This window comes from Choristoneura fumiferana, chromosome 16, assembly GCF_025370935.1.
Source record: "Choristoneura fumiferana chromosome 16, NRCan_CFum_1, whole genome shotgun sequence".
Taxonomy (NCBI): domain Eukaryota; kingdom Metazoa; phylum Arthropoda; class Insecta; order Lepidoptera; family Tortricidae; genus Choristoneura; species Choristoneura fumiferana.
Window position 1 is genome coordinate 10,638,643 of NC_133487.1, and position 72,089 is coordinate 10,710,731.

A 72,089-nucleotide genomic window follows, 5' to 3' on the forward strand; every position below is an offset into this window, starting at 1 on the left:
AAAGCTTTTTTTTTATTCGACTGGATGGAAAACGAGCAAGTGGGTCTCCTGATGGTAAGAGATCACCACCACCCATAAACATCTGCAACACCAGGGGTATTGCAGATGCTTCACTGTTTTTTTTATCTTTATAGCTATTTCAGTCTTCATTTAAGTCATGTGTATCATCAAAACTGAACGTAAATGACTGTAAAAATTACGTATCAGAGCTATCGACGCATATGAGGAGTTCCTTCATGAGCAAACGACCTTGGCTATGATAGCATCTGTGTGTCTATCATATAAAGGAGTTGTCATTGAAAGAAATGGAATAATCTTGCAAAGTTATTTTGTGTGCCATTAACTTTTGAGGAGTTCGTTCTGCGGAGACGATCCTGGCCTACCTGGATGTCACTGCTAGATTATTTTATTGACACCAGATTTACATAAGTATGCCAAATCTACAGTCCTTAGGTTTATTATTAGTTTAACTTGTGCATTTTATGATTCTGTTATAGTCCATTTAGGATAACATTGGACTCTAGAAGGTCACAGCCACAGAAGAAGGGGTTCTAAACATTTTTTGTGAAATCGTAATAATTATGATGAATAAAAGAAGTAGGTAATAAGATGAAGTCATAATATTATTTACTTTTTAATTAGATTAATACGTGATGTAGGTACTCTTACAAAATAACACAATATTAATACATAATTGTGTGTTTCGTGGACTCATCGTTATCATTCCCTGTTTATAAATATTGTACTCGACGGTACTGCTAAGAAGTTCAAGCTTTTTTCCATTCCAAATTTCATCCAATTTAGTGCAGTGCTTTAGTTGAGAAAAGTTAACTATTCGTACTTATAATTATGATTAAAGGTCATCACGTTTTGATCCAAACTGGCGATTAAAAACTATACTGAGCGGCAAAAAATCTGTCCCTTAAATGTATGCAGAATCGGTAATTTTGTGTGAAGTATGGGCCAAATTTTGTGCCGCTGAGTATATAAATAATGTACAGAATATTTCTTGAGTTAACAATATTAAGTATAAACGTTCCGTTCCTTGCAGAATATTCTTTACCTCTGCCCCTTTAGGTATTTTATAGGAAGACGTTTCTGTTTTTAACAAAATAGAAAAAGTATATTTTTTTTATTTTACAAAATAAAGTGTTTACAAAAAATACTTATTGCTAAGACGCGCTACAGAAACCTGTTAAAGGTTTATATGAGACGCGAATGTACCGCACCGTTCACCGTTCACCGTTTTAAATTATGATATGAAAAATAGCAAAGTTAATCTTACTAATATTAATTATAATTGCGAAAGTTTGAAAGTCTGTATGTTTGTTACCTACCTCTTTACGTCTTAACTGCTGAACAGATTTGGGTGAAATTCGATACACAGATAGTACAAGTCCGGGAAAGGGCATAGAATAGTTTTTATCTTGGAAAATTGCATAGTTCCCGCGGATATCAATAAACGAATTCTACGTGAAGGGAGTCGCGGGCAACAGTTAATTATAATTAATATTGAAAACTGATATTGACGTCTTCGATATTTTATATATAATTTAGTTTAGACCGTATATAAAAAAATGCAATTTATTAAATAACTTCCTAAAGCGTGCATTATAAAGAGCCTATTTTCCCTTGTCCATTCCTATATTGAACAGACAGTAGTTTATAAAATCCTCTTTAAACGTTTTATCCCGTGGGATTTTTGGGAAATCTTGAAACAGTTTTTAGTTATTAGTGCTACCTGCATGCCAAATTTGAGGTCACAAATATTTATAATTACGGAGTTAAGGCCGCTTTGAAGCGAAAATATAAATCCCATTTATCCCCTTTCCTGTGGGAATTTAGAAAAATCCCTTTTTAGAGGGAGCGACACTCGATTTTAATAAAAATTTGCACTTTAAAGTTGAATATTTCGCAAACCTATCCAACGATTCTCCACACTACAAGGTTGGAAGAGAAAAAAAATCATCCCCACTTTAAGTCTATGGGAGGTACACCAAAAAAACCATTTTTATTTTTTATTGTACCATTTTGTCGGCATAGTTTACATACATATTCGTGCAAAATTACAGCTTTCTAGCATTGATAGTCCCTGAGCAAAGCCGCGGACGGACGGACAGACAGACCGACAGACATGGCGAAACTATATGGCGGTTCCGTTTGCCATTTTGGTCCCGGAACCCTAAAAAAAGATACTTACTTACCAAGATGCAAGAAATAAAATTGGCTAAAAATAATAACCTGGTAGTGGGTAGGTATTTTAATATGAAATACGTTGGAGTGCCCTGAGAGCCGTAACTCAAACTTTTTTGGACAGCCTATTCTGAAACAATGACGTAAACAATAGCAAACCTACCTACAAGTATATCATGTTCCTGACTGTTAGATCCTTGTAGGTATATATAATGTAATTGCAAATTCGTTACCAAGTTGCGCGAATGTTGTTTAGGCGACGAAATCTAATTACTTACTGAGAGTGGATAAATTACATTTCCGAACTGGCCCTTTTAAACTAATTTAAAAAATAGGAGACTCTAAATTCAACTTTTTTTCGCGTTCTGTAGTCCGATTGCAATTAACGTTTGATAGAAAAAACATTACTTACATTATTTTCTAGTTTTAATACAATACAAAACAATTGAATATCACAAATTAGTACAATAAGTTAACAAAAAAAACAAAATACAGTGTAGACAACAACCAATAATAGTAGTAATATGGGGTGGGAATGGTGGGAGTCTCTGTCTTTGTTTAAACGTTCCTAATTAACTACGACGAATTAATATACGATTTTGTAACCTATATACTCTGGTATCTAAACATGGTGTTAAAAAATCCTTTACGATAATTTAACCCACATTATGATTACTAATAAGATACAAGTGGAAAAATATTTTAATTCGGAGAAATAAATTTAGTTTTTGGATGGACGTTGAGTCTTTAATTTTATTTATTTCGAATTTCAATATTTTTCCACTTGTATCGTATTAGTAATCAGTAGCCCTAATGTAAGATTTTTTTAACACCATGTATTGTAAACTTTTTCCTGCCTTTTTAGTGAGTGAGTGTAGATCGGAGCTAAAATAATTTTATAAAAGAAAATAATAGTTATGTATTTCAAACATCTTTATTGATTATTTTCAACACGCATCTTTCGTAAATATTTATTCTGTTAAGTATACATATAACAATATCATCAGCTTCTTTAATTTACGCCTATGTTCTTATAATAACATGCTTTAAAATTAGTATTTAGCTAGGATATATCCGGACAAAACGTCCGTGACAACTTTATAGTTGTCGATTAAGTATTAACTATAGCTAGTCACCAAAATTAATTTTAGTTTCATAAAATAATGAACTTCATTGCCAAAAAATAATTTCATGAAAATCATTCATCTCATTAATGTCTTTCAAATACTTAAAATTGCATTGTACATCCACTTCGTCCCATCAATGTTACTTATACTACACAAACTGGTACGAACTACGTACTGAAGTTTAAGTCGGACCTAAAAAATAAAAAAAAACCTATGTTATTAGAACTTGGAATAATAATTATGTAGATACCAAAAAAAGATTTGAAAGGCCTGAAACGTATTTAGCAGAACAGTTTTTTGCGGCGCATGTAGCGCGGTCCGCGCGCTATCTCTTTTTACGAGCTTTTATTTATAACTTCACGTGTAATGTATGTTATGTATGTATGTAAATGACCACTTCCTGATACTAAATTGAGCTGAAATTGGATATCTATACTTATGTAAATCAGCTAAGAATATCAATAATCTGGCAGTGAAATTTTGGTAATCCCGCCAAGATCGTCTCTGCGGAACAGAACGCCTCGACGGTTAATGGCATCGACTTGAAATTTGGTACAGAAATGTAGTTTGAATGACAATGCAAGTGCAATCAATAAAAAGTACAGTCTGCACAAAACTTCGTATTAAAAACTAAATTTTAACCAAAATGTATTGTCAAATAGTAGGTAGGTAAGTAGGTAGTAGTAGATATTTATCAGATTTATGAATGTTAATTGACTGGAAAAGTATTTCCCTAAGTTGGATTGTAAACTTCTTTAAGTAGGTAACAATTAACGAGTTAACAGTATTTCGGGCCAGCTTTGCTAGTCAAATTTAGCTACTTATCTTGTACTTATCAGTGACACGTATTCAATAATGGTCACGCTGACTAAGTAGGTAATAAATGAAGTACCCCTTAAGTTCGTAGCCCAACTTACTCTAAATACGATAATCTTAATATTAACATCTACGTAGTATCAGCGCAGGTCTTCGCATATTGTGGAGCAATACTTATTAGACGCAACTATCAATATACTCATATGTATGGGTACATACTTATTAAAATACCTACATTAAGTTTGTCGAAATAAAAGTAAAAGGCGGATTTTTAAAACAGATTTGTCATAATAGTTTTGTAATTGAAGACCAGGAGAGGTAATGCAGCTAAATAGATACCTATTCAATTATTTAACCACGCAATAATTGATATATAAGCTAATGTTACCTTTCTATTAGCAAATAACTATGCATAAAATTAAACTTAGACATATATTAGAAACATTGCCACAAACATTCCTAAATTAGTTGAATTTTTAACTTTTTCCTTGGAAAATTGGCACTCAGTACTTACACACCTATCAAGTATGAAGAATTACCATTTTGTCATGATGAGCATGAGCATATATGCTAACGCTACTATCTAAAAACTCGCTTCCATGATACAGGTACCAGTGTAACTCTACCTTAAACTACTCTCTTGAAATCAATTATAGAGAGCTCATTTAGGTAAAAGCACAAAATCAGTTGTGATCTTGTTGGCCAGTGAAGTTTCGAGTAATTTGTAATTAGAAATTTGGCACTATTGATAAGTAAATTGAGTCCAGATAATTTAGTCGTTGTTCTTTTCACAACTGATTATATATAAATAATCACTTACCTCGAATTCTTTAGCTTAAACCTTGAAATTTTAAATAAAATTGTTGTAACACGTTAAACTATTTTTAATATTTCTTGTCTAATTATTTTAAGAAATGTATTACGCATCACAATCTTTAGGAAAAAATATAAAATCAACAGAGATTTTTTGATTATTAAAAAGTATTTTCAATACATTAAAACCCTGAATTAGTTAGACGTTGCTCGCATTTTTTCATTAATACTTCCTACCTACCTTTAAAAATGCATCACATTCAAAGACCACTTTAACGCATTCACTGACACTGACGCATATATGCGTTTTAGGAACTTCGCCCAGTGCCGCTGTCATAATTATTCATATATTTGAACGCACAATGACATGTGTGCATGCAGTAAGTCTCATCAACAAAAATTAAGCTTGTAGAACAAGGGTTCCCAATATCTTTTTCTTCAAGCTTTTCAAATCGAAGAAACTTTTTCGTGCAACTTACAATATGTTATGTAAAAATAATTAACTCGAGTTAACACGTTTTTTTAAAATGGCTCAGGAAGCTGCGTCATCCGTCATCGAATACAAAAACTAACAGCTTTCAAAAATGCTAACGTATCCTGCTTGTTGGGAACTCTTGCTCCTAGATCTCTTAGAGTCGTGGTGGATATAGGAGGACGGTGGAGAGCGCTGTTAATAATGGTGTGGTGACGCTAGATCGTGGGGCGATGCAGTAAGCGCGCGGTTGGCTGCAAGCGGCGACGTCTTGCGCGAGTACCCACGCCATGCGCCGGAGTAGGTTCCCTGCTGACGCCGAGCACAGCCGGCCCACATGCGTCACGCACGAGATAAAGTCGTCTCTTGCGCTAAAAAAATGAATTAGATTAGATTTATTTCGAAAGGGGTCACGGGTCATCGGCGAATTACGTCACATGGCGTCTGGTGATTTCTGAATTTGTGTGGGTTTTCGAGATATGTTTGATATTACTACTTTAGTTTTACATATTGTAAAATAGTAATAAGTGGCTTATTAAACAAACATAATTATTATTATTTCCCCTTCAAACAAAATTTCAGTAAGAGTATACATGAGTGAGTATGGGTGCACTATATTATACCGTTTTCGCGACAGTTTGTTCTTGTACCTCTAAGTAATGTTTAACATAATGGAGATAATGGATTAGTTTTAAACAAGAACACTTATCTTGCTTCAAAGCTATAAACCAAAAAACGCAATGCGGCTTACGTGGGGCTCACTAAATTTTTTTCAGAAAAAAGAAAAACTTTATTGAACTTAATGCTTTCGTAAGGCTTATTTCTTTTTAAATACTCGTACTACACAATACTACACAATACTTGAAATAAACAAAAACATTTTACTTTAAAAAATTTAAATGTTTATTTTTTGATATTGTGTTATTACGAGTATGATGACAGTTTGTTAATTCTTTGACTGAAACTCAGCTTGTTTAAGGATTCATGCCCCATTAATTGGAACAAAAGATGCGTTTCGAAACAAATGATTTAAACTTGTATAATGCTCGCTGAGATAAATTAATATACACCATTTTCCATATATATTAAGCCCTATGAGTGTGCGGACGATCCGCATTCTATGTACATATGAAAAGCTTTACGATACGGGCAGTAAATAGTCCTCTGTTTTATTATAATAATTACAGCAATAAAAAGGAGTTAAATTAAAAGATCATGTTTGATCTGAATACAAACAATCTTAAGACTTGATTTTTTCTAATGTTGGAGTCAAGTATCCACGTTTTAGTCAAACATTTACCTTCTATTTAATCCCTACTTAATATTACAAATGCGCAAGTATCTGTCTGTGTTACGCTTTCACGTCGAAACCGCTGAACCGATTTTGATTAAATTTGGTATAGAGATAGTTTAAGCCCCAAGGATCAACAAAGGATACTTTTTATTCGGTAGAGGGCGCCACCGCGCGATAACCTAGTCCGCGCATACGAAGTCGCGGGCATAAGCTAGTTACCTATATGAATTCAAGTTGAACCTTGTTATGACAATAGACAATTGTCAACGTTGTGTTTAATTTCATAGAATACTCATTTTAGGCAAGATGTTTAATGTGAGATAGAGATACCGTACGTTATATAACAAAAAAAATTATAGCCGAGCCACGTAGATAACCTAGATTAGGCAGTTTAGCTTAAGATTGGAAACTGAAAAATATACCAAATTGAGCAGTTCCCGGAACCAATTACTTGCGGAAAACTATTTCGGCTAAGTTTGCTTGAGAAATTATTAGTAGGTACCTAAATAGTTTTAGAGTAATAGCAGTTTAACTAATTAAATATAAGTAGGTATATTTTGTTTGGAAAATTTGAAAGTATATTCCTCGAGTCGAGGGAAACTAGAATTGCTGACTCGTTTGCACGGTTTGCTATGTTCGGCTTGCAAACTACCGCGTTAGTTAATTTCCTACTTTCCGAGCCTCGGCAGTTTTACAAATAGAACACGAATATTATTTATACCACATATTTTTTAATCTTTTGCAGTTTTTGAAAATAATATCATAGCATAAATACCTAAAACGTACCGCAAGATATTTCAGAAGTTTTTACCGTTTTTCGCTAACTCGCATTTTAAAATTTAAAACTATTTTACCTCATATTTCATCTTCTGAATGTGACTAAGTAACCATCTCGGAGATTCTCCAACTATGAATTCATTCATACATACAACAGGAACTCACCAGCATAACTCGCCATTCCTGTTGAAGTAGGTGAAGAGTTGGGCGCGGTCGCTGATGTCTTTGACAGCAGCTTGGAGCTCGTTCACGCAATTAGACCATTCGGGAGACACGCGCGCCCAGCAGTTCTGCTCTTTAAGGAATTCTGCCGATCAGAAGTTTTACAGTTTAGCTGTTTTGTCTCAGGAGAGGAGTGGGCTTTGGTTACGGGTTGCCTTGGTACTTATGCAAAGGTCGGCGTCGATATTGGGTCACGTTCTGAAACTCTCCGTAATGACTCGTGTGGCCGGCCGGCGGTGCCGGAAGTACAAGGCAAACTTCCGCTTGAGACTAAAACGAGCTTACAGACCTAGATTACAGAATAGTTATTTATTATACATACATATTATGTTCTACATACATATTATGCTGGTTAGCAGGCTCACCGCCAAGAGTATGTAATGATCGGCATAAAAATAGTTTATATTTTATAATTTCATTAGATATAAGTAACACCATCTGAGATATTTGTAAAGGGTATAATCGCTCATCGTATATAAACTTGGTATAATATTCCTCGCGACGCTCGGCCGTCTATGTCTGCTTGGCCGGCAACCCCCTACTTTCCGGCCTCTGCAGTAATCTACTATACATACCTTTATGCCAATAACAATAAGGTCAGTGTATATATAGGTACATACATATATTTGACGTGATAGCTATATATCGAAGCTCGTTCGTTACTGTACCTCGACGCAGTGCAGTGGTCTCGTTCGCACAGAGGAACCGCATGATGGCGCGTGCTCCTCCAATCTGCTGCTGCATCAGTCGCTGTCCATCAGTGGGTAGGCACCGTTTTATCCAGGGATCGATGCAACCCATGCCAAGGTTGTATGCCCTAAGGACGGTATATCTTAGTTCAGTAAAAGGCCAGACGTATGAGCAAGTAACGTCCCCGGCGATAAAGATTGCACATCGGTCTTTGGAAAAAGACAATTGGCTGTTCACGATGATTTCCGAACACTGGCGACCGTCCATCAATCATCGTATTTATTAAATGCCGTTTTATATCAAATAAATACTGCACCTTTATGGACTTAATTAGTATAGGTACGTCCAATAATGATACGTAAACTTTGGATATCCATAGAAAGCTGTTTCAACTACTAGAAAAAGGACAGTTCCCTCTTTTTCCTAAAGATGCCATCGTACAATTTAAAATTTTGGGGGTTTCAACAACTCTTTATTATATATTTTTATCTAAATGCGTCCTTACTCTATTGCACCTGAACAACGTCTGACAAACGTCACATAAGTAGTGTGTGACAACGCTTTAAGAAGCCGAAATTACCCGAGTCTCTTTCCAAAGACCGATGTGCAATCTTTATGGCCGGGTACTGTAGGTACGCATACTTGTGTAGCGGCGAGCGTGCTGCTGATCTGATCGAACCACAAGTAGCGAACCTACTCGTACGTCATCTGGCGCTTAACACACGCATCTAAGAGCTTACGTTTAGATAAGACGTTAGTTTTTAGTCCACATCCACAGAACTTTTATAGGATCACTCGTGTGTCCGTCTGTCCATTCTATTACAGGGAATTTGTAGTGAATCTACTGGACCTAGAAACTTAACACATTTGATTTGTACATTTCATATCTACGAGTACCTAAATTGAATTTACTAAGCCGTTCTAAAACGAATCATACCTATTCTGGTCTTAAGTAGGTTGTTTAATAAGGTCAGATTAGAAATAATTTGATAATCTCTATCAAAGATATGCATTATTAAAATAGAGAGTAGACATTTAAAAGATGCTATAAGTGAAAATTTTACACATTTTTTTAATTGGATTGGATTGATTGGGCTATTACAGGCGTAAAGATATACATGAGCTGCCTTAAAATATCTATTCATGAATTATTTATACAATACAATACAATGCCTCTTTATTATACACCACAAATAGTAAGCGATACAGAAAACAGGTATACAGAGAGAAAATTACAATCAATAGCCAGCCTATTTGCTTAAGAGCGATCTCTTCCAGGTGTAGCAGATCTGCTCCTTTGTACTACATCAATCGTTTTTTTAATTTAAAAACATTAATTAACTCATAAATGTGAGATAAAAAAAATTAAATCAAGTAATTTTACTTCTACAAATAATTATTTAATTCTAATTACTAACAATACAAAAACGAATACACAATTGTACTAGAATTTTTTATAAAAAAAATAACACTAAAAATAAATATTTACAAACAAGCAGAAAGCGCGCAGCGTTTTCGTATTAGATAAAACCGGTCGGCTTAACAATGAGCTACGTCACACGGATAAATAATAACGGTGATGCGAGGCGATGTGTTTGCGACAGGAGCGGAGCAGATTACTTTGCCGTGCAGCAGCCACCAACAAACACCAAAAAGAAAATAGAATATGTAAATTGTTAATTAATATTTTCGCCATTCAAATTTATTAATTCCACAAATAAAATCAAGTGAAGTGTTTCCCCGAGTCGGGTGAGTGTTTGCGAACATTTATTATCTTCGTAAGACAAACATTCTAGCCTACAATTGTAATTCGCATTGCATGCTTATTTGTGTGTTTTTTAGATTTAGTAAATCATCTAGCGCAATCATTTCATCCGCATAACGACACTGCTTGTAAATAACGCTTCGTAGTACTTGCGTTCCGTCTAGTCTAGAACATCAAGCTACCCTCCTACAAATAATAATTGTAAATGTTAATAAAAATATTATTTATTCTAATTTAAAAAATGCCTGGATGTGAGTTAGGTTTGATGCTTGTTTTATTTAAAATATTCATATTGATACCGGCTGGGTTGGTCGGTTTATTTAATCGATTATTGTTGAAAATCTTAAATTCTATTTTATTTAGCGTTACTGTTTTTATCAGTCTCAGCCACTTAATTAAACATAGCCGCTTGACAAAGCCTTGTAATACTATGTACTACTGAACATTCTAGAAATTTGACCTACCCTCATATTGAAAATATTAATGCAGCTAAACAGAATATCTACTAATTGTTGATCCATGCTATGTAATTAATTACCTTATTATCTTACACATACATCTAAATTGGATCACAATGCTTTTGGCCAACTAAGTGCTTCTTTTGTAATAGATATTTCACCTTCTGTCTGTGCTTGTAAACGAGGATATTATTTGTGACTGCCACATCAAGGATTGCTAATTAGTGCTTGGGGGTTCACTTAACCCGTATCCGCAAACATCCAGCTAAAAACATTTCATCGAAAAAATCCGATGTCGCAGTCACTAACTGGAATCCGGACTTTTTATGAACGGCCAAAATTGCGGGATTTCCAGGGAGCAAGTCTGGGGGTCGTACCTGAGCCGAACGAGTCAGCTGCCCTGTCGAACTGCCGTTCCGGGACTTCACCCCGAAACACCGGGATTTCAAATTTCACCTCCACGAGCCCCGTCAGCGGCGAGATCGTCGTGCGCAGGGAAGTGAACCCAGACCGGGACCTGTACCTTTGCCATTTAAATTCAGTGCGCTCAACTCGTAGATTCTACTTACCCGCGACCTAGCCGGAGCATTATTTAATTGGAATAAATTTTTGTGAATTTTAATTTTGGTCTTGAGCTTATTTATCACCCACGCTAGCTAATAAATTTTCTACCTCTAAAAACTATAAAAACGCCACACAGGCATCCTTTTTATCATAGATTTGTTTTTTTTACTGATTTTACTTTTACGCATTATTAAAACCAATCAAGTGGGAATGTATTATTACATTTATGCATGACTTACGACGACATTTTGACGCTATAAACTCGATTAGACATAAGCTACATTTGGGCGGTTACACGAGCGGCGGTTATGACACGAGATTGTCTAAAAACACGATTATCACTTATTGCATCATTTCGTGATGCACACATGGAGACATTCACTTATTAGTGCCAGTTCTTGTGAATGGACCTGTAACCTCTTTTATAAATATATAACATCATTGTCTCGAGCTTGGTTATTTCGTGAACTTTGTAATTTACAATTATATTAGTTTATCTGAATTCTACACAATATATAGTATACTTAGTTATTCTGTAACTGTATACATGATGCTAATTAAGTAAATAACTGGAAACCACAGACACCCCAAAATATTGTTAGTTGTTTTATTTTTGCATTTACTCGTATTTACGAAATTACCTTCATTATTTCAAAAGATATTCGTGTGTTTTGCTAAGTCAGTAATTCTACTTGATTTCTAACTGTACACTCATAATTTGTATTTGTCAGTTAAGTTTCGTCGTTTTTAGAATAAAATCAAACTGTCAGCAAAACGGCCAGTATTAAATTATTCAAATAGTAGTTAGGTACCTACTTGTATAACCTCGCTAGAACATTGAATTGGCGCATGTTGCATTCGTAACTTTTAGACTAGGCACAGTAAAAAAGGGATTTAAAAATACAACTTCAACCTGATTTAAAGTATAGTGTAATCGATTCTACTCTAAATTCTGAGCAAACTTCATTCTGGTTTTCAGTTATTTAACTATCACCTTGTATACCGCTAATACACTCACATATAATACCACGGGATATTATACTTACCTACAACTGCACACATTATGTAAAATTCTGAAATCACAGCCGCTAAATCTAGAAACATGAAATGAAATAGTTATTTCTAGGAGTTCTGGGAATTTTGTAAAATTTTGGAATTCCAATTGAACTATTACCTATGACCTACATCAGCGCTCACCTAGTGAAGCCGTAGGGCAAAAAAAGAACAAAATAAGTAAGTATCTCAGAAATTGCATATTTAGAAACCAATGAGTTGATTTGAGTTTAATATACAGCAGCAGCACAAATATCTACCCAATGTTTGTTCTCGGGTCTTGGATGTTTAATATGTATTTATTAAGTATGTATTTATCTATATAAGTATGTTCATCCGTGGCCTAGTATCCATAGTACAAGCTTTGCTTAGTTTGGGACTACGTCAATTGGTGTCAAGTGTCCCATGATATTTATTTAATTTAAACTTAAAACGAACTAAATACCTATATTACAATTTTTTTGGGAACCGTATCTCAAAAGGAAAAAGGGTCACTCATAGGATCACTTTAGTTGTTCTTCTGTCAACACACTTTTTCCCAGGAACGTGAGGAGGTATCAAGCTGAAATTAATATCAAATACTCCGGACTCCCACCCCTTAAAATTCATTGCAATGAAAAAATTAAACTTATAAGTTAACGCAATGAAAAGGTACAGTCATAAATTTAAAAAACCTGCCAAGAGCGTGTCGGACACGCCCAAAATAGGGTTCCGTAGCCATTACGAAAAAAATAAGTAATATTTTTCTAAGGATTTCGTATTTTATACGGAATCTTCCAAGTTTAGGTATATTTTATACCTTAGGCTGCTATTTACTCTTAAACTACTAATAATTCTCAAGCAAACTTAGCCGCTATAGTTTTCCTTGAAAGTTTCATATGCTTACTACCATTCTGAATTTTTTCAAAATTTTCCACCCACCGGTTTAGATTTTAGAGGGGGGGGGACGCTCGATTTTAATGAAAATTTGCACGTTAAAGTTGAATATTTTGCAAACAAATCACTGAATCGAAAAATCGTGTTAGCAACCCCTAATGATTTTAAAACCTATCCAACGATACCCCACACTTCAAGGTCGGATGATAAAAAAAATCACCCCCACTTTACGTCTATGGGAGGTACACTAAAAAAATTTTTTTTTAATTTTTTATTGTACCATTTTGTCGGCATAGCTTATATATATAATATATATATATATATATATATATAAAATAAAATATTTATATATAGACAGACAGACAGACAGCCAGTTTTTGCCATTTTGGCTCCGGAACCCTAAAAAAGGTGTTTCCAAGCAAATTGCCGTACCTAACCGAAAAACTTATATAGGTAAGGTACTTTCTGCCGGTTGTCGTAGAAACTTGAAAATTCATATGAAGGCAGCTCTATCACAAGCAACGAGAAAAGTCTGAAAATCTTTATTTTTTATGTCTGTCTGTTTATGCCATAACCATCTACAATGACCCCCACTCTGCGTACATTTTGCTTACGCGAGGGGCCCTGGTAACATTGGATATTCATAGGGACCTATAAATTTGTTCGTTATTTTCCGGTTTTTATATTAGGTACCAACAGAATGTCACTTGATTTCGACAAGGGTCTTCTATTTCAATTGGACGGAAATTTGACCTTTATTTAGGCGGACAAATGACTTATTTAACCTTGTTGTTCACTTAAGGGTGTTCATAAGGGCGGAAGGGATTCATGTCGTACACGTGCGTAGGGTAGAAGTATCGTTTTTGGCCACCTTAAGACCGTTTTTGGCCAGTTGAAATTTGACGTAATATGTAAAAAGTTATAGTATTACGTTACGAAACGAATAAAGTTTGTACCTAATGAAGAATTATATTTTTTCTTTTACAAATATAAAATTTTACTCGCAAATGTGATGAAAAACATTGTATGTCGCACGGGCGGTACTAGAATTACGAACATCGACTCATTAAAGCCCTCAGTCTTCGACTTCGGGCTTCTAATAGACTCTCGTTCGTAATTCCTTATTTACCGCCCTTAAGACACATTGTACTATTCTTTATTTCCTCGCATGTGTGATGAAAAGTAGTGTTCAACTCGAGTGTAAATGATCAATTACAACCCTTGTTTATCAATCTACTATTAAAGGGCAGAACTCTAAAAACAATCTAGGTTGACTGGTAGAGATCCCTTAAAGGGATAAGTTCGTCTTTGTACATATATCTAATTGTTTGTCAATTGTGTTTGTTTACTTATTTTGTACAATAAAGAGTTTACATACATGAAACTACCGTGAGACTCACTCATATCAAATATAATGACCCGGATAACTCACGTCTTAAATCGAGTTTAGCTCGACATGTTTCGGGCTAATCCGTAGCCCTTCGTCTTCGGAGCAACGCGACTCAGCGGCTGCTGCAGTGCGCGTGTTGCAGCAGCCGCTGAGTCGCGTTGCTCCGAAGACGAAGGGCTACGGATTAGCCCGAAACATGTCGAGCTAAACTCGACTTAAGACGTGAGTTATCCGGGTCATTATATTTAATATGAGTTTACATACAATCTTAAATCATGTTAATAAAACGTTGAAGCTTTAATCAACTTTCGTGTAATCAAAGTGGCGTGAAATTAGACCGGTTTTCTCGCTAACCGTCAGGATTAGTGTCGGTGGCGCCTAAGCCCTGCCAGTCTTACAGGTCTTAGGACCTTCGCACGAGAGCTTATAAAGCATCGCATCAAAATCTGACGTTGGCGCAACCTTAGCTCTCTTTCAACGTCCTTTATAAAGCTATTAATTTTATTTGTGGACCCACTGAAATCAGCGTCGTGGCACCATGTGCCATGACACAAGCTGAGTGGAGTCCTTTTTTATGACAACTTCTTTTTATGTACGCATAGCAGACAAACGAGCAGACAGTTCACTTGATGTTAAGTGATTACCGTCGTCCATGGACATTCGCAGCACCATCAGGACTGCTGATACATTGCCAGCCTTGCAAATTGCATTTGTACATATTTAAGGTTTTGCTACAATATAATTATGTGTATTGTAGTTGTTAAGAAACAGTAAGTATTTTCTATTCTATTCCATTCATTTTTTATAATTAAGTGACGAGCTCGATAGTTAAAAAAACTAAAAAATACGGTTTAATGGTAACTGCCTAACTGCTCCATGGAAATTACCTTTAATCAAAACCATAAGACCATTTAAAAGCCCAAACATGGCTTGGTTACATCATTCTGTCTTGGAGTTCCAGTGACTATCTTCCTACACCATGAATAGATCAGCCAAATGGTACCATAATTATTGTACTGTCATCAGAACTACGCATAATTCCCGAATTTCATATCATTACAATATAATAAAAAGTGATTGCAAATCCAGTTAAAATATTCCATCACATTCATTGATAAAATAGTTATATTATTGAAGCTTAATAATACATTTATTTATGCGTGTTAGAAAAGCGCCGCGTTTTAAAAGAGCTATGATATCAATAAATACATGGTTATCAATTTGTGTTATAACAGTTTTTAATCGACGCTGAAAAAACTCGTCTGCTCGTATGTAATAAAATTGTAAATTTAATTTAAAAATCCATGTCTGTCTAGTCTATATTATTTAAAGTGCAGCCGAGTTCACAAAACTGACAAAGTGCGAGTAAAGGGTTCAGAACAAAAAAATCCAGCCAAAAAATAGGTTCGTATTTCACAGTTTTTCTATGAAAAATACGATTTTTTTTAGGCATTAATGCTTTTCGGACTTTTTCTGTTACTTATTCTATGATTATGAGGCCGTAATTCATGCCTATTTTAATAATTATTTGGCAACGGGTACCTTATAAATTCTAATTTTCAAAGGATTGGTTTAAAAATATGATTTCAAAAGGTTGCATCTTTTAATCACACGAACTAAGAAAAATATTTTTTTACAGCCCCTAGTAGGTAATTTCAGAAATAAGTATTTGATATTAATTTCAACTTAAAACTTCCACACGTTCTTGAGCAAAAGGGTCTGACGTACAGACTTTGACAATCAGAGACTATATGCATCTTTGAATTATTTAGATTAGGAATTTTATTTATTATTAACTCAGGGACTTTCTACATCCCCTTGGTATATAGTAATTTTATTATTAACTCAGGGACTGTATACATCCCCTTGCCATATTTAAGGCTGTATATTGTTAAGCTTATGGATTTTATACTTGTATATTTTTAGTTTCATTTCTAGTCACAGGCCCAAGTCGATCCCATAGAGCTTATGGGAACGGAAGCAATACCATGTCCTCGGTACCGCTCTGCTTTCAGAGCATGACATGAGTTCGTGTGAGCTAACTTTGGGGGCGGCAGACGTGAGCTTGCCTTCGGAATCCAAAAGCTTAATGGTTATTTGACCTAAAATGTAAATTTCAGATTTTTTTATTTTATTTATGACGGTGGAGTGGAAGCAGTCTACACTTCCACTGTACGTAAATAATAGTTAGTGTTTAGTTTTGTAACTAAGGGACCCCATAAATCCCTGTATTATTATTATTATTTTTTTTGTATTTTTTTTTATTTAATTGAATACTGTAGTTTTTAAGTATTTTATTTGTAATTATTTTATGTTGAAAAAATGACTTTCTGCCAAGTTTCTCGCGGCGCATTTTTCTTGGCAATGATGGTCTTTCCGAAAGCGCTGGTAGTTGAAAAAAATGACGTGTAAAAGTGCCCATTGCGGCCTATTTACTGAATAAATGATTTGAATTTGAATTTGACAGAAGGACAAATAAATAATCCTGTAAGGGTTCCTTTCCCCTTGGGAGATAAAAAAACCTAAAAACGAAACGTTTTATAAGTTAGTTACCACTCGTATTTGATTGGTTTTAACGTGTTTTTACGTCATCATCATAATTTTAAAGTATGGCTTTGCTTTACCAACCGGCAGTGTGTGTCTAGTTCTTCTTTGGTCTTGGGTAGGCCGACTGGTGTTTTGGGGATCTTTTCCACACATATACCCAATTCTTTCGGGTCACAGCTGTCTGTCTCGCCCAGCGTGGCTCCTTTACTACCTGTACAGAAAGAGTACTGTATTAGAGCTGACGCCATGAACCTCAACCGCACAGATGGCTGGTGAAAACAATAATATAGCTCCGACCAAGGAATAGCCGTATCGAAATTGCTAATGTATATATAATATACATACATATAGTCACCCGTAATTGTTTTACAGTCAGTAATACAATTGTTGAAAAAAAAAAATTCTTTGAATTTCCCTGCACTTTTTGAAGTCGGATAAAACGGCCCCACACTTCGTACATTTTGGTTACATGTAGGGCTCTGCTAACACTGGATAGGTATTTATAGATATATCCAGCCGTTTAAAACATGGTACATTTCATGTAACTAAAAGGTATATGGAACCCTCCGTGCCCGGGTCCGACTTGCATGAATATGTGTGAATGTACTCATGACGTTTTCCATCGAAATGCGAACGTAGACACACATTTTTCCGCCTAAATTATGACATAAATACAATTCTAATTTCAGCAATGTCAGAATACCAATTAAAACTTCTATCGCGGCCACTTCAAAAGATAGGTACCAGAAGGCCCGATATTTTAACAATTTCATTCTTAACTTCTGACGTTTTCGAAACCATTTTATTTTACTTTGCGTTAGTAATTTAAACAACATTTTACTTAAATTTAATAAAAAGTTCTCGGAGGGCTTAACTGAAATTAAGCTTAAATTCAAGTATTCGAAGAATTTATTTAGAGAGGGCGAACACAAATTTGTAGATTATTTAAAGAGTAGGGTACCTACAATAAAAAAAATCTTCATAATGTTACGATTTAGAACAAAAATATTGATGTTATTTTTTTTCGATGGATGCAAGTGGGGTGCCGTGCCGTTCATTGTGACGTTCTAAGGGGGAGGTCTTTGTGACAAAGATTTTGTCTAACAGTGGGAGTTTTCCGGTAGAGGATGATGAGGATGATTTTTTTAACTGTGGAGGGTTTGTTAACGCTTAGAATTATTCTTATTCGCTGCAAATCGTGATGTCTTTTGCAGGTGTATGCGCTTGTTTTCCTTCGTCAAAATGGTCATGGTAAATTTCATGAATCCACACATTAATTCAGAAAATCACAGGTGCCTTCGGGTTCGAACCAACACAGTGAGTCTGAGAGGCCATAGATCATGTAAACCATTAGGCTAACAAGCCTCCTTATCTAAACAAAAAACTACCAAGCTGCCTAAATTGAAACAACATCAACAATTTATACCCGATCAAATGCTGCATCGTTATCTTTATTTTGTAAGTAAGCACGCCATATTTATACCTGGGGCCGTAAAACTCGTACCGCCCGGATAATTTGGAGACGTAATCTTTCGCATTAAGCGTTATTCTCCGACCATTCTCTCATAAATAGCTTGGTAGCGTACTGAACGATGATGAGGGTGTAAATAGAACGTATGTATATCTATTTATATCAAAGTGACAATACCTAACCCAATAACATAAGGATAAAGATGATAAGCGAAACTCCTACAGCTGTAATGTATTCCACGAAACTTTAATTAGGTAACGTAAAAGTAACAGTCGAAGATTAAAAAAACATTGACTTGTAACATCTATAGCTATTTTTTAAAGTGAGCGCATTGATCTGTACAGTAATTGCAAATTCACCGTACTATCCCACCAACTAACCGAGTTCCTAAATCGAATAGCCAATATTTCGAGTGTGATGTTTGGTGTTTTTTCACTGCTTTTCATTTCGACTACAATTTTTTTTCGACGGCGACGACGACTTCCAAATTAAAAAATATACCTACATACCTATGTAAGTATAATGAGAAAAAATATATCGAATAAAAGAAAACTAAAATGAATAGTAGAAGAAAATTTTACAATTCATAAAAGACAAAGTCACTTTTTTTTAAGCATAGGTCGGACACGTCCGAAATAGGGTTCCACCATAGCATTTACGAAAAAATTAGGTAATACTTACTTTTCTAAGGATTTCGTATATTTTATACCTTAGGCTGCTATTTACTCTTAAACTACTAATAATTCTCAAGAAAACTTAACCGTTCTAGTTTTCCTTGTAAGTTTGATACCATCCTGATTTTTTTTTTTAATTTCCACAGACCGGTTAAGATTTTAGAGGGTTCGATTTTAATGAAAATTTGCACTTTAAAGTTGAATATTTTGCAAACAAATCACTAAATCGAAAATCGTTTTAGCAACCCCCTAATGGTTTTAAAAGACCTATCCAACGATACCCCACATTACAAGATTGGATGAGAAAATAAATCACCCCCGCTTTACGTCTACGGGAGGTTCACTAAAAAAATTTTTTTTGATTTTTTTATTGTACCATTTTGTCGGTATAGTTTACAATATATTCGTGCAAAATCACAGCATTCTAGCATTGGTAGTCCCTGAGCAAAGCCGCGGACGGACAGACAAACAGACAGACATGGCGAAACTATAAGGGTTCCGTTTTTGCCATTTTGGTTATGGGACCCTAACAATTGACTTTATTGTTAAGTAATAAATTACCCAACCAGCAAAATCCCTCTTACAACCATCTCAAAACTATAAATTTTCACTCTAATATTGGTTTTATATCATCGTATAAGCCTGGATTTGGGCACAAATTATAAGCGTATTTATTTTAACATCGTCCTAATATCAGTCTTATTGAATACTGATCGCATTTACAATAATCTTTACAAAACTAATTTAAGCTGCCTTAGGCTAATATCGCTTTTACGTAAGTATTTTGTAAGCCTGCATAGGCTTATATTGGCCCAACGTTAGAATCTTGTGAGCCTAAACAAGCTTATTTTGATTTTATGTACGACCACACGAAATTTTGAAACATTCCGCGTGCATTATGCTCGGTGAGTGAACTGCAGCGTGGCATAAAATATTGTAGTGACAAACTGAATGCAAGTATAATAATAGTAGTAATATTAATAACGTGTTTGTTATCATTGGTGGTTCTTTATGTTGCGCGGTAAGTATTTACGTTGGAAAATATTATTTACTGTAAAGTAGACCCTGTTTTACGCTTCAAATTTCATGCGCCCACTCAAATAATCAATTAAAATAGTATTTTCTATCCTCGTATATTTTTTATTTCTATAATTGTAGTGAAAATGATGCCATTGTTATAGTTGCACTTTTCCAGCGCACTATTAGACTATTGTAAGATCATTTACTCTAATATTAGCATTCTGAATACCAATGGTACGGCCATGTTGAATTAATTTAGGGTTCCTTGATTTACCTACATAAAACATGAACTGTTTAACCCTTACCTGATTTTATCCTAACCTGATCACTCGACTTTATAAAAACAAATATACTAAAAGTTTTTACTTTTTATTTAAGTGACAACGTTGGTGATGTAAATGGCTGAGAAGAAGATGAAAACCATAAAATCAAACAAATATTAGGAAACTGTTCACATAGGGAAATAATATAAAGAAAGTCTCAGATCGAAGGCGAGGGCTATAAACAAGCTATCTGAGGCTTTCTTTATAATTTCCCGTGGTGAGCTTATGATGTTAAGCGGAATAATATCTGGAATGCACGTTAAACGTTCCAAAATATCATTCAGACTTCATCAAGCTACTATGCCAATACATTCCTATCCTAGAGACAACTCACTAATGTGTACTGTCTCTTTGTTTGTTTGAAGCAGTGTTCGTGCATCCTTTGGTAGAACATTATTTAATCTTCTGTTTAAAATACATAGCAATCCATTTACGTTTGCACGTGGTACATAAAAGTTTAAAGCCCATTTTTGTAAATCACTTTTTAAGGCAAAAGTTTTTTCATAATCGGTTTCGTCCTCGGTCGAAGATTTATTTTCACTGACATGATCTATGTCACAGACTGAATTGCTGTCCTCTATATCGACTTCTTGCATGAAATCAAATCCTGCAGAACCCTCACCAATATTTTTCTCAACACTAACTCGTCTGGTGTTTTTATGTTATGTCTGACATTCTTACAAAAGCCTTTATCAAAACCATTATAAAATCAAATGAACTAATATCATTCTAATATCTTACTAAACTATTGCTATTGATCTTATAATAGCTTTAAACAAGATCAAAAAAGTACACGCTTATAATGTTCTTATGTTATGCTGATATTAGTCTGACCTTCTTACAAGAGCATTTATCAGGACCATTATAAAATCAAATGAACTAATATCATTCAAATATCTTACTAAACTATTGCTATTGATCATATAATAGCTTTAAACAAGATCAAAAAATCATACGCTTATAATGTTCTTATGTTATGCTGATATTAGTCTGACATTCTTACAAGAGCATTTATCAGGACCATTATAAAATCAAATGAACTAATATCATTCAAATATCTTACTAAACTATTGCTATTGATCATATAATAGCTTTAAACAAGATCAAAAAAGCATACGCTTATAATGTTCTTATGTTATGCTGATATTAGTCTGACATTCTTACAAGAGCATTTATCAGGACCATTACAAAATCAAATGAACTAATATCATTCTAATATTTTACTAAACTATTGCTATTGATCTTATAATAGCTTTAAACAAGATCAAAAAAGTATACGCTTATAACGTTCTTATGTTATGCTGATATTAGTCTAACATTTTTACAAGAGCATTTATCAGGACCATTATAAAATCAAATAAACTTATAGAATGGTGCTATAAGAACAGATATTCTCAAGTACAATGAGTCTTCGTAAATGTTATTGTAGGAGTAAGAGGCTTATAATAGTATTATAAAATGAGCTTATATACATATATGAGACTAGTTTATAAGATAGAGAGTTCTTGAGTCTGTACTAGCTTATCTAAGGCTAATATAAGAGCAGTAACATGTTCCAAAACAATTATAAGAGCGCTATAAGCCCACCACTCTCATAAAGTGCGCAATCCAAGACTTTTTTGCTGGTTGGGTAGTTAACAGAATTTGAAATGTTCAAAATAATGATTAGAGACAAAAAGTACATAAAATAGCAATTTTAGTCAGTTTATTTCTATAACGAGTAAGTTATCATTATCAAATTGAACTAAGCTGTACAGAGATAGGCTGTGTGGACATATAACATTGTCATTTAACTACCGATTATTTTTTTACTTATATTTTTTTTACTTTTTTGTTTATATTAAATGATATTGTAACGGATAACTTAAGTCTTAAATCGAGTATAGCTGGACATGTTTCAAATTAGCCCAAAACATGTCGAGCTAAACTCGATTTAAGACGTGAGTATCCGTTACAATCGCAAGTGCCAGTGATTTTACCGGCTGTCTTACTTTGTTCGCCAGAATAAACGAGTAGTAGCACAAGTACTGGTTAGTGGTCGGTAGAAATAGAAAATTAGTTGAAAAGTAAGAGTAAGAAAATCGATGTTACTTCAATGTGCGACCCACAAAGTACATTCACGTACGAGTAGTCTATCTCGCCAGTATGCCTGTAGTAAGATTAGTTTCTAAGACTAATTAACCGCACTAAAAATTAAATAACTATCATCTGTAATCCTATCAGTTGTGTGGTACTCTTGGGCATTTGCTACGGGAAGGCGTAGACCGCTACGCGGCCGTTACGCCGTAGCGGGTCTACGTTCACGAGCCATAGAACTCGGCTCGTTATATTTTATGACGTAGTTAGCTGTTGTAGGCTTTTCATACAGTTTATCTTCACGCACAGAAGTTATTTGAGAGGCTAAATGCAAGCTAATGGACCGTCGCTAATCCGTCCGGATTTATTAAGCGCATGCTCAATTTAAATTAATGTAGACGTCACACCGCCAGCCGCATTCTATTAAGACTTTACCTAATTTTCGCAGCTGAAACCCTTGTTTATTGCTGTTTAGCTACGAGTACTAGCTGTTGCCTGCAACTTTGTCTTCATCCCATGGGGCTTTGTACTATTTCTATCCTTCTAAGTCCTTTTTAAAGTACAAATCAACTTCAAGAATTACTGCCAAACGTGAAGTTTATATTTTTAATGAAAACGACCTTCTACGAGTATCATGTTAGGTTAATTTTAAAAACGAAATATTTACCGCATCTGAGACAATGGAAAGTCATCACCATCAGCCAGAAGACGCTCATTGCTGAACAAAGGCGGCCTTAAAACGCCACAATGAAAATGGAATGTGGCCTATGTAAATGATAAGTGTAGCTTTCTATTGGTGTAAGATTTCTTAGATCCGGTACCTATAGGCTATGGAAGCACTAGGTAAACTCTGGAGCTTTCCTGTCTACTTGCTTTTTTACAAATAAAAGCACAAATCCAGTATTTTAGTATAGATTTAGGTTGCTGGATTTTATTGTTGACAAAATACAAATCATTATGTAATAACTACCATATTATAGTAAAGTATTGTTCATTAATGAAGAACTTATAATATCGATACAATATCCAATATTACAAAACTGGGTATTGTCTTTTCAGTCTGCGATACACTACTTTGTTAGTTGGGATCCAAGTAGAAACTGATATGAACAATAGTTTAAAGTAGACTATAGAAATACAGCGCAAATACAAAATGTTATTGTTATTGGATGATAACTGTGGTAACGTAAGAACGAGTACATTTATCATCAGCTGATCATCTGTATAATAATGTATTGTACAATATTTTCAAATATAAATTAGTAGAATCGCCGAAAAAAAATAGTTTGTTTTTGGAGCAGAAAATCGTGAGTTAAACTCAGGCTTGCTCCTCGAAATTTTTAGGAATTTATTTGTGAAATTGCTTTTGAAATTTGCTACGAGCGTTTCAGTCAACGACAACATCGTAAGGAAACCTAGACACTCCTGCAAAGAACTTCAATGGTCTGAGTGAAGTTCCAGATACAACAGGCCAAACTCATTGTTAAAGGAAGCAGTGCCCAGCAGTGGGTCGTTTGAATGTCGGAGAAAATGATGCATCACTGGGTAGGTATGTAAGTAAATAATCCCACTCATATAATGAATACGAAAGTCTGTAAGTCTGTTTGTTTGTTACCTTATCACGTCTAAACGCTGAACCGATTTATAAGAAATTCGTTATACTTACAGATAGTTCGAGTCCTGAGGATAGATATAGATGTATACATAGGATAGTTTTTATCAGGGAAAATTGCATAGTTCCAGCGGGATAGCCCTAAACGTATTCTACGCGGAGGGAGTCGCGGGCTACAGCTAATAATCACGTAATCTTCCGACAGTTTTGAATTTGTCTGAACTTATTTATTGCTATCAAAGAGGATAAAGATTATTTGATGTTATGTTCGACAATAGCATATTAATAGGTATTGCGTCATCTGAAATTAGTAAGTTGATAACATATGCGAACGTTTTTCATCTATTTCTATTTCAATAATAATCTGGATCACATACCTACCTATTTTTCTTGAAACGAAAGTGATGATGATCTATTATTGCTAATTTTTGATTATAATAAGTAGTCATTCCGTAGGATATTTAGATTCAGCATACATTATAATATACTAACCAAAAGAAAACAGGACGTGAATTTTATGGGTAAAACATTACACATTACACATTTGACATTTGCTGTCTGGAAAATGGTTTTATCAATACAACATAACATAATGCAAATATTTCCGTTCCATTAAATATATTCAGATAAAAACGCAAACGTAGCTCAGAGAATCAGCAAGTTGAAGTGGCAGTGGGCTGGTCATATCTGTCGAAGAACCGAGTAAGCGAGTTCTTGAGTGGAGACCGCGTCTGGGCAAACGGCGCCCTCCGGCCAGGTGGAGTGACGATCTGCGAAAGGCTGCTGGTAGAAGCTGGATGCGTCTAGCCGAAGACAGGGTGCAATGCTCTTTGGGGGAGGCCTATATCCAGCAGTGGACTGCTATAGGCTGATGATGATGATGATGATGATAAACGCGTATTTTTGATTTCATTTTACCGATGAAACTCAAGTGGCCTTATTTTCTTTTGACTAAAGCAAAGCCGAGACGAGAGATATACTTACTTCATCTTTGTCTGATGCGACATTATTAGTATTTTGCTCCCTTTTTGCCTCATATTTATCTCGTCTCGTTGGCTTTGCTTTGATATTACATACACAAGGTGTCCTCAATATTTTTCTTTGTTATAAATTTAGAGCTGTCACAAAATTCCGGCGCAGCGCAGGTTGTTTCAGAAAGTAATCGTAACTAAATATAAAGTCCGATATTGATTCGGACGATTTTCCGAACATCGAGCAAATCAACAAATTAATACTTTTGTTTACAGATTGGCAAACAACGAGAAATCTTAAGGTAAGGTTCAAGGTTGTATTGTTTAGATAAAGTATTCCGTGTTTCTTGTTACCTATATGAAAATAGATGTCACATGTCACAATTAACAGTACAGAAGAAATTAACAAAACATGTCGAGCTAAACTCGATTTAAGGCGTGAGTTATCCGGGTCAATATATTTAATACAGGAGTACCTACCTGGTACCTATTTTTTACAGAGCTCAAAAACAGGAGGTTATTAAATTCGACCCCTATAGGTAGGTGCGTTGTATACCTATGTCAGTTAATACCAGCTTATAAACGTGTGTTGAATTTCATAAGTCTATACGTGTCTATACATACATAGACTTAGTTTTCTCTGCTCATTTCTCAAAGAAGTACAAGTCCACTGGATACTCCAATTTTAAGAAATAGTTTTATGAAGGTCAGTTGAGTAACTTTCGAGATAGCGAGTTAAGTGTGTATCAGTCACTAAGAAAACGTGCCATTGACTTCAAACCGTAATTCTAAAACATTACATACGCGTCAAATACAATAAAATAAAATAAAATATACTTCAAAAATAACTAAAAGAACTAAAAAGGAAGAAATAACAGCTTGATCCTTTAAAAAATCTAAAGTAATGGCAACTATTTTATGAAGGTGGAAAAACTAAAGTACTTACATGTTTCAATCATATTTTCTTAACTTTGTTTTGATTAAAAAACTGCATCAAAATCGGTTCATCCGTTTGGGGCTATGATGCCATAGACAGACACACACACAGTTGTCAACACGCCTCTTTTTGCGTCGGGGGCCAAAATAAAACAATAAGATACCTAATCAAATAACGGAAAAAACATATGATCACAATAACATACAATCAGAATAACAATCTTATTATTATAAAGAATACCAATAAAGGAACATAAAATGAAATTAAGATTGGTTTTTGGAATCTTTTTGTATTTTTTATTTCAATTCCAAATATTTACTTTTACGGTCATCCCGGAAATACATCAAATCCAAGCCATAAACTGTTTAGCGTGTAGCATGTACGAAATACCGAAAATGCATCTATACCAAAAATGACCTGAAATAAAATAGATGAAGGGAAAAAATGAACGGTATAGATGTCGCTAGCGCATAAGTAGGAAACAAGCTGAGATATGTGGTGCATAGGGGAAATTCGTGTCTGTACCGTTGACCAGCAGTGGTGTAGCGGTATAGCACGCGGTACGGAATACCGAGGACCTGGGTTCGATTCCCAGTGCTGGTCTTATTTTTCTGGTTTTTCTGTGCATCTATATTTCAGTTTGTATTTTCAATTTAGAAAATTTATCATTGTAAAATCAATTTTGATTAAATAATTATCTGTAAAATTAAAAAAGAATTTGCTAGATTTATTCTTCTTTGAGATGTCAGAATGAGTTACTGTTGTTCTAAAAATTAAGGAAAACACAGATTAAAATCACAAAAGGAGACGAGAACAATATCTTTGAGTCTCGATAAAATAGGTAATAAAATCGACTGTCGAATGCCCAAATTGAAGGCAGTAGGTAGTCAATTGTGTTTACTAAGGTCGTGCTGCCGATCAAATTCACCTTATTGTTGCAAGGACAAGCTACTAAATACGAACTGGCTGACGCTCTAACTGTTCAAAAAATAAACCTTCGTCGTGTAAGGGGAATATTTAATATCCGGTGTCACTTTATTCTTTATTAAAAGTTCGTGTCTTTATTAAGAGCAGGAAGTACGAAGTTAAAAAGGGGGATAATGTTTGATGGGAGCATAATAATTTAGGACAGTTTTACGAAAGGCACGAGGGCAAAAGGGTTGGTACGTATCGTGGCAAAAAGACGGATCAACAAATTCAATTCAGTTTTTATGCCTTTTTTACATCTCGAGCCGAATGCCAAATGTAAATTAAATGTTGGAGTTGGTGTCGTTGTAAGTTTTTTACGTATATGAAACATACTTATTTATATAATACAATACAATACAATAAAATGACTCTTTATTGAACACCAACACACAGTACGCAACGCAGTACAGAAAACTGGTATATTATTGAGTTTTCCACGGTAAGGAAATAGCAGCGATAACGCTTCAGAGCCATCTCTTCTGGGCAACCTCTACAAAAGACAGGAATATATATTAGCAGCTTGAAGCAATATCAGAAATACATAGGCTAACCATACTGCATATAATACACATACACAATAAATCTAAATAAATAGATACACAGCAACATATAAATAAAGTAACTTGGTATAACTCTTATGCGGAAGATGACAGATAGTGCTTCGAAAGCATAGATTTTAAAAATATCTTTTGTTGTAAGCTTTCGCGATTTTCATTGAAAGTTATTATAATGAGTATTGATTGCTCTCTACCAGGTCTACTCGCGACCACGGCTGCTGCAATAGGGTCGAAACATTGAAGTAATTTTAGCAATTATTTATTTATCGCGTTATTGTGTAATAACTGTTTTTTCAGGTTAATTTCATTTTTTTTATTCAGGTCCTACTTTACGGTGTCAAAGATTCTTAAAACTTGTATTATTTTCTTTTATTGAACATCTAGTATATGCTAACTAGATCAGCGATTGTAGATACGGTCGGTTTCCCAAAATTGATGTATCCACTTATTCATGTTAGTACCAACATGGACGACCGAGCTTCGCTCCAGAGTACTTTTTTTAATCGTGTGTTTTTTGAGAAGATTATGTATATGACTACGTTTTTAAAAACTAAATGTTATTTAGTAAATAAATCTAAATAAAGAGAAAAGTAACAAACTAAGTCTTGATTTGGCCTTAAGATCTCCGGTGTACAAGTCTTGCGCTATACGAGTATACCGCCCAGCCAACAGATTGATGTCGGAGCTGTCGAAATTACCGAAAACCGATCATATTCCGTGTGTTTTTCAAACCATTATAATTCAAAAAATTGCGTTTTCCCAGGTATGGGACAAAGCCAGGTCGACTGTTCGCCCACGAATGGCCCCATGTAAGTAGCAAATTGGGCTCCACAGAAAACCAGCGTTGCTGTAAATTACGTACTCGTATTATGCTGAGTGGAGGCCTTTTTGGTGTCGTGTCATCGCGTAACTTAGTTTTTATTGTTAGTTTGTGTTCTAGTCTTAATACTGTATTGATGGAACAAAATAAATATTTCTTTCTTTCTTACTATTTTTTTTCAAAATCGTTAGAGTCGTTGCCGAGGTCCCTATATACATGTATAAATAAATAAACAAGATTTGCTCTTTTAAAGGTATAAACGTTTGCATAGAAAAGTGGTTATTTCATGTTTGGCTACCGACTATACGTAATTTTTTTAGGGTTGCGTACACACGACATTGTCCATCTGAATTTTTAACTGACTTCAAAAGAGGGAGGAGGTTCTATGTTCGACTGTTTTTTTTTTGTTTTCTTTTATGTTGTTCACCGATTACTCCAACAATCGTGCCTCAGCACGAGCCAGCAGGTGTGGAACTATAGACGTCTACCTCAACTATATAGGTACTATGTATTGTGCTTCAATCACTCCTGCTGGCTCGTGCTGAGGCACCGACATCAAACTATCAAACATCAATTATTACTTATTGCTGTACGTAATTAGGCCTTAAAACAATCATGTGACCCTATTATGAAACTCGGACGCCCAATAAAAAAAAACTTTCATATGTACTTACATTATAATAACTTCGAAGTCAATTTTACGTAAAGGTCAAATTATAAAATGTACTAACTTGAGAAGTGACATATTTACGTCACACATAAGAGAGACATCATCAAAATTCACTTTTTTAATAATAATAATAATTCTTTATTTTACCTTCTTTTGCTTATTAAATATGTGTGAATTGAAAACGCTTTAGTTACGGACATTAAAAAAACCTCATAATCTAAGAACACTTATGTACCTACACTGTTTTACCGCGCATAATTAATTATCTTATTTCTTGATTATCTTTTAAACAAAAGCAGTTAGGCCATTAGTTTTTTGGAGAAAGTAACTACATTTGACCTGTTGAATGTTCTTTTGATGTTAACCGAAATCAAAAATAACACGATATAGAAAAGATACTGGAATTCGAGCCCATAAACTCGAGCATTGTAACCATGCTTACCTATAATAAACTTTATAAATAAAAATGAATCGCCGAAATGTATGTACGCGCATAACTTCCGAACGACGGCACCGAATTGCATAATTATTTTGTTGTTGTATTTGTTATTGTCAGGACAAGGTGTGTGCTAAACAAAATAAATGAAACTGTAACAGGGGCGAAACCGCGGGCAACAGCTAGTAAATAATAATAATAAATATCATGGAACACTTGACACCAATTGTCCTAGTCCCAAAGTAAGCAAAGGTTGTGTTATGGGTACTAAGCAACGAAATACGAGTAACATACTTAAATAGATACATATACATACTTAGTTTAAATACATATTAAACACCCAAGACTCGAGAACAAACATTTGTATTTAAGTACAAAGCTCGAGTGCACTCGGGTACAAAGCAGTGAATCCATTTGTTCAATATTGAATAATTAAGTAAATTGTTAGCATAATCAGGCACAAGGGCTCTTTGCTTGAATAAATGTTTTTAGGTGGACAATGCACATTATCTTATCGTATTCTTTATACTCGTAGTATTCTTCCTCATTTTTAATAGACTATCTGCCATGTCAGCAGCAGTTCGTATAGCTTTGTTTGCATACAGATAGGATAGGATTTTTCTGTGCGATATAGTTGGGATGGTCCAGGAAGCGTTTTCCTGATGTTAAGTCATATCATATTAAAGTAATCTAAGCTGAGCAGTTTCAATGAGGGTTATCGTGAGGTTTTTTTGACGTTACGGTCTCACTAGCAATTGGCTCATTACGCCATTACAAAAATAAAACGGGCATGTCATTCTCAACCGTCTATTTTTTTACCGACTTCAAAAAGTGGAGGTTCTTACTTTAGTGTGTTATCTCACAACCACACCTTTTTTGTAGGTGAACCGAATTTCATGATATTTTTTTAATCAAACCAGAGTACGAGCCAGCAGGAGTGATTGAAACCCAATATAGATAGTATGTAGATCAGGTAGACGACTATAGGGTCTATAGGTGCACTCCCGCTGTCTCGTGTCGAGGCACTGACTTCTAATTGGTGAAAAGTTATATATATATATATTTGTTATAACTTTTCTTTCACATTCCCATTACTTGCTGTTGCCCGCGATTCCGAATTGATAACCTCCTCCTTTTTGGAAGTCAGTTAAAAATGTGGAGGGGCGCGCCTTCATGAGTGAACAGATCTGTATGCATGTATGTATTTCGTTGGTCCTCTCTGTAGCCTACACACGACTCTATGATTTTCAACATATGAGGTATCATTAGATTTGTCAAAACTGTCAGAGCTATATATAAGAGAAAAATATGGAGGAAGATTTTTTTTATTGTAATAAAATGTGTTTTGAAATAAAAGTTAATAACTAAGCCCATTTGAAATATTATACGTGATAACAATTTTAAGCGACCATTTTCCCAGGAACACCAAAAACTATGAAATAGAAAAAATATTAAGAAAATAAAAAACCCGACTGCTTATGAAATGAAATTAAAAAAAAAACTAAATACTTACAGTTAAAAGGAAAAACAAGTCTATAGGAGTCTGAAACTGTGTAAAGTAACTTAAAGTCCAACAGAGCTCTTGATTACCAGACTTGTTCCTTTTAGTTTTCTAGGCTGTCGGGTTTTTTTTCCGTTTTTGAAAACTAAAAAGTGCATTATTTTTTGCTATTACTTAAACTAAAAACAACTTTATACTCACTTGCAATAAACATTGCACTTAACAATATGAACAACATGTTCATAACACTTGACTCGTAATATTGTAAGTTGGTTTGTTTCTGTAATTTACACAGAGAAATAATATAAGCAAGTTTTACGTAAGATCACAAAAGCTTACAAAAAATATAGATAAAGAAATACCGTGATTTTTAATTAATAGGATAAGCTTAATTGCTCGTTTAAGTACCTATTTATTTATAACTGGAACCGTTATCGTTATTTAAGTAAATTGATTTAATAAATAGACAAGCCGCAATTCACATAACACGTAAGCACTGAACAATTTAATCTCGTCATTAAAGCTTTGTTTACAGATGAAAGGGCAAATTTGATTACATTTATTGGAATTCCGCAACTGTTTGCGCTCCACTTAAAGACTGTCAATCAGCAAAGAATACTTAATTGAACAGGTAACTTCTAACTGACTTTGAAATTTGCCTTCCGTTAATACCCTTTATAAGCCCGATCGTGACTTACAAAGTTTTAACGAGATCGAAAGTATTTTCGGTGATTTGTTGAAAATACTTTGAGTTACTCTGAATCCAGTTGAATTTTCGTATTAACTTGTTTTTGAGAGTTTTGGTACTTTTTACAAAGCAAAGTATCGAGAGTTATACTTGATTAGCGATCGCACGTCTGTTGCGCGCGGGATCTCTTGCCAAACTGAAGTGCCGGCGAGAGGTTCGAGAGAATCTTTTTTCAATCTAGTGAATCCTTTACATACTTACTTTTCGTTTTGTCAGCCGTGACATTTAAAAGAGCGTTGTGGTGCAACAGGGAGAGAAACAACATCGCACATGAAATCAAAAACTGTGCTAACTCGAAATTTGGGGCTTTTTGAGTTAAGTTGGTATACAGAAAATCGAGCCAAGCTTTAATAAACTAACGTGTACATGATTATAAAAAAACACTTCTTCTTATATTATGTAGACAGTGAAAAAAACTAAGAAATGCAGTTGTTTGCAAAAAATATAACAGTACTAGTTTTAGCCCACGGGTTTGCTTGAGTTAAAGTCAAGGTAACTCCTAAAGGCTTCATACGCATAAACGCTTTCGACTGCGGCATTACTCAGTATTACTCACGTTAAGCAAGCCACACACTACGCTGATACGGTAAGAATGTTATTTGTATGTGAATGTCATATCTTTCAATATAGCTTCATATATAATTTAATAAACTAACACACAGCGCAGAAAATTTATAGTACTTGGGCGACCGAGCTCTGCTCGGTCAAAAACTCGATAAGCATTTTCCCAGAGATAAGACCAAGCTAGATCGATTTGTCATCCCCGAAAACCTCCACATACCAAATTGAATTGAAATCGTTGGAGCGGTTTCCGAGATTCTGATTTGCTCGTTTAAAGGTATTACATTTTATATCTAATCCTTGACAAACCCACGCAATGAACTTTTTTCTGGCTTCACGCTTCTCACTAAGTATTATTTTACTTACTGCGGTACATAATATAAGTACATTAAATGACTAAATACGATACACAATTTTCTGAACGAAACTGATCGGACAGTTACACAAATACAAATACAAAATCATTTATTTGTTCAACATAGGCAATTACAGTACAGAGTGCATGGGGTGCTAAAAAAAAAAGAGTTATTTCTCTGTTGCGCCGCAAGGCATACACATTGTAGACTTACAAATGTACAAATTCTTTATGACATTGACTTAAGATTGATTTTTACTCGGCCTGTATAAAAACTTTTTTTCACTACATCTATACTAAGCCCGTCGGTAACTTATTACGTATTACGAAATATTTGGATGAATTAATAACAATAATGTTATGTTATTGATTTATTATGTACTAAGCTTTTAGATTTTCACAATCAAATATTTTCAGTAGAGTCAGTGGAGTGTGGTAATAAGATGAATAAGGGGTAATAACTTGTACTATGTAAAAGTATCTATTTAATAAAAACCGAGAGTATAGGCAGAAAAATAAATGAATTTAAGTAGGTACCTAAGTATTGTACGATACAGTCAATTAACTTGATTCCTGGGTCGCCATTGGATCTTATATCTAATTAAGAAAATTAATTGCGACACAAAGCGAGATTCTAGGAGCATCTGAATAAGTCTTCGACCCTGCCTTAAATATCATCTTCTCACTTTGGCGTTGTATCTCAGTCCAAGGGACAATGCATACGATTTTCATCTTTGTTAGATCTAATAGTCTATCTTTGGCCTTCCTCTTCATCGTGTTGCCTTCTATCTTTTTCTATCATTATTTATTGTTCATTCTGTCGTATCAAACGCGTCACCATTCTAACTACGTACTTCACGATTATTTTATACTTATCTTCTTTTCGGAACCCAGGACTTAAGTCAAGCTATCGGTTTGTAAAAGAGACCCGATTAAAATTTAAATTACTTATTATACTTAAACACTTGAACAACATGCATCACAGGCAATGATATACCAAAAAAAAATTCACAAACCTATACTGCAATGTAGGATACCAAGCCTACAAAAGCCAAGTTAGGAAATCCGCTTAAACTAATGGCTATAAATAATATGCGCCGCAATTTCCGTGTCGTCGGTCCGTATGGGTAAACTTTACCTGCTCGAACAACAGAGCTCGTGCTTATGAGTTAGGGGATGCTGCTATTAAAAATGTGCTACACCGCTAAGGGGCTGATAAGACACGCTTAAAGCTACTGACGGGTTTGGTAAGTATTTGGTTTTAACATGCGGAATTCATTTTCTTGTATTTAAAGTACCTACCTAAACTTCGAAAAACAATGACACATTAAAAGTAAATTAATGTATACCTACTTAAGTATTGTATTGTATAGCTAACTGTTAACAAGAGAAAAATATGAACAAAGGCGAACTTATCCCTTAAAGGGATCTCTTCCGGTTAACCTTAAGTTAATTTTTGTGCAAAGAAATGTAGACTAACTACTAAAACCAATTAGCGAAATTGTTACTTCTTTCTGCCAAAAGGTTGCCTGGAAGAGATCGCTCTTAAGCGATAAGGCCGCTTATTGCTTACTTTTTATTTTTTCTCTGTGTACAGTCGAGTTCATAAACTTGTGAGCAAGCATTAGATCAAAAATATCTGAACACGACTCTATTGTTAACGGCGTAGAAGCATGTTCAGATATTTTTGATCAAACTTTTGCTCACATGTTTTTGAACTCGACTGTGTCTGTTTCTGTACCGATCGCTTACTATTTGCGGTGTACCTACAATAAAGAGTAATTGTATTGTATTGTTATAATCAAGTCTTTCCTTCCGACGTTGCCTTCAAGGTCTATCTCGGCACCTTTGATGGTGGGTGGTTTTTTGAAAGCCATTGCTTTAAATCGATTAAAGAACGGCGACGAAAAAAATAAACTTTTACCCAGCAACGGGGCAATATCCAGGAAAATGAAAAAACAAATATTTGGGACTGTTACAACAACAACAGAAGACTATTGATAGAGATCAACACGTAAAGCGTGGACGTGACTCGGCGCCGATGTCGGAATGATATTGTTGATTTAATAGCCGATCATATATATCTGTTTGTCTACGATTGGTATACCATGCTGTAATAATTATGATGCAATCGGTTCAGTGATTCCAAATATTACACCTGAATAAACATCTCACACCAATAGATCTAGTCCCAAAGGTAAAAATACTTAAACAGATGAACACATACTTGAGAACTTGACTTGAGAACAAACATTCGTATTTTATTACAAGCTTTCATTTAACTTGCAATGTAAGTACCTACCTACCTATATATGTATTTATGTGCGGGTCAAATTTTGCAACTAAGCTTTGACCAGCTTCCAGTGGTCAGATTAAATTTGGCCTCCTTATGTAAATCTGCTGACAATACAAATACAATAATCTGGTAGTGACATCCTGGTAGTCCGGCCAGGATCGTCTTCACAGGACGGAATTCCTCAATGGTTAATGGCATTGACTTGAACTTTGGTCCGGAAATATAGGTAGTTTAGATGACAATGCTAGTACATACTTTCAACAAAAAGTACAGTCATTCATTATTTAGAGTTTACGGGAACGTTGTGCGAAGGGTAATAAAAAGACGGCTTTCGTTCAGATCAACAGAGTGGGTCTCTGTTAAAAGAACTTGAGTATAAACATGATTATGGGTAAAATTCGAAACTGGCATCTTGGGTACGAGTAAAAGAAAACCGGAGTTTATGGGTAACTGGAATAACTTTGACTAAAACAAAAATAGGGCCTGAAAAGGGAAATGCGGCATACGGAGGGTAAGAAATTATTTTATGTCAAAATACAAAACAATACTGCAAAATTTTAAACGAAAAAAAAAACAGGTGTAACTCGCATGGGCCAAGAACGCCTTTACAGAAAATCATTGGATACTAGGATACACCATTGAATAGACTATAGAAACGGAAAAGTTTTAATTTTTAATATAGAATGATACTGTGAATGTAACTAGGTATTAAAGTAGCGAAAAAGTCATCCCTTCTGAATTAGATACCACATATTTTTGTGTCAGCCAACGGTAATGGGAGAAAATAAATGGTTTGCGGACACATCTGCATTGCACCCGCTCTTAATGCACGGATGGTGCTCTCCGTGAAAATTCAAATATGTGTGAAAACATTGCTTCATCTCGTCCTTCGTACGTTTTGAGGATTATCACATTGTACCACTAACTGTCCCCCGCTAATTTGTCCTGTACTGTGGAAAATTTGTTCTTTTCAGGGATGAAAAGTATACCTAGTAAGTATTAAATAAAAAAATGTTAAATACATTCTTAAATACATATTAAACATCCAAGACCCGAGAACAAACATTCGTATCATTCATACAAATATCTGCCCTGGCCGGGAATCGAACCCGGGACCTCAAGCTTCATAGTCAGGTTCTCTAACCACTTGGCCATCCGGTCAGACCTGATGATATCGATGAGAGAATGTGGTTTCCTACAACATAGAAAAGGAATTTTTAGAATGATCATTGATTTTGGCTAATGTAGTCTGCTTTAAACGATGTTTTATCTCCCCCTTACATATTTTATGAAAAATGCTTATAGGTGAGCAGTTTAGGATATACAAGTGTAGGTGGGAACACCGACAGTTGGCAGTTTTTGAGAAAATCATCTGTATCAGGCAGATAGTGACGGGCGTTTAAAGATGTAACGGAAGATAAACCAGAATCGTTATTTTACAAAGTTTTGCTAACTTGCCGCTTTAACCAAAAATTTTACTGGATGAAAAATGTAAACGAGCATGAATGCTTTTGTTAAATTTACTTACAGTACCTATTGATATTTATGACCGCAACTGTATCTTTTATAAATCATATTTTAAGCCAATAAAATTGTACTCTGGAAGTAAACATGCATTACATACAAGCTTTGCTTACTTTGGGACTAAGTCAATTGGTGTTAACTCGAGATATTTATTTATTTACTAATATATATTTATTAAGAAAATACAAAATATCCATAGGACTAAAACTACTATTAAATTAAAATAACTAAAACTTTAATTAAAAAAGAGAAGTGGGGCTCTTGGCATGGTGCCCATCACGCAGGCAGCATTCCCGCGTTGAACTGCGATTGAGATTCTTTGCGCGAGAAAGCTGCCGGCGCGAGGGTTGCCTGTTGCCTCCCTTAACCTATTGCTGAGCTCCCTGTGTAGCTCCAGCGCACCCTTACCCCAAGGACCTAGAGTCTCGACGCCGAAAGCAAAGAAATGATATTGGGCGCCGAGACAGCTATATTTTGTGACCTTGAGGCGTTCCCGTTTTATTTACTTAATATTAATAATATTCGGAAAATCCCTAACTTGTGGATCCCTTAACATTCTTGGAGAAAAATTTAAGCTACTTTTAAATTTTAAATTTAAGGTACATTCAGCAGTAGGTAGATACATAAACATAAAAATACCAGAGCACTTTCATCAAGTTTAAAAGCACTTTTTCTGCATTCACTAGGCGTAACCGTGGCGAGGCTCACGAGCACACTCATAAAACTTAACTTGTAGTTTTGTGCTCGCTTCACCGTTGGAATAAACGGCTGTGAAAATACACCCTCATGTATTGTACTCGAATGGCACTTATTGATTGAAACATTACAGTATTGAAGGCTTTTACAAAAAACATGGAACTTATACACGTTCGTCATGGTGACTTTCATCTTTTTATGCAAAAGCTTTTAAGGTAAATAAACGTTTGATCATTCATTTTAATATAACTTCTCTTCTGATCTCAATACCTACATCAATAGCATTTATGATCATTTTTCTGTATTTATGAATAATGGGACACGTCTCCCTCCTCCCTCATCTCTGCAGGCTATATACGTTCCATTGCTCTTATTCGCAGGTCCGTTCAGGTTTCCTCACGTTGTTTTTCTACACCGTAAAGCTCGTGGAAAATGGTAATTAATGCTATTTTGCACATGGATTTCGAACTAAAAGGTGTGAGCAGCCCGGATTTGGACCCACGATCCACTACTAGAGAGGCCAAACCATTGCCTCGGGTCCGGTCGTAGCGGCACCACGGCATGTAGGTATTTAGTCATCATCATCATCATCATCATCATATCAGCCATAGGACGTCCACTGTTGGAAATTAGGCCTCCGCCATAGACCTCCAGTTGCCTCGGTTGGAAGTGGCTTACAATACAATAGATAACCGAGAGCGAGAGGGATGGTACGATACGAAGTTCGAGTTTCGAGTTTCGTAGCAGCACTGCAACTTGGCAAGTTAAGGTTCAGAAGGCTAAGCCTTAGCTTATGTTAGGTTTTTTTTTATAGCAGCGAGGGAACCGTAAAAGTGAAATATATTTTTTTGTTTATATTTTTGAGCGTTATGTTTTCCTTTGTTAGATTAAATGAATTTTATGTTTTGGTTGTTAGAGGTTGCGAATATTATATAATTTGATCATTATACTCAATGTATTTATGTCCATAGCTCATTATACATAATGAAATTATAGCAATAATAGAAAGCAAACGTATGTCATATTTAAAAAAATATAGTAAGTGAAGTTATACGTAATCAATATTATATGCTTTGTTTTTATATATTCTATTACTTACCCTATACATACGCGTCAGCAACTTCAAGAACCGAATTCTCAACCAAAACAGGGGTAGACACCACATGAACATTCGACATGACTAAGGTCTTGTCCCTGTTTATTTTGAGACCCACCCGTTGGAAGACTCGATTGAGGCCTTCGAGCATCGTGCTGAGTTCCTCTATCGACTTTGCCAAGACCACGATATCGTCTGCAAACCGAAGGTTAAAGGAAGGTGAGTAGGTATAGTACGTACATGTAAAAAAAGATAGGTAATAAGAAAATTCTAATATAATTTAGGTGACAAACTCTAACTCTTTGACTTTTGACGGTAGATTCGATATTTTTCGACAAGTTCTATTTGACTGATGATAGTTTGATCCGTTTTGACGAGGGTGAGCGGCGGTCGCGCGGCCATGTACATTCAATTTCATCTCTATTTATACCGGGTGGGAACCTTTAACACGAGCGAATAATTAAAACATAGAGGATACTCGTCAAACTGAACGACATTAATTCAGCGACTTTTAAAAATAATAGAATAAAGAGAATAAAATAATTTATTTGAAATATAACAATGTTACAATAAAGGTTCATCGGCGGACTCCGCACTAGACTCTGGGCCTGTATCGCGGAGACCAGAGACAACTTACAATAAAACAGTTACCTACTTAAGTAATTAAACTAATAATAAGTTGACACAAAGCAAATTCTTAACCTAAAATGGGCGTATGTGAGTGTATAAACTCTGGCCAGCGAAAGCTGTCCACGCATTTTTACGTAACTTTAATCTGGTATTATTTTTGGACTGCCAAATTGACATAATGTCATTCTAGTCTGGCTTAGATAATTTTGATACTTCTGGTATAAGAAATAAATAAATATTTTTTGTTTAATTCAACCTCCTACCCTACGAACAATTAATAAGTCAGGAGTTGTAACTGCGTTATAAAAATGGAAACTGTGTCCTAAGTGTCCTGCGTCATTTAATTTTGACTGACATTTATTTTGCAAGTTTAGTGAGCTCACGTCAAATTTACGCATTTTTGATTGTGAACAGCTCTAAATTATCATGCCAACGTGTGTTATGAAGTGGTGCAGGAACAATGCAAAATTAAACCACTTTCCACTAGTAAGTAGTCGTAAAATCAGATTTATATTCAAACATGTACAAATACATTACCAGTTGGAGATGGTCAGTATTATGCAAAATCAAGTCTGTGGTCTATGGCTCACATAATGTAAATGACAGTTTCCTCACCCCTCTTCATACTTTCTTCTTTCCTGAATCGCCCAAACAATAGGTACTGTAGTGTATGCGATTATTCAAGTAGCTGAAATAGCATACACACACTGTCTCGTGTGCACGAATTGGCGGCAAATGCCGGGAGAGAGAACTGTCACTGTGAATGAGCCGATGGCTGAGTGCAGTACTAATTAAAAGGAGAAGTGAAAGTAATTACCAATTCGTGACATTGTCGAGCCAGTGTATTTATAACTAAACAAACACTATAGGTACAAACTGTCTTTATATATTTTATAATTTTTAGTGCGAATACTATATGATACAATAGTTTAATATGAACTGCTCATCACCTTTTACAAAAGATTGCTTTTTCCGATGCAGAGACGTTCATTATTCAAGAGTCCTGGTGCTTCACCACCCGTTCCATTTCACCATATGCATTACGAGGAGCATGAATTGCTTAACAACTGTGTTAAAATAATTGAAATTCAACCCGTGAAATACTTGTTATTGAGTATTACCTAACTCCGGTAGCTAACTATGGTCTTCACTTCACTCGATTTCCTTAGGATCCAATCATCAGATCCTGATTTTATGCCTACGGGACTTAATTAGAGGTATTCACACGAGACAAGATATATATTTTTTTATTTGGTTCATAAATGACGGAGTTCTGAGGTAACAGCCAAAAAAAATACAACCGAATTGTTAACCCCATCCTTTTCCTTTAAGTCGCACAAAAAACAGGCTGTCATTATCAATATATGACACGTCAGTGAAACGTTAGATGTAAGAAGTGATCGTCTGAACGCCAGTTGTCTATGCAGTTTGTGCATCTGACATTGCATCACGCGAGCCAACCAATCCCTGCTTTGTTTCTGAATTTTAACCAATCAACAAGCACGTCTATTTGTAACCTTGAAATTGATTCGTATTTGAATCATAAGTCGTTGTGGTTTTAGGTACGGCCACTTTTTGTGTGGAATTTGTTCTGAGTTACGCCTCCTGACTTATTATTTATTTGTAGCTCCTACCATCCTCAAAATGCAAAATTTCATAAGAATATGTTAGAATTAAAATGTTAGAAGATATATTCATTCAATGCCAATCTGGTCAAAATGGTCCGAAAATTGATACGTCTGGACTAAATGGGCACTGACAAAGGACATTATATTCACCAAGGGACATGAATTTTGATGCAGCTTGAAAAGTCCCGAGTATAATTTAATATCTGGAAAATTTAAATAATATCTAAGTATCAATATCGTTTAATCAGTGTACAGCAAAATGTTGTCAGCCTCATTTTTTTTTTATTTGCCGCGGCTTCTTGTGGACAGCTTTCGCTGGCTGGAGTCTAACCCCCTTATTCATAAACGACAATCAAACCTATTTTAGTTAAAATGCCGCTAAAATTCGTTTGTCCTTATCTGTCACTTCGACATTTGTATTTGTTAGAAAGGGACAAAGCATTTGTTAGTTAACATAGGCTTGTTAAGTTTTATGAATAAGGGGGTATGTGTGTATATTTAATTACAGGCTGCCTGCTATAACCTCCTCAGTTTCATTGAGACATCAATAGAGTCTTAAGTTTTCCCTTTTGCCCAAACTAATCTTAAACCGCTGAACTGATTAAATTAATTTGATATGGGGTGGAGAATGGAGATGGTTTGTTTTTATTCCAGAAAATTGCATAGTTTCCATGGGATAGCGATAGTCAAAATAAATTCTTGGCAGATAGAGTCGCGAGCAACAGCTAGTATATGGTAAATAAATGATTATCGTAGAACTTGCATACTGTTAACAAATATATCCGGCAAACACTGTTGCCGATATTAATTGTTAGATAAAGTTATCCTGTTTTTCAAAATTGGTTAATTTTAAGAAATCTCATTCACGGAAATTTCTGGTAACATTAGGTACAATAAAATCTACTTAGATTTGAAAAACAATATGAAAAACTACCAATTTATTTTCGTTCAGGTATCCAATTTTCAATAACTGTCACAATGAGATAGAGGAAGCACTTTCGAAGCCGCGCGAGCGAGAACCCAATATTCAGTCCTGGAAATGGTACACACAAAGTAAAAGAAATGACGTTCTTTAACACAAATTTATTATACGTAAGTAGCATTATTTACATCGAAGTAGGTACGATTAGTTTTGAAGATTATTTTGAATGAAAATATTTAAGTAATGCATTTTCATTGTCTTTGGATGTAATTGATGGTGATCATTTTATTCATCACACTTGCTCGTCAATGATGTTATTCCATGCCTGTATACTACGAATAAATATTTATTCGTAGCCTGTATACTAAATTACAATGGCTTCAATTGTTCCCGCGGGAATTATGGATTTACGTATATGTGTAGTTTTTCTCCTCAAAGGAGTTATGACTTTAGTTTTAAAAAGTAAGTAGGTGTACGTCATTTCAGACTAAAGAGGTTTCAAGTCAGCCAACGTTTTATTTACATATTAAAATTTACACTATAAAAAGTTTCCACGCATCATGAAACTTCGTCAATTAAATTTATATCAAATTGTTTTGTAATAATTTTAGTAAATATTTTTTTTAGCATGTTGGATTAATTAGCTTAGCATTATCTATGGTACAGGTAGGTACAGGACTCGCAAAAAGTGACAATCAGGGGGGCTACTACGCAATTCGAACATAGATGTTCGTATCGTTTTGCTGACGCAAATATTATTTAATACGAGAGTGAGAGGGACGGTACGATACGAACTTCGATTTTCGATTTTTGTTGTAGCCCCCTGTATTAGCGGGTAGCCATTATTTTATTCAGTTATTTTATTAGCTTCTTCCTGGAGGAGTCGGTTGAGTGTCGATCGCGAGCGGTTGTGTTTAAGATCGTAGTACCGTCAGTTTTCGAATTTTGTGGAACTATTTAATGTTTTCATCTTTTTATTCTTTAAATAGTTGCTATTCCTTTATTATTTGGTGACGGGAGTGTCGGTAAGTAGTTTTGTATGGTTTTTAGTGACTAATCCTTAATTTAATTTTGTCTTTTTGTTTGTGCGGGTAGTCTATGCCAGCAATCTCATGAACGAGAATGCTGGCACAGATGATCCTGGGGGGGGGGATTTTCGCCCAGTGGTTGATAAAAATATATCCTTAGCTGAACATGAAGAGTTTGAGAAAAGCCAGGCAGAACTTCCTTGGTCAACGGTAATGGGTGATAAAAATAGAAGGAGGGCTCGTGATAGAAAGCGGAATAAAAATAAAACCGGAGCAAATGGCAGGTCCCGTTCAAGGGACGCGTCGTCTGCGTCTTCCACGAGATGCTCAGATATCTCTGACAAAAGCCCGTGTTTAACTGACACGCCGATGCAATTGGGTCAAGAAAGTTGTGACCAGCAGCAGCCTTCTATGTCTTTTACTCCTCCAGCTCACCTAATCACGGACCCTCCGACTGATCCCCTGACTCAGACGCCAACAACGCCCTTTACACCTATCGGGCGTGAACGATATTCAGACCGTGATCAGGGACCTTTTGTAGTCCACGTGCAAAAATTAGAGACCGCCGCTAATTCTGGTACTATACTGCATCCTATATCGTTTGGACTTTTCCTCCAAAAAAGATTGAGAGAGTTTCCCAACGTTGTTGAAGGTAGTATTAAAAGAATTGGTCGCAACAGAGTGTCTGTTAGTTTCCACTCGGCCGACGACGCTAATTCCTTTTTAAGTTCACCGACTTTAACACAGCAGAAATATAGGGCTTTTGTACCCTCATTCAACGTCACCAGACTTGGACTTGTTAGAGGAGTCCCCTCCAAATGGTCCCCAGAAGAGGTTCTGGAACTCATTCAGGTTCCTGAAAATTCCGGAGGCGCTCGCCCCATAAAAATCAGACGGCTTAATTATAAAAAAAACGGTACTGATGGGACATATTGCTGGCTACCCTCAGAAACTATAGTTATCACATTTGACGGACAAACCTTGCCAAGTAGGATATACATGTGCTTTAACTCCCTTCCGGTAGAGCAATACAAATTGCCAACGATTCAGTGTTTCCGTTGCTGCCGATTCGGGCATACAAAGGAAAAATGCCGCTCGCTTCCTAGATGCTACCGTTGCGGAGATTCCCACACTGGCGATACGTGCTCTGTAGACCCTCAGGAGGGTTACTGTTGCAATTGTCCCCAGGGATTGGGTATGGGACACTTCGCTAATAGTAAAGTTTGTCCAGAATTTAACCGACAAGCAGCTATTAAAAAAACTATGGCCGACGAACACATCTCTTATTCAGAAGCATCGAGCCGACACAGCAGGGTTCTACAAAAATCATACGCCAATGCTATTAATACCCCCCCTCCTCAAGGACCCACGTCCTATAAAAAAACGGTATTCCGCAATCCCCGCTCCCCTCCTTCTCCTAGAAAAGGGTACGATAAAAGAGCTCATGATGATATCATTAAAGAGCCAATGATACAATCAAAAACAGTGTTCCCTGAGAGGCCAACTGAACAATCGAATGAAGTGATCATAAATGAACTAATAAAAATTCTTTCTTCTTTTGTCAAATGTCTTTCCCCTTCTAGCCCTTTGGCTAACCCCTCTCTGCTATCCCACGTTGCACCTTTCATTTCATCCTTATTATTTTCTGCTAATAATGGATCAAGTCATAATACAGTGGAACTGCCGTAGTATCAGCAATAAAAAACATGACTTCATCTTTTTAATTAATAAATACAACCCTATTCTAATAGCCGTATCAGAAATATGGCTTAAAGTTGACAATCATTTCAAATTACCTGGGTACGTGTCTTTGATGGACTGCCGGGCAGATGGACGTGCTGGATGTGCCTTGTTTATCAAAGACCACTGTCCAATCACTCCCATTCCCACTCAGCACAGCAATAGTTGGCACTCAATTTGTGCCCGCGTAGAAGGAATCACTTTTCTATCCTTGTACATTCCAAGCCCGTCTAATGAAATTTTAACTGAGTTAAGACATTTAATCGTGTCCCTCCCACAACCAACTATTATCATGGGTGATTTTAACGTTCATCATCACGTGTGGGGTTGTGATAATAACGATCTACTTGGAGAGCAATTTTTGGAAGTCATTGACTTGACCAATCTTTGTCTCTTAAATTCGGGATCCCCAACGTTACGTACGTTACCGGATCAAGCGTGTAGTGCAGTGGACTTATCTTTATGCTCACCTACACTCGCCTCGCAGATTACCTGGGAAGTTCTGGATAGCTCGTATGGTAGCGACCACTTTCCAATTCTTATTTGTCTTCAATCTCTATCTTTGAAAAGGCCTCCTATTACTAAACCCCTTTTAATTTACAATATTAATGGAGCTGACTGGGGTACTTATAAAAAAATATTAAATAATGAAGTAAATTTTTTACCCCCAATTACCCCAAATTCAATTGAAAATTGTTCCGACGCCATTGTTCTTGCTGTTAAATCCGCCGCGGAAAAAGTTTTTCCTCTCAAGAATACTGCCCAAGGCAAGGTACCTTCCCCACCGTGGTGGGACAAAGAATGTACACAAGCGGTAAAAAACAGGAAAAAAGCTGAACATACGTATTCTGCCAATATGACGTCGGAGAATTTTTTAACTTTAAGAACCGTCATGGATGAAACTAAATTATTACTAAGGAACAAAAAGTTCGATAGTTGGAAGGAATTCTGTTCATCTTTAAGCCCTAACACCCCAGCTAAAGTAGTTTGGAATAACATAAAACGATTTAGAAGATCATATATCCCCCGCTCGTGTCTGTATCCTGCTTCGCAAGAATGGGCAGAGTCTTTTCTTACTAACATAGCCCCACCTTACGTACCAACAGCCTTCGATTTACCCGTAGATCATTTTATTACCGAGTCAGCAAATCCTTTAGATGAAAGTTTTTCTATCCAAGAACTTAAAAATGTTTTAAAATCTGTAAAAGATTCCACTCCGGGCCACGATGGCATACCATACTCCTTTATAGCCAAAGCAGGTGAACCCTTCCTTCAATATCTACTAAACCTGATAAACTGTATATTACATACAGGCCGTCCGCCCTCTTCCTGGAAATCCCAAATTGTTATTCCTATTCCCAAATCAGCCAGAGATCCTAACGATCCACGATCACATCGTCCTATAGCTTTATCCTCAGTGTTGCTCAAGATCTTAGAGCATCTAATTAAAAACAGATTAGAATGGTTTATGGAGAGTGAGGGCCTGTTCGGGAATTCTCAGTACGGTTTTAGAAAGGGAAAAAGTACTATGGACAGTCTTAGCATTTTTACTTCTGACATTCGACTATCATTTTCGAGGGGAGAGTCAGTAGTCGCTGTGTTTTTGGATGTGGAGGCCGCTTACGATAACGTCCAGCTCCCCATTCTCAGGGAAAAATTCCGCAAGCTGAGAATTCCGGAGAGGTTGGCCAATCTCGTGGGTAACCTTCTTTCAGAACGAAATATTACTTTTCGCGGAAGGGATCCGCAAATCAACCCCTCGCGATTAGTCTGGCGAGGACTACCGCAAGGATCTGTCCTTAGTCCGTTATTATACAATTTATATACACATGACTTGGAGGAATCTGCTGCAGGTTGCCACTTTTTACAATATGCAGACGACTTACTTATTTACTCCACTAATAGCAATATACAATCTGCCAGTGAATCAATTTCTACATCCCTTCACTCAGTAAACTCGTGGCTAATAAGCAATGGATTGTCTCTTTCACCGACTAAAAGTACCGCTGTCATTTTCACCCGAAAACGAGTAATCCCTATCGTAAATATTTCAATCCACGGCGTGGATATTCCTATAAGCTCTCATCATAAATTTCTTGGGGTGGTATTAGACTCCAAACTGACTGGTGCCTTGCATTTTGAACACATAGCCAAGAAATGTGAACGAGGTCTTAATACACTTAGATGCCTCTCTGGGGTTTGGTGGGGGGCCCATCCAACGTCCCTTAGGCTGTTATACAATGCTACTGTTCGAAGTGTATTAGATTATGGTTCATATCTGTTAGTTCCAGGTAACAAGGCAGGATTTGGAAGACTCGATCTCATACAGTCGAAAGCCTTAAGAATTATATCGGGAGCTATGAGATCAAGTCCTATAAACGCGTTGCAGGTGGAATGCGCTGATCCCCCCCTAAACTTGCGTAGACAATTTCTGGCTGACAGCTTTTTATTTCGTGCCCTTCAGTTCTCTCACCACCCCATACTTAACCGGTTGTTAGACATGAAATCTTCCCCCTATTGGAATTATAAAGATTTACCCTGCCTCGTGAAAAGTTTGCAGAAATTTCAATCCATTAAGGACCCAGTGCACCACTCTAAAAATCTACCTCTGTTCGAGTTCAAATACAGCACTATTGTCTACCAGCCTAGAGTAATTCTGGACTTCGATATTTATCATAACGATCCACATGCCGACGAATACCTCCATCAAATTCTTAATCGAGAATGGCATGACTGGAACACGATTTACTCTGACGCTTCAAAGTTATCCCCAGTTGGCTGCGTAGGTGTAGGAATATACCACTCACAATATAACATTATTCAAAAAGTAAAATGCCCACCGGTTACCTCCGTATTTACTGGGGAATGTATAGGAGTACTGGAAAGTGTTAAATACATTTTAATTTTTAAGTTAAAGAAAACCATTATATTTTCTGATTCACGTAGCTGCCTACAAGCTTTACTATCAAACCCTTTTTCTGTTAAGTTTCATAACCCAATTATATACCAAATCAAGGACTGTCTTATCACATGCAAATTACGGGGTTATGAAGTAACTCTTGTATGGGTCCCGGGTCACTCGGGGGTCACTGGCAACGAAAAAGCTGACCAATTAGCCAAGGACGCAGTAGTGGATGGCGACAAGGTCCCTTTCAAGAATTATTGTCATGACGTACTAACATTATCGTCTGAATCATTAATGCACGCATGGTCTTCCTATTGGAAAATATCTAGCTAAAATAAGGGTAGGCTATTTTCTCTAGTCCAACCTGCAGTCTCAAGAAAACCATGGTTCGCTAAATCATTCATTCCAAAAAAGTATTGCTCAACCATCATTCGAATGCGTCTGGGACATTGTTGCATTGCCACTCATCTGGCGAAAATTCACATTAGGGACTCCTCCCTCTGCGAGTGTGGAATGGATGAGGGTTCCCTTAACCATATTTTCTTTGCTTGTGATAAATACGACAATACTGCCTTCTATGACGAGCTGATTAGATTGAAGGTTCCGTTTCCTACTCATATTTTAGAGCTTCTGCAATTTAAGCCAAAGCAAAAAGAAATATTTTTTGCACTTGCACAATTCTGTCAGCAAAACGATCTCAATCTGTAATTGTACATTTATTATGAAATAGAGTGAAAATATATAAATCGTAATTACTCAGTTCTATTTTTTGTGGTGGTTTAGGTACCTACTTACCTACTAAAACACTCTCTGGGTATTAATTTAATCAAAGTTTTGTAATATCTAAATATAGTTTGTAGTAGAAATAATTACTAACAGTAGTGGTTTTCCTGGTTTACTTTGGGTTTGTGATTCCCTCTTTTCAGGAATAGCAACTGCCTCTTCTCCTCCGAAATTTTTTTATAAGAGAAATCGACATGACGCTGGCTCAATGGAAAGGCATAGCCAAAATATAAAAAAAAAAAAAAAAAAAAAGCTCTTTTGCCGAGCTGTGAAGTGCTTAGATACAAAATAATTTCTTTTTTACATTTTTTTCCTCGCAATGTGATGAAAATCATTGTGTATATCACGGGCCGTAAGGGGATTATAAAATCGAGACATTAAAAGACTTCTAATAGACTCTCGTTAATAATCTCCTTCTTACGCCCCTTAATGCACAATTTACTATTATATATGTTATGGTTAGGTATAAAAATTTTGTTCAACTTACTTTGACTCTTTCACCGAGTAGTTAAACTAGGTTCATTTTTAATTCAATCTGTTAATTTTCTCCTCAACAAGATTAATAAATCGTTCTGTTGTTCGTTACGCTAAGGAGGCGTTCCCACGGTTCGGGATAAATGTGAAAAGTTGGCGCTAATAGAGAGCTGGGGGGAAGCGTTATTCACTCGAAAGTCTGAACTTGGCGCCCTTCCGAGCTCAGTTTTTGCCACTAATCGGTGGAATAGTTATAGGTATACTTAAGTATTGCTGAAGTGGATAAAAAGTTCCAAAACATATTAGTTTAGTAATAGCTTTTAAACCATATCAAGGTGTTAAAATAAATTCACTTAAGATGTGAAATGTGTCACGCTGTATGATTATTTCTTGCCTCCTGTGACCCTGTCAATAAAAGTACTTGGAGCCTTTTCATACTAATTCCACTACGTCAATACAATCTATCAAGATAATAATGTGAGATTTTAAATTAACTCGTTTTTCGTATATTCTCAACTCAACTATGTGACTGTATGGTTAAAGAAGTTAGTAATTAAAATTAAATTGGATCGAGTCATCATCATCATGTCAGCCGAAAGACGTCCACTGCTGGACATAGGCCTCCCCCAAGGCTCTCCACTCAGATCGGTCTTGTGCTTTCCGCATCCACCGCGATCCCGCGATCTTAACCAGGTCGTCGCTCCATCTTGTTGGAGGCCTACCGACAGCTCGTCTCCCGGTCCGCGGACCTACCTACCTTGTACGGTACTTGTACGGTACCTACCTTGACTACGGAAAGGAGTTGATAGGGGAAAAACAAACAACTTGAAGTTATAAACATAATATTTATTCTCACTTACACCTAAACTAAAATAGCAATGTCACTTACATTGTCTGCGACGACGAAACGATGCCGCCTTTCAGGAACTATAGCACAAAACACAGATAGTTCAGAAGTCAATCTCCATACAAGTGCGCTCGAGCAACGCATACATAGACACTGCTCACGGACACGATATCTCGGCACGGTTGGGACCAGTGCGAGCGGGAGTGCCATGCGCTTGAGACTTGAGACACGCGTCTGTGAACTTTTTTGTGCAATAATGGCGCAATAAAAAAAAAGTTATTATAAGTAAGTGTTCAGTGGACGGTTGTTTAAATTCAACATTAAACGGTGAATTAACGTTTTTTAAACTACCAGTGGTTTCAGAGAGGTAAGTAGGTACCTGTCTGCTTGTATTTCGATGGTTCGTTTTAACGTACACAGAATTTGTAAGCGCCCCGCCCCGGGCCCCGAAGAATAATAATATCAAAGATCGATGTATATAATAGTTTCCTATTTTGAATCAGTATAAACAAAGTACTTCACTAAATTTTATAAGGTAAATTCACGCCAACTTAAAGTTGAAAACATGTTTTTTGTTTGTGTAGATATTGTGTTGTTTTTGGTGTGATTTAATAGTTTTAGGTCTAAAACGGATAGGGCAACGGAAATTGTGTAACTAGGGTAATCCGTTTAGAAGTTATTAGGGATTTTCGATAGTGACAATTGACAAACGTAAAATTTTGTATGTTTCTGTTCTGTAAACTTTTGTATTGTAATAATTGGCAGTTTTATTGTTTTGTTTTGTAGGATACGTTTTTTGCTATTACGGGCTCATAGGTACTGCAGGTTTGGTGTATTATTTAAAAAAACATAATACTTTAAATTTATACAATTTTAAATTTAAAGTAAATATTTTAGTTATTATTAATTTATATTTCCGTTCTTCCCGTTTCATTTTCAACAATAAATCAAACAACTAGATACGAGTGCCACTACCACGATAGTTTTTTGTGCATAAGCCATAGTTGACAACCTTAGAGCGGCCGCCGAGCGTAGGTATGAAAAGTTAAGTACATACAGGAGATTGCCTTCTGAACTACCTGTGTTTTGTGACTATAGTTCCTATTTTTCACCTAGGATGATGAGTTCTGTGACACTTTAAAATTATCCGAATTACGCATAAGTTCGCAAAATCTTTTAAAAAATAATTTCTATTTTGACGCAAAACAATCAAAAAAAAATAAAACTGTACTTTATAAATATATATAGCAATATCAGTGTCCATTAAATAGACTCCATCGAAATGACGCAATGTGTGAAACGGAACAGAGTAGTGACGTGACACAACATTATCGACAATTGCCGCGGTTCATTATTCGATAACAGTGAATACTAAGGTATTCTAAATTTTTAAACAAAACTTGCAAGATTTTGTAAACGCGGCTATTTGGAACGCGGCCGCAACTATCTTGTGGCCAAGTGCATGCCAGTATCACTGTCAGTACGAGTGCGTCTGCCTTGTATACGAGTTGAGTTTCCGTAGCGTTTTCTTTGGATTGTATTTTGTTATAGTTCATTTCTGTTATTATTGTTCTTGACTTTTGTTACTGTTTCTCGTTAAGTGTGTCTCGTAAGACTGTTTTGAACTCCCAGAGTCGGGCGGGAGTTTGTAATTCGTTTGAGGGATTATTTCGAGCGAGAACGAGAAAACGGTGGCCCATTGATGGCGATTGAAAACGTTGCTGACCGAGTTCCAGAAGCGCTGGATATCGGGAAAGCTACCGTTTCCCGAATCGCAAAAAAAAAATTGGCGAAACTGGCAGCGAAGAAAATAAATTGTCCACTCCTAAATAAATTCTCTAAAAATAGGTACTAAAACTCTTAGAAAAATCGATAGTTCATTCGATAAATGATACATCTCTAAAACTGTCAAACTCGAAACGTCACAGAACTCGTCGTAGGTGAAAAATTTTCCAATATAATGTAGGTAGTCGAGAGATAATAGGCATCCATACTAAGACGGTACTAACACATACTAGTCGGTGACTCAGCACGACCCAGCGGGAGGGATTGAAACCCATAGTATGTAGGTGAGGTAGACGACTATTGTCCCACTCCTGCTGGCTCGTGCTGAGGCACCGACTTCGAGCTAGTACGTACCTAGAAAAATATTTTCAAGGGTTTTGTAGTCGGTTCCATTTTTTTGTTTTTATTTTATTTTTTGCTATATACCTAATAGTATTTTACGCAACTGTATCGTAATAGGGGTGCTTAAAACACGAGTGTGAGTGGTGTGAGTTTCATAATAGGGTCACGAGACAATATTTTATCTATGTCCATATATTAAATCCTCTATCATGTGTTCAAGAACCATTGAGAATGACCCGCATTAACGAAAACTAGGTAGTATGTCTGCCCCACGAGCTGCGCGCGCGACCCCCTGCTGCTGCACGTGGTCGCGGCGCGCTCCCCCTCCCCCCCGTGCTGTAATGATGTATGAAATCTCATGACCATTACGATACAGCCGTGTTCATAATAGGATCCAATGTCGTAATGCTGGTCATTACCTATGGTTTTTGAACGCATAATTGAGGATTTACTATTTTATGTACTTAGTGGCAGTGTTGTTGCTATAATAATTATATTTATAATTTATAATACAAAACAAGAACTGTACCTAGAACTTTTGGCAACCGCTGAGACAAAACTTAACAAATTGATGGCAAGTGATGGATGGTGTTTACAGTCACGGTTCAGAAGATTCGGGGTGTATATGTAATGTGCTGCTTGCATAATCTTCCTCCTAATTACTGGGTGATTCGTCTGAACATGTAACTCAAATAGTTACTGTTTATTGGTTATCGATTATATTTAGGTAATGGGCAAAAAACAATTGTATTCATCATCTCATCTCCGTACTGGACATAGTTGTTATTTTGTTATTATTACTGTGTGAAATGAAACTCGATGAAAGCTTTATTGTAACAAATGTGGGAAAAATGACGTACCTACTTACATAGAAAAAAAACTGAGAATTTTGTTGCCGGCCGATCATAATATTCCACCGTCATTTCATTCCTCCCTCTTCGTTGGTTAGTTACCTGCCTAAGTAGCTTCTAAAGTTTAGAATCTAAACTTTGAGTATGTATTTGGCTACAATAATGACGTCTAAAGGTTAAATTATAAATATCAAACTTGGAAGGCGAAATCACCAACAGCGAGATTGAGCAACATTGAGATCATTAATTCTTCGCCAAAAATTTGATTGCTTTTTATTTAATTTTTTTCTTTCCTATTCAGCTATCCTTTTTTTTCTAGCCTCTCTTGTAGACATCGCTTTATTCGCTATTCAAAAAAGGAGGAAATGTTTGAAATAATATTTCTAAAGCGTTGAAAAGCCAAATTAAGAAAAAAAAACCGGCCAAGAGCGTGTCGGACACGCCCAAAATAGGGTTCCGTAGCCATTACAAAAAAAAACTAAGGATATTAAATGTAATGACCCGGATAACTCACGTCTTAAATCGAGTTTAGCTCGACATGTCATGCCGGGTCATTATATTTAATATGAGTGAGTCTCACGGTAGTTTCATGTTCAAAATTTTTCTAAGGATTTCGTATTTTATACGGAATCTTCCAAGTTTAGGTATATTTTATACCCACTTTAGCCACTGCTTAAGTGGCTAAATAAGAAACAAACAAGCTGAGATATGTGGTGCATAGGGGAAATTCGTGTCTGTGCCGTTGACCAACAGTGGTGTAGCGGTATAGCACGCGGTACGGAATACCGAGGACCTGGATTCGATTCCCAGTGTTGGTCTTATTTTTCTGGTTTTTCTGTGCATCTATATTTCAGTTTGTATTTTCAATTTAGGTTTTACGGGATGACCGTAAAAGTAAAAATTTGGAATTGAAATAAAAAATACAAAAAGATTCCAAAAAACCAATCTTATATTTTATACCTGAGGCTGCTATTTAAGAGTAAAACTACTAATAATTCTCATGCAAACTTAGCCGTTATAGTTTTCCTTGAAAGTTTGATATACTTACTACCATCCTAAATTTTTTCAAATTTTTCCACCCACCGGTTTAGATTTTAGAGGGGGGGGGACGCTCGACTTTAATGAAAATTTGCACTTTAAAGTCGAATATCACGCAAAAAAATCAATGAATCGAAAAATCGTCTGTGCAAACCCCTAATGGTTTTAAAATACCTATCCAACGATAACCCACACTATATGGTTGGATGAGAAAAAAAAACACCCCCACTTTAAGTATATGCGAGGTACCCATAAAAAAAAATTTTTTTAGTTTTTTATTGTACCATTTTGTCGGCATAGTTTACATATATATCCGTGCAAAATTACAGCTTTTTAGCATTGACAGTCCCTGAGCAAAGCCGCGGATGGACGGACAGACAGACAGACAGACAGACAGACAGACATGGCGAAACTATAAGGGTTCCGTTTTGCCATTTTGGCTCCGGAACCCTAAAAACATGCCCTGACTAAAATTATCCACAATATTGGAAAATGAGTTAAATTTTTTTTTCATCTGCTGTTCGGAAAGTTTAATTTTCACGAACATATTCCATCTCTTTCTTAAGTTATGTTAGAAAGAGATGGAAGTCATTCGTAAAATGTGAAAGAAAGAGATGGAATATATAAATAAGTAATAAAGGTCAAACTTCTTCGGTCGGCGTTCAACCTCCAGTTTTGTATATGTATAAGCTCCTTGGTCGTGACCAACTCGATTTTTTTTATATTCGGCCGTGGCAATTGGCCAGGTCGAAAAGGTACCATTGGAGGTTGGATATTAGTAAATTCAATTTTTTACTATTCTCATTTTTTTTGTAGTATTTTCTCTCTAGAGGTGAGACGTACTAGGCAAAAACGCGGGCTGAGTCTTGCGAGTACGCGTCCACAAAAATACTAGATCCAAAGACTAGGTCATTGACTCATTGCGTAAACAAAATGATTCCTGTAAATACGCTCCCGTGATTTTGTATACATAAAAGAAAGAAAGAAAGAAATTTATTCGTGACATATTTTACAAATAAAAGAAAAAGAAAAAAGGAAATAATTTTTGTCACGAAATGGTCCCAACTCAGCATGATACATCGTACTAGTTTCAGTAGTTTTACGAATATTATCGAACAAAATCGAATCGAATTCCACGTCACAGTTCAGTCTTCACGCTTCATATTTTTTTAATTTTAACTTATGTTAAATACCGACTAAAAATTCCCTACCTATTCCAAAAACCTATTCCAGTAAATACCTCTCACCCCTACTTTCCTCACAGTCGAAATAAAAAGTAGAGTGTCTAACTCGGGTGAAATTACCCATTTCCCCTCGAACTATTGGCGCTCTCACTTCGTTCGAGCGCCAGAAATATCTTGGGTGAAATGGGTGACTTTCCACCCTTGGTTATCAATGTACTATTTCTTGCACAGGAAGAGGAACATCAATATATTATTAGGTGCTACACATATATCAACTATAGAACATATAAAAAATATAACAATACTTAAAAACCAGTTAATAGTGGCAATAATAATAACCTGTCCGCCGTGTTAAAAGCATGCCTGAACTTTTCATTCAAAATTACCATGTAAACTAACTACAGTTTTACTCATTTTTTCAAGGTAAATCTTTTTTTTAACTTCGAAGTTTGTTTCAAATCTCTTCTAGAGCTTGGACTGACTTAAACTTTGGTACATAAGTACGTTTAATGACAGTACAAGTACACTTAAGTACAGTTACAAGTTATTTAATTTAATTCCAATACAGATTTTCAACAATTTTGTTTGGCATTTTAACATTTATTTCTAAAATCGGCTTTCGGTGACCTAAGTAAATAAAGCAGGATATGCAATGATATTTCTCCCCTGCTAGTAAGGCCCGTCTCATGTATTAAGCTTATCTGGATTCCATCAGATATGCACGGATTTACATGCAAATTTCGATATTTTCCAAGTAGATTCACAGTTCTTTCTTGTTACTTTTCCTTGTTGGATTGCTATTATTTTCTCAATTTGTACCTATATATTACACATAAGGAAACTGAACAAAAAAATGAGAAAGTCTGCGTGGTTAAAATATATTTGCAGTCATTGTGGACCAAGTGATAAATCGGTAATTTTCCATAAGGCCCGGGAATTATGAAAAATGACCAATATAAAATAGCAATTTGAAAAAACTATTCAATTAATTAAATTTCCCGAGCATTATACATAACGTCTATCCCCTATTGGGCAAAGTAATAAATAATTACTATTTTTTTCCTTTTTAGGTCAAATTTAATGAATCTATTAAACATCGAATCGATAAAGTAAGTTATATGGTAGAATTTAATTCTGGCTTGTTGTGTTCACAGTTGAACCTAGCACGCTCCTCCTCGCTGCGCTCTTCGTCGCACCTAAGTAACTTTAGAATTCATTTATTATTTAATGAGACTTCAGCTAGTCAAGAATCAGTTGTAATCAATTTGCCCAACGATCATGTATCAATATTCATAATGACCGGACAATGTGGTAAATAATGAAGTTCAGATAATAATTATCACTTTGCCCGGTATAGCTTGTCATCCTACTTCTACTTTTCTGATAGCAGTTCATTTTTGTGGGGGGCGCAGTTTTAACCTAACCTAACCTACTTTTCTGGGAGCAGTTCGTTTCTGTGGGGGACGCAGTCTAACCTCATCTACTTTTCTGATAGCAGTTCGTTTCTGTGGAAGACGCAGGTCTTACCTAATCTAACCTACTTTTCTGGTAGCAGTTGGTTTCTGTGGTTGGTTTGTGCGAAATGTCATTTTGAATGAACATTTTTTTGAAATACAATATTAGCCAAAAGAAAACGTTTGCTTAATAATCGTTTGTCGTAATAAAATTTGACAAAGTAAAATTATGCCAAATGATAATTTGACCAAATGAATAAAATTCGAAAGTAAATATGCTAAAGATTCGTTTGGGAAATGAAACAACAGCGATAAGTTTTTTGGGAAGTGAAATTTGGCGAAAAATATTTTGCCGAAACGGCAGTACACCCTAAACTCGACTGTATTGTAGGTATTTTTCAGCACCTAAACTACTTCGATGTTTAAGTATTATGGCGACTGTTTGTTATATAGGTATTAGTGCAGTGCTTGCACTGTTGTGTTTCGGCGTGGAAAGTAAGACAGCCGGTGAAATTACTGGCACTTGAGGTATCCCATCTTAGGCCTCTAGGTTGGCAACGCATCTGCAATACCCCTGGTGTTGCAGATGTTTATGGGCCGTGGTGATCTCTTACCATCAGGAGACCCACTTGCTCGTTTCCCATACAGTCGAAAAAAATAAAATAAAAAAATAATCTTCAATTGTTGATTCGCAAATTATTAAAACAATAGCAGCAGGCACTATTCATCACTCCCGTCCCGTCCTCGACAAATGTGCCGAAATAGACGCGATGATGGATAGCGATAATTATCTTGACGTCCACTACACACTGTGCTTAGTGTATTTTCCCGTTCACAATATACGTCTCGATCGCGTTCGCGTTAAAATCTCAATTTGTATGGAAACACGGACAGCGCCTCTAGAGGAAAGTTTGCACAACAACTTTTGTGAGTGTAGGTTTGCTACGTAAACGATTTCGTCCGCGTATCGTAACGAAAATGGGTGCCCTTAGTGTAAGTTTTCGGTTACAATATACGTCCCGATCGCGTTCGCGTTAAAATCTCAATTTGTATGGAAACACGAACATGGCAAACGTTCCGCTAGAGGCGCTGTTCGTGTTTTCATATAAATTGAGATTTTAACGCGAACGCGATCGAGACGTTTTTTGTAACTGAAAACTTACAGTAAGGGTACTGGTGACGACGCCGCATCGTGGACATGTGGCGGCTACGTATCGACGATTGAACGCTCGATTTACGTCTTCGAATAGTAAACGAATGTTTTGTGAAAACGCCACACTAGAGGCAGTAATACCGTCAGAATTATTGTGTGCGTTTTGCTTACCGAAACGCGGTTCGTTTGCGTTGCCCTGCACCTTTCTTTCTGCTCGCGTACCTACATTATACCACGGATGTTACGGAGCTCCGATTCCGTATCCGTTAAGTTGAAACTTCCGTTTGATTTTACACATCCGTTTCGGTTCCGGTTCCGTTAGTTTTGAAACCGAAGTTATATCGGATGTCAATGCTTAGCGCGGCGGCCGAACTTGAACGGCGTAGGTAAGTACATCAAAAACACACAGGTTTATAGGTACTTACCAGTCATACGCTCATCGCCCCGCTTGCCACGTGCTACACCAACATCTCATCCACTTATCACTCAGGCTCCGGTTCTGGTTCCGGTTCCGTTTTCAGTTCCGATTCCGTTTCTGGTTCCGATAGTTTCCGGTTCTCGAACATCTAGACATCTATAGAATTTACCAAGATTGGTTTAGGGCTTTTCGGTAACGAAGGTACTCGTGTTGTTGATGGGATATTTCGTGGCGGTATTACCTAGCTAGTGCCTGACTTATGTATTTAAGGACCGCTAGGGGAAACAGCATTTCATGTACAAGTTTGTGGAAAGTTATAGTAAGTCCACTATTTTGCGATTTTTTTTTTTATTCGACTGGATGGCAAACAGTGGGTCTCCAGTGGGATTTTCACTTGGTCTGTCTAAAATACCCCTCTTTTGGGATTCGGGTATAAAATTGTCAAGAAAAGTATTGTAAAACTTTATCATTATAAATGTGTATATATTTATTATTATATATGAACAGATTACAGTATTTCTGTTATATTTTAAACCGGTATAAATTGCACCATCTAACACCTGCTGAAATCTATTTCTATTGTACATAGGTAAAGGTTGCCTCGAAGACATGGCTCTGAAACGAAAAGACCGCCTATTGCGAAATGAAAGAAATGAATGAATAACAGTAGTTACAGTTGGCACAGACACTTGAATTAAAATGAAATTAAAAAAAATAACAAAAAATGGAACAAACCTTGAAAATAATTTTCTACTAGTTTGAAGTCGGTGCCTCAGCACGAGCCAGCAGGAGTGAAACTATACTTAGTCTTCTACCTAACCTACATATCTTTAATCATTCCTTCTGGCTCGTGCTGAGGCATCGACTTCAAACTAGTAGAAAATTATTTTCAAGGTTTTTGAAGTGGGATTAATTTCTTGTTAATTTTTTTTCATAGTTTTTAGTGATTTGTAGCCAAAGTGCATCTCACGATTCCATTAAGCTCGAACACGGCATAGTTGTATTATTTTATAACAGAGTACCAGTATCTACGGTCTTCGTCATCAGGTCCAGTTCACCAAATCACCAAATGATACTTTCTGAAAGTAAATAGGTACTTGACATGGTGTTAAAAATGCCAAAATCACTATAGGTGTGCTTTAAAAATTCGAGGGTTGCCCTCGATTTATCTAGGATTCCATCATCAGATACTGACTTGATGTCAATGGGACCACCTCGAAAGTATGCCCTTAGAACTAAAAAATAATTTTGAAATTCGGCCTACAATTGGCGGAGTTATCGCGTTACAAACATACAAAAAAAACATACACCCGAATTGGGAACCTTTCCGTCTGTCCCACTAGTCCCATTGAGTAGTCCCATCATGGGACTACTGTTACGATTACGTCCCAGTAGTCCCATGGGACAAGTGGCACTAATATTTTTTCACACCTCTCCTTCAGAAAAGTAACTTTTCCTCCCTGTCGAGAGGGAGCAAAGTGCAACTTTTCTGTTCAAGGCTTTTCTAAGCGTTTTATTGCAAATGGCATTTTTTTAAGTTGATAATTGTAAAGCCACGCCATTTTCTATGCTGGTTGTTCTTTAATAATATTTAGATTTTTGTTTTTCAAGTTTCTTAATGCTCGGTGTGAAAAGTTGTATGAGCCACTCGGGAGCAAAATTATTTTCATCTTGGGCGTTAACACTTGAATCCCTTATTACGCTCAGGATTCTACTTTAGAATCCCTCGCTACGCTCAGGATTCTATTGCAGAATCCTTCGCTACATTCTGGATTCAATGTACGCCCTCGCCGTAAATACACCATTTTGCTCCCTTGTGACACAAATAACTATTATCATATTGTTGTCCCAAAAGTCCCATTACCGTCATGCTCAAATGGAACTCATAACTGGTGGGATCACAGTAGGACACTTTTTAGAAAAAAATGTGCGGTATGGTTATCACCCCCCGTCCTCCTTTTTTGAAGTCGGTTGATAAAATTTCATCACACTTGCTCTTAAACAGTGTCGTAACATGCAGGCGTTGCTTGCAACCCCCCAAATCAACCCTCGACCTTAATGTGCTTGTCATGAAACCCGTGGTCGGTAGGTAAATGAGTCATTGCCCGTACTAATTTTCTTGTCATGAAGCCCAAGGTCGGTAAATACGTCAGTGCCCGTACTAATACTGCTGCGCGCGCTGCTGCTCCGTGCTGCCAGTCTGGCACATGCTGCGGAGAGGGGGGGCGGCGCGGAGCTGCAGGGCTACTACGAAACTCGAAGTTCGTATCGTACCGTCTCTTCGCTCTCATATTAAATAGTATACGTTTCAGATCCCTCTCCCTCCCTCCCGCACGACACGAACTTCGAGTTTCGAGTTTCGTAGTAGCGCTACTGGCACTGCCAAGAGCGCAGTCAGCCGTTTCGGCAATTTTTGAAAAAATATTAGTTTTTCTTTTACAAATAAGTATACAATTTCACTATATGTAAGTATGTCGCACAGGCGGTACTAGAATTACGAGCATTGACTCATAAACTCTCGTTCGTAATTCCTTATTTACCGCCCTTAAGACACAATGTACTATATCTGCAGTCATATCATAAACCCTCTAATAATACGTCCAGAAACAACATAAAGTACCAACATAAAGTTAAACTGTTTATTACTGTTTCGTTACAACAATTTTCTTATCCGTGAAAATGTTATTGTAGCATAATAATAACATCAAAATCGATTTTTATTACATTCTAATTTCGAACATCTCTCAAAAATAAAGTGATATGATTGCACCTCAATTCTAATACCAGTCGAGATCTTGTCGAGATAAATGGCCTGTTTTACAAAAAAAAAATGGATACTTACATTATGCTATAACTAACACATTATATTATACGGCTATAGTTGGTATCCCTGTTTCAATACGTTCTCGTTGCCTAAACAAACTCGAGACACACATGAGTTTGTGGAGAGACCACTAACAAGGCGGTAGATGCTCAAAAGCCCCTCGACCCCGGTTCCGAGGGCTTTGTTTAGCCACAATTAGGCGAATGCGCGAATGCACTGCTGAAGAGCACTATGTTATATTTATAAAAGGTTGTCTTTTTGAAGGAAAAAATTTCATGTTTTTGTCTGTTTATAGGTACGATTTAAGTATGTTTTACTGATTGAAAAGTATAGAATCAAGGATTATCAGGTCACTATTCCTAAACACAATTATTCTACTTTCGTAAAATGGGGTGAGTAGGGACGAAATCGAAGTTCAAACCTGGATAAAAGTTCATTTTTATTTGTAGCACATTGATTTATTTATATACAAAAAAATGTTCCGGATGTAGTTAGTAGTTGGGGTTAGGTTAGGGGATAGCAATGGTGTGAGATGGGAAAATTGCTAGGGTTGACACTTTCGGATTATAAAAAAAAATACAACCGAATTGATAACCTCCTCCTCGGTTAAAAATAGCTTGACTCGTCAAGAGACTATTTTATTTATGTAGCAAAATTATGTTTTATGCTCCTGCATAAAACGATTTAATGTTTTCTGTAAGTTGTGACCTTTATTTTTATGACGTATAGTTTCATAGATCTTTTTTTTTAATTATTAGGGTCTTTATGGAATTAGTAAAGTGAATCCCATCAAAAACATAAGGGTAAGGCCGCGAATTTTGACCAATTTGGACGTTTCAAATTTGGAAGGCTGATAAAAAAAAACTGATAACACCTAGAGGTTTAATTTTTTTTTATTATATGACACGATATAAACTCTCAAGGTCGCAAATGAGATAATTGATTTAAACCCTTTAAAAAAAATAATAAAAATATATTACCGTCCAAAACGTAACGAAAATTGACTATTTTTTTTGACCACGAGTACTTAATACCTTATTATTTTCATGCTATTTAACTTCTCATGATCATGATTTTGTTTAAACGAAATTTTATGATATAACGATAGTCCTACCGATTGCGGAATCATGATAATCAAATAATTTTCATGTTTTATATTTATTTCTTTTCACGTGCCAAAAAACCACGTTTTCGTTACGAATACTTAGGTGACGCTTTTTTAAGCTACCTTTAACGCCAATTTCGGTAGAAATTTGTTTTTGTACACTGGCAACTAATACTCTAATAGGGCAACATCGATGAGATAAATAAATCTCATCAGTTTGTTGACAAACAGCCATCAAAAGTGACGCGGAGGTTTTTTTTCGAAAAAACGTCGAAAGTGCTTGTTCGATTTTAAGGGTAAGTAGTGATTATTTTTAACTGGTTGTTTTTTCATACGATAGGGTAATCTTTTCCATGTAAGTGGCATGTGTTATTATGTTCAAAATGTCGTTATTCACCATGATAAACGATTTTTTGTATAAAATACGTTACACTTTCGTTACGATTACGTTACATTTTTACAAAATGCTACGTATTTTGTACATAACGTAACGAAAAAATGTGGTAAAGGGAAGTTCACACAGAAAAATTCTAACTTACACCAGTTTATTATTAGGTTTCCAATGACTGCACGCACAGTAAGTTAGATAGATGGATATTTTGAAGTTAAATAAATTTTAATCTGTAGGTGCAGGGATCGGCACAAGAGAATTGTGGCGAGTTCTGTATTCACGTCCTGCTACATGCATAGCGTATTTAAAGTGAGAGACAAACGGAGAGATTCACTTACCTACTTAGTTCATTTGTTACCTAAACTTAATAATCATAATAATTTATTTCCAAAAACATCTTTTTACATTGTCCACTTAACTAAGATACTACTTCCTAAATTGGTAAAACCTGTGATTTAGGGTTTTGGCCATTTCTTTGAGGTATTTAATAGCTTGTACAGTCGAAGTCACAAGCATGCTCACATCTAGGTGGTAGGACCTTGTGCAAGGTCCGCCCGGATTGCTACCACCATCTTCCTCGCTAATCCTGCCGTGAAGCAGCAGTGCTTGCACTGTTGTGTTTCGGCGTGGTGAGTAAGACAGCCGGTGAAATTACTGGCACGAGGTATCCCATCATAGGCCTCTAGGTTGGCAACGCGTCTGCAATACCCTGGCGTTGCAGATTTTATGGGCGGTGGTGATCTCTTACTCATTTGATCGTTTGCCATCCAGTCGAATAAAAAAAAACCACATCCAAATTCGTTATGCTTATAAATGTGCACCTTATTGTCAGTGTTAGAGAGGCATGTAAAGATACACTTTTGGAAAGATGTTCGTCAACTAGAGGGTACTTCTACTTCCACATTCTCATGTTTAGCTCTATAGATCTCATATAGGACAGATTTAAGATCAGTATCGTCAGAAAGTTCTAGTAAAAATAAAAACTTCACTTTATTATATGAGATGTATTTTTTTTTCACACATACGTTATCTAATGGGAATTTTTACCAGTTTGATCTAGGCTTTATAAAAATTTGCGTTACGTTTTATGGTAACGTCACGTATTTTTTTTATGTTATTTCTATGTCACATTGGTCAAAATTCGCGGCCTTACCCATAAATGTGTGACAGCCAAGTTCAAGTTTATCGATTTAGCCGACAATAATGCCGAAAATACAAAAATCCCGCGGGATAGAAATAAGTGAATTCAACTTCAGGTCTGATTTTAAAAGTTCTTTCAACAAAAGTAAGCTACAGTATTCCTGATTGACATAGGATACGCTTTCCGGGAAAATGAAAAATTCCCCCGGGATAGAAATAAGTAATTTCAACTTTGGGACTGCTTTTACAAATTCCTCTATGACTATCCTCGATTGACATAGGCCACTTTTTTTCGGAAAATCCAAAATTCCCATGGGATAGAAAAAACTGAATTCAACTTCTAGCTGATTTTAAAAATTCTTCCACTAATATAAAGCTGCACTATTGCTGATTGGTATAGATTACTCTTCTTTGGGAAAATGCAAAATTCCCGCAGGATAGGTAGAAGTAAGTAAGAGTAAGGCAATCCAAATTCGGAGCTGATTTTAAAAATTCTTTCACTAATAGTAATCTGCAGTATCTCTCATTGACATAGGCTGCTTTTCTACAGAAGAATGCAAAATTCCCGCAGGATCGACATAAGTAAATTCATCATTGGGGTTGATTTAAAAATATATTTTACCAATTGGGAGCTACATTATCCCTGATTGGCATACGCTACTTTCCTCCGGAAAAACATAAAATTCCCGAGGGATAGCAAAAAGTGAATTCAACTTCAAGGTTGATTTATTTATAATTCTATACCTAACTCTACCTGAACAGTACCATGACTGGCTGACTGACAGACAATGCATAGCCAAAACTACTGATGCTAGAGACTTGAAATTAGCATAGATGGACCTAAAGTAATACCCTCTGCACTAGGGAAAGATTTTTAGAAAATCCCATGGAATAGGACAATATCTCAACTTTGTTGGTTTCTTTGTTTGTTGGGGGTAATCTCTGAAACTACTGAGCTGATTTAAATAATTCTATTACCAATAGAAAGCTACAATATCCCTGATGGACAAACTTCTTTTTTTTTAATGCAAAATTTCCGCAGAATAAAAATAAGTGAATTCAATTTCGGGGCAGAATTTCAAAATTCTTTCAATAATAGAAAGCTACAATATGACTCTCATCGACAATTAAGAATATTAAAATAGATCATAACAGTAATTCATGTCCCGCGGGGACTTTACAATTTCTCGAGATACAATCCTATATCCTATACCGTGTAGGAAGTCGCCGGCAAAAGAAACGCGTAGTACTTTAACGTCTTTAACGTTTCAGCGAAACAGGGTTTCAGAGTTGGTACGAATTAATCAATTACGTATACGTAGGTTGATCTTTAAATTCCAAAATGTGCACCATCTGTCTAAAACAACGTCTTACTGTATTTATATTTCCATGTAATCCTCCAAAAAATCAATCGCAGAAAGTAAATGTATGTTAATTGTTACCCCAAATTTAACGCGAGCGAAGTCGCGGGCAAAAGCTAGTTATTTCATAAGAGATTCGATTCTCGATTCGATTTTCGAATTTCGTAGTAGCCCTACAGGTCCCTTAGTTGCCTTTTACGACACTCATACACTCACTAAAAAAAATCGGCGAAGAGCGTGTCGGACACGCCCGAAATAAGGTTCCGTAGCCATTACGAAAAAATTAAGTAATATTTTTCTAAGGATTTCGTATTTTGTACGGAATTTTCCAAGTTTAGGTATATTTTATACCATAGGTTGCTATTTAGTCTTAAACTACTTATAATTTTCAAGAAAACTTAACCGTTATAGTTTTCCTTGTAAGTTTGATATAGGTACGAAATAAATAATTTCATTTCATTTCATTTACACTTAGGTACTACCATCCTGATTTTTTACAATTTTTCCACCCACCGGTTTAGATTTTAGAGGGGGAGGGGACGCTCGATTAATGAAAATTTGCACTTTCAAGTTGAATATTTTGCAAAAAAAATCACTGAATCGAAAAATCGTTTTAAGAACCCTGTAATGGTTTTAAAAGATCTATCCAACGATACCTCTCACTACAAGATTGGATGAGAAGAAGATATTTTGAATATAATTTGGATTTTTTTTGTTGTTGTATTTTGTCGGCATAGTTTAAATATATATTCGTGCAAAATAACAGCTTTCTAGCATTGATAGTCCCTGAGCAAAGCCGCGGACGGACAGACAGACAGACATGGCTGTAGTAAAACACGCAAGCTAGTTCAACACTGTTTATTAAGACCTGAGGGTAGCCGTACATAATTGACTTGATTTGTTATAAATATACCACATCTTCCCCGTTATAAACAAACAAAAAAAAAACTAATGAGAGAAAAAAAAAACAATTAAACTTACAACAAAAAGTATAGGTAAAACTTTTATCTATAAGTATTGTATTACAGTTGGAATAGTTTTATTAACGAAATAATCGTAATGTAGATAATGAGTGTTAAAAACAGTACTTATAGAAAAAAAAATTGAAAACAGTTTTACATAGTTTTTCAGTTAGGTTTCTCTTTTAGCTATGAAAATATAATAATAATAAAATTAAAGAAACTTATGTCTACCTACTGATAGTGAGTAAGTTTATAGTTAAATTTTAAAGTATACCTAGAAGATCCTAGACAACAACTAGTGATTCTAGTAAACAATTAATATTTCCTTATTTTAGACATTGCTTAAGCAAAACTTAGTAATAAATAGTATTAACGTTTTAGTTATGTACCTTCAAGAAATTGACAACAATTTTAACTAGTGATCGATAGGAGACCTAGACTCTAATAATTTTGCTTTTGCCCTAGTCAATGGACCTTTAAGTTTTGAGCTAACCTCCCCGTATGAGTCTGAATTAGTAGTATCCAACTCGTTCTCCGTGTCTATCTCGCATTTAACCGGCGCCGGCGGTACCATCGGCGCGGGAGCGGGAGGCGCGCGGGCAACTAGTTGCCGTCGGTTGCGCCGGTACCGGCGCCCGACCGCATCTGTGACAATAAACGACCGGGGTTGAGGTGCAAAATCCATCACTGTAACGGGTTTTTTAGTTTGCCCGTCAACAAGAACGACCTTCTGCCCTGGAACTACGTGTGATAATTGTTTAGTCGATCTGTCATAGATGGCTTTACTTCTTTCCCTTTGTTGCATTAATTTTTGATAGTTTTGTCTGTTATCGACCACTTTGTGTAATAAATCACTTTTTATTGGCAGTCTCGTGTTTAACGTTCGTCCCATTAGCATTTGTGCTGGGGAGTCTAGCCCGTCCCTCGGAGTGGTTCTGTAGTTTAACAGACTCAAATAAAATTCGCCTCCTGAATCTATTGATTTTTTAAGTAGATTCTTCACGGTCTGCACTGTGCGTTCACTTTCTCATTAGACTGGGCATATAATGGTGAAGACGTCACATGATTTATCTCCCAATCCAACTCCCGAGAGCTGTACGCCGGGCCGTTATCCGTAACCAACTCGACGGGAATACCGTGGCGTGAGAATTGTTCGTTATTTTTTTTTAACAATGTTACCAAATCTTCTTTTTCGTCTTCACCAAACTTAAACGTGGAATACACCTCATATCCCGCTATCCCGATGAGGTTGACTAGCAGGCTTGCCTGTACATCTGCAGCCTCTTTGCTCACTCCGGAGGCCTTTAAAAATATCTCGAACTGTTTACACCATTTTCGCCACGTAACAGCGCGCGCCGCCGGCCCGCCTTCCAAAACAAGTTCCCCGGGAGGACGCGCGTGTTCCATCACTAAATAACACTTATTTTATTATTAACAGCAAATAACTACCGCACTCGCGAATAAAAAGGATATTGCGACGTTTACGCGTACTTAGTTTACTAATTAAATTGGATCGCACCCCTGCCACCATGTAAAACACGCAAGCTAGTTCAACACTGTTTATTAAGACCTGAGGGTAGCCGTACATAATTGACCTACATATTTGTTATAAATATACCACAATGGCGAAACTATATGGGTTCCGTTTTTGCCATTTTGGCTACGGAAACCTAAAAAGGTGGTCGAAGAAACTGAATCGTTTGCCTGGATACAGTAAGCGTTTGCTACAAATGCCACGTTGAAATGTTATGCTTCTGCCACAGAATATATAATAGTACTAACGTACTTCTGCTAAAGAAATTATTGCGAAATTGGTTGTGAAAATGTTCCACCCTGGTACGTTAAATCAGTTTCGTCGTCAGCACCCGTATAAATACTTAAGGTTGAAAAGAATTATGTAGATCTTTGCTGTGCCGAATACGAACCTTCGTTTTTTTTTTTTTTTTACCTCACGCCACAGTCTTACGCTAGAGTACTCGTACCTACCCACTTATCCAAGCGCCTTTCTAAAACACGTTTTAAATTAAGTAGGTATCATTGGAAGATTGAACTAAATATGTTCTTGGAATTTTGTCTTCCTTCAATATTCAGGGTAGGGACGGCAAATAAGATACTTAAAAAGCTTTCTGACTCCCTACTTTTATTTAAAAAAATCTAAATAAGATAAGTAGTTGATGCGGTCGATTTTAATAGCACGTTATTGTGTATTTTTTATTTGAAAGCAGGTTTTCTAGCGATGGTTTTTAGACATGTTTTATCAAAATCGGTTAAGCCATTTTTGAGATATCTAATTTTGAAATGACAATGTCGGGGTTTTCCAACTTTTTGTTGCTTAGATTAGTTATAACGTGAGTTGAACCGTGCGTTATAATTATCAGTTTGAAAAACATGTCTCACGAGAGCTTACATCATATTGATAACCAGCTTCTTTTCTCGGCCTATATACGTCCCACTGCATGGCACAGACCTCCTCTCAGAATGAGAAGGCTTTGGCAGTAGTTCCCACGCGGGCCCAGTGCGGATTGGGAACTTCACACACACCATCGCATTTCTTCACATGTGTGTAGGTATAAGTTTTCCTTCAATGTAAATTGTCCATGGTAAGTTTCAAATGTAATTTCGCACATAATCTCCGAAAAACACAGAGGTGCAAGCCTGGACTCGATCGAATTGAGAGGTCATTTAATTCAAACCACTATACTTAGGCTGCCAACCACTACTCCTTTTATACAATGCATTTCTAATAACATTTAACGCCTGAACAAAAACATTTCCTTAGTCTACTAATTACCAATATTATTAACTTACTTATATACATACTAATATTATTTAGGTACATACATTCATACCCAGCAACTTTTTGAAGGCCTTTCTAAAATCCAAGTTAAAAACTGTGTAAATTATGGGATTAACCGTAGAGTTGATATAGCCCAGCCACGTAATGAAGTTAATTAATGTGTTGCTCGGACAGCACATTCGGCAGAAAGGCAATATCACGTACATAAGGAAAAAGGGGAGCCAACAAATAACAAATACTCCCATAATAATGCCTAAAGTCCGCGCCGCTCGCCGCTCCTTGGACAGTGAAATCTTCTGTTTTTGCTCAATAAACTGGTGCACCACATCGCCGCTGTTACTAACGCTCGCCAACAACGGTTTTCCTTGCTTCCTTTTATTCAAATTTCCACCTCGAAAAGAACCCGTGCTCTTTTTATAACTTTCACAACTTCCGGGCGACAGTTTGGGTGTTAGTGTGCTGATATCGGCCTCGAGTTTTTGTCTCGAAATTGGATCGTGAAGCAGAAGCAGGGGCATAAAAAAGTTCTTTTTAATCTCATTAAATGCTTTTCTCTGATTGTTTTTAACACTTTCTCCGCTTTCAGAGTCATTTTCTGAATCTTCCCGGTTTTCCTGACTCTCTTCCTGATTTTCAACATTGATAATTGGCCGCTTCTTGTAAATTCTTGTTGCTAATGTACGCCGCCTGAATCTTTGTTTAGCAGCAATATAAATCTTGATGTAGACCATGGTCATTATCACGAGTGGAATGAAAAAGGAGCCAAAGGACGAATATGCCACATAACCAGGTTCCGATGTCAGTTGACATGGCGTATCTTGGGTAAACTCGTCTGGCCAATCGTTCCAGCCAAGTAAAGGGGGTGAGCTTATTATTAGAGACAGCACCCATACTCCAGCAATTTGTAACAAAACTCTCTTCAACGTTCTTTTGTTCGCATAGTTTATAGGGTCGGTGATGGCCCAGTATCTGTCTACTGCTATGGCACATAGGTTCAGTATTGACGAGGTACAGCTCATGATGTCGCAAGTCAACCACATCTTGCACAAATGTTTGCCCCACAACCATCGGCCTAGCGTCGAATAGGCCACATTTAAAGGCATCACCAACACCGCGACAGCCAAATCGGCCACCGCAAGGGACACTATGAAAAAGTTTGGCACGATTCTTAACGGTTTATGCGTGAACACTCCTAGTATAACGAGAACATTCCCGAAAACAGTTCCAAGAATTACAGCTGATAGCACGACGATCGTAGTAAACACTTCCCATTCAGCAACAGCAGTTTCAATTCCCAAACTTGTGTTATAGAATAAAGTTTGAGAAACATCACAGACGTCCTTTTCGAATAAACTGCTGTTAAAAAGGAATGTAAAATTATCAGTTGATTTACGGTCTTCAGAAATGTTATAAACGAAGTATTGAAGAGCAATTGCTTCGTCCCCTTTTAATGTTTCAAATCGCTCAATATTATCAGATAACAGCATTGTGTTAATTGGATTTAATCTAAGAGAACGATCTGTAACAAAGAGAAGAATTCTGTTTGTAACATGATTATGTATGTGTACACCTTAGAGCAACACGGGCTTCCTACTCCGTGTTGCTCTTAGGTTTGTACCTAACTATAGACATTATTTATACATTTATACATTTTCAAGTGCTGCTTAATAGTAATAAAAACGGGTAACAATACACAATTTAATATTCGTAGTACGGTCAAGGACTTTAATTCATGAGCCACCAAGGAACCTTTTCAAAGGAAGTCATTACGATTTTCCTTGTTAATTAATGCGATGGCAATATAACGTTTACTGGGAAATGGTTCTATGGTGGCTCATGAAGTCATGAATTATTCCTTGACCGTACCTAATCGCATATAAATTCATTAGCGAATTATTTTATCTAGGTAGTATTCTGCGACTAGATAACCATAGATAACTATCTATCTACCCTACTTTAAAGTACTTATCGCGCCTAGATGTGCAATGCAAACGCGAAATTAATTTGTTACAATATTTTCGCTATTTTTGCCGTGTTTGAATAATACATAAGTAGGTACTTAATTGAAAATTAACAGAAAATTTAACTGCCTACTTTGTTCTCGCTTATTCTTTACTTTTTTTTATTATCTACTTTGGGACTAGGTCAATGGGCGTCAAGTGTCCCGCGATATTTATTTATTTTAATACTTAGTAAAATATACAGTGTCTTTAAATTCTTTCGGAATATTTTAGCAGAATATTGAGTTAATTTTCTGACTGAACACTTCTGTTAAGGTTTTTCATTGGAATCGGTAATCTAAAAATCTAATCACGCTGTCCAGTTTTGAACATAGATGGAAACATTTATCGATCACAATAAGTAAAAAAAAACCTGTCAAACATTTATTGGGTGTTCAGTCAGTTCTTGCCATTACTTCAAAAACCGTCTGTTTTAATCCGACGTGCTAATTATAGATCCCATCAAAACATAAATGTGAAATGAGGGCCAAGTTCAATATTATGATATATGCCTTGATGGTTGACGTTAACGACAAAATAAGTGAGATTTAGATGGGTGCCAAGTGCCAAGATGCCAATTTCAATGGTCAGTCCTGAAATTATTTTATAACAACTCAAAATATCATTTCTTCTTATAATTTAGGATAATATATTGAATTCTAAGGTCTGACTTGGCTAGTTCTCATATACGAATTATTATTAAGTACCTACTAAAACAGTCGTGGAAGAGCTCTATTTCGATGGCTAGTTTCTACCAGCAAGCCAAATTTTCGGAAGAATAAAATAAGAACTTAAAAAAAAGCTTTAAAACTTGCGAAGGCTAATATAATTCGTAAATGAAAACTAGCCAAGTCCGACCTTAGGCTTCAATATTATGGTTTTTCGGTGCATCCATGTCTCAGTTTGTATTTTCGATATGGTTTCACGGGATACTCGTAAAAGTAACGAATTTGGAGTTGAGATAAAAAATACAAAAAGACTCCAAAAAACCAATCATCAAAATAATTTAATTTGAAAATAATAATAAAATGATAAAAATTTAAAAGTTTCTGATTTATTCCTTTATACTCACCCAACTACCTATCTGGATGCCAAATTTGAACTTTCAAGGTCATCTGGGGAACTGGGTTAGAATTTTGATCTATAGGTGAGACAGTGATAAAAATGAAAATTTTTGGATTTTAATATCTAAATAACTGTTTGAGGTGTGTTTATGAAATTTAGAGCACATAATACGTATCTTACAAGTCTTAATAAATGAGCCAAATTTGTCACGATTATGTGATATAGTTTTTGAGTTATGAGGTGGTCAAAAGTGGCTCCAAATGGTTCGGGTAAAATTACACACGGTGCTGCTCGCCAGTTCTTTTAACTTGAACTTGGCTTGACACGCTACCGCGTGTCTAGATACGATCGATAATTACACCCTACTCAAAACAACCTCCCAGAAATAATTCCCGAGGAGATGCAAATATAGACTATGGTAGGTAACAGCTTACCATCATGCGGCCATACGCTTATTTGCCGACGACGTGGTCTAGATAAATAACCCAGGTTCCGATATTTAACGACCTTTTAACATTTTTAATCATATTTACCACTACGGATTAAAAAAACCCGCTTTCATAATCTAGAAAAACCCCACTGAAATAAAATCGGTGGAATGCCCGGTCTTTTTATGAATCATCGGTTTTTCTAACTGGTAAAACATCGCGTGATTTGCACCCCTTAGTGTTAATAGTTGTTAAAACTAAAATATATTTACTTACATAATAATTTTAAATCGGTGATAGGTACCAATTTTTGAAATCAGTAATTGTTAGCGGTCACTTTTAAGCCGCAATCAGTTGCAACCAGACTTTTTTTGATAATTTTTATTTCGGTAGTAACTAACTTACTGAGAATTCTCTATGGATATCTACTTCATTTCAGTTGAATAATTAATGTAAAGCTATAA

General features: G+C 36.1%; 2 protein-coding genes across 6 annotated transcripts in view; both read right to left on the bottom strand.

Annotated features, from left to right (window-relative positions):
• Positions 1-5,380: 5,380 nt before the first annotated feature.
• LOC141436075 (uncharacterized) lies at positions 5,381-57,624 on the bottom strand (the record flags this gene model as incomplete). 5 transcript variants are annotated; one of them, XM_074098921.1, is given in 6 exon segments in its annotated part: positions 5,381-5,792; positions 7,658-7,799; positions 8,383-8,531; positions 17,139-17,268; positions 31,296-31,374; positions 31,793-31,958. In XM_074098921.1, coding segments are annotated over 5 exon segments (678 nt in total). In that variant the 5' UTR covers positions 31,339-31,374; positions 31,793-31,958.
• Positions 57,625-66,986: 9,362 nt separating this feature from the next.
• The window catches only part of LOC141436176 (probable G-protein coupled receptor No18), a 5,657-nt gene continuing 554 nt past the window's right edge, over positions 66,987-72,089 (bottom strand). The window contains exon 2 of the mRNA XM_074099059.1: positions 66,987-69,651. Within this exon, the coding sequence (XP_073955160.1) occupies positions 68,165-69,619 (1,455 nt within the window). The 5' untranslated portion in view covers positions 69,620-69,651 and the 3' untranslated portion in view covers positions 66,987-68,164. The remainder of the gene's footprint in view (positions 69,652-72,089) is intronic.